The 67,500-nt window shown below is 44.5% G+C and overlaps 4 protein-coding genes and 1 non-coding gene across 32 annotated transcripts; 4 read left to right on the forward strand and 1 right to left on the reverse strand.

Moving 5' to 3' along the window:
* Nucleotides 1-5,057: 5,057 nt before the first annotated feature.
* LOC117656356 (G protein-coupled receptor 4-like) lies at nucleotides 5,058-6,222 on the forward strand. Its single transcript, XM_034404513.3, has one exon. It carries the CDS (start codon nucleotides 5,146-5,148, stop codon nucleotides 6,196-6,198), a length of 1,053 nt encoding a protein of 350 aa, XP_034260404.3. The 5' UTR covers nucleotides 5,058-5,145; the 3' UTR covers nucleotides 6,199-6,222.
* A 10,049-nt stretch (nucleotides 6,223-16,271) lies between these two features.
* HNRNPC (heterogeneous nuclear ribonucleoprotein C) lies at nucleotides 16,272-43,627 on the forward strand. Of its 28 annotated transcripts, none has more exons than XM_087893814.1 (10): nucleotides 16,349-16,523; nucleotides 21,922-22,126; nucleotides 22,443-22,468; nucleotides 27,735-28,003; nucleotides 37,216-37,330; nucleotides 37,864-37,911; nucleotides 40,809-40,969; nucleotides 41,458-41,559; nucleotides 42,934-43,094; nucleotides 43,191-43,627. In XM_087893814.1, the coding sequence occupies exons 4-10, from the start codon at nucleotides 27,763-27,765 to the stop codon at nucleotides 43,272-43,274; spliced, it is 912 nt and encodes a 303-aa protein (XP_087749940.1). In that variant the 5' UTR covers nucleotides 16,349-16,523; nucleotides 21,922-22,126; nucleotides 22,443-22,468; nucleotides 27,735-27,762; the 3' UTR covers nucleotides 43,275-43,627. The 28 variants fall into 28 exon arrangements, with proteins under 28 accessions (XP_034260412.1, XP_034260405.1, XP_034260406.1 ...); XM_087893813.1 differs by having other exon boundaries at nucleotides 16,355-16,523; nucleotides 27,732-28,003; XM_087893818.1 differs by having other exon boundaries at nucleotides 16,378-16,523; nucleotides 27,732-28,003; nucleotides 37,216-37,291.
* A 9,466-nt stretch (nucleotides 43,628-53,093) lies between these two features.
* LOC117656355 (histone H4) lies at nucleotides 53,094-53,682 on the forward strand. Its single transcript, XM_034404512.3, has one exon. It carries the CDS (start codon nucleotides 53,191-53,193, stop codon nucleotides 53,500-53,502), a length of 312 nt encoding a protein of 103 aa, XP_034260403.1. The 5' UTR covers nucleotides 53,094-53,190; the 3' UTR covers nucleotides 53,503-53,682.
* Nucleotides 53,683-54,562: 880 nt separating this feature from the next.
* On the reverse strand, nucleotides 54,563-54,635 carry TRNAF-GAA (transfer RNA phenylalanine (anticodon GAA)). The gene has a single exon. It is a non-coding gene; the product is annotated as a tRNA-Phe (tRNA).
* A 519-nt stretch (nucleotides 54,636-55,154) lies between these two features.
* LOC117656354 (histone H2B 7-like) lies at nucleotides 55,155-55,698 on the forward strand. The gene has a single exon (XM_034404511.2). It carries the CDS (start codon nucleotides 55,213-55,215, stop codon nucleotides 55,591-55,593), a length of 381 nt encoding a protein of 126 aa, XP_034260402.1. The 5' UTR covers nucleotides 55,155-55,212; the 3' UTR covers nucleotides 55,594-55,698.
* The last annotated feature ends 11,802 nt before the right edge of the window (nucleotides 55,699-67,500 follow it).

Here is a 67,500-nt window from a genome sequence, read left to right on the forward strand (position 1 = left end):
TACTTTCCCCCCTCTCATTTTCTATCTCATAATCTTAAATTTATTTGTCAAGCATGTATAAGATAATAGGTAAAAGTATAAACATAATTTGAATACATGAAAAGAGTAAGTAAAAAGGAATATTAGGACAGGGACGGTAAGCATGCTGGTGCACTTATGCACGCCCCTTACAGACCTCTTAGAAATGGGGTGAGGTCAACAGTAAACATTCTAAGGCAGTGGTAGGTTGCCCCCGGTTCGCACCGATTCTATAGAAAACCGGCGGGAGGCTCCGCCCACTGACCCTGACGTCATCAAAATGCTTCTGTGCTTGCGTACCCCTCCGTTGCGAACCGGTAGTAAAGTATAAGTAAGTATAAGTATAATTTTATTTCTATACTGCCCTTCTCCCGAAGGACTCAGGGCGGTGTACAGCCTATTTAAAAACACAAGACAAACATCAATTAAAAATTTAAAACTATTAAATAAATTCGGCTCAATTTAAAATGCCAGAAATTTAAAATACCCCAATTTAAAATTATTATGTTGATAGCCCGGCCTGGCAGAACAACAGGGTCTTCAGTGAACAGCGAAATACCCGGAGGTCGGAGATCTTACGTATTTCCGGGGGCAGTTCATTCCACAGGGGCTCCCACAGAGAAGGCCCTCCCCCTGGGTGTCTCACCAGCCGACATAACTTGGCCGATGGCACCCTGAGGAGACCCTCTCTGTGGGAGCGAACTGGCCGGTGGGAGGCTATTGGTGGCAGAAGTCGGTCTCGAAGGTACCCGGGTCCTATGCCATGGAGCGTTTTAAAGGTGGTGACCAACACATTGAATCGCACCCGAAAGACCACTGGGAGCCAGTGCAGCTCACCCAGGAGGGGTGTCACGTGGGCACAACGAGTTGCGCCCATAACCACCCGCGTGGCCACATTCTGGACCAGTTGGAGCCTCCGAGTGCTCTTCAAGGGGAGCCCCATGTAGAGAGCATTACAATAGTCCAGCCGGGAGGTGACAAGGGCATGAGTGACTGTGTGCAAGGCGTCCCGGTCCAGAAAGGGCTGCAACTGGCGAATCAGGTGAACCTGATAAAAGGCCCCCCTGGCTACGGCCGTCATATGCTCTTCTAAAGACAGCCGTGCATCCAGGAGGACACCCAGATTGCGAGCCCTCTCTGTGGGGGGCAAAGATTCACCCCCAATAGTCAGCGATGGCACCTGCTGACTATATCGGGACGCCGGAAGCCACAGCCATTCAGTCTTGGAAGAGTTGAGTCTGAGCCTGTTCCTCCCCATCCAGACCCGCACGGCCTCCAGGCAGTGAGACATCACATCAAGGGCATCGTTGGGGTGGTCTGGGGTGGAGATGTACAGCTGAGTATCATCAGCGTACAGATGACACTTCACCCCAAAACCACGGATGATCTCACCCAGCGGCTTCACATAAATGTTGAACAGGAGGGGCGAGTGGACCGACCCTTGCGGCACTCCCCATGAGACGTGCCTTGAGGTCGACCTCTGCCCTCCTGCCAACACAAACTGCGAGCAGTCGGAGAGGAAGGAGAAGAACCACTGCAAAACGGTGCCCCCTATTCCTAACCCCCTCAACCGCTGCAGCATGATACCATGGTTGATGGTATCAAAAGCCGCTGAGAGATCTAATAGGACTAGGACAGAGGAGCAACCTCTGTCCCGAGCCCTCCAGAGATCATCCACCAATGCGATCAGTGCCGTTTCTGTGCTGTACCCCTGCCTGAAGCCCGACTGGCACGGGTTCAGATAGATAGCTTCATCCAGGTATCGGGGAAGCTGTTGTGCCACCACGCTCTCAACAACCTTCGCCACAAAACGAAGGTTGGAGACCGGACGGTAGTTGGCTAATTCAGCCGGGTCCAGGGAAGGCTTCTTGAGGAGGGGCCTCACTACTGCCTCTTTCAAGGCGGTAAGTAGAACCCACCCCTGGTCTAAGGTTAAAGTTTTGGGGGTTTGGGGAAGAAACTACAGAGTCAGGTAGTGCATTCCAGGCATTGACCACTCTGTTAACTGAAGTTGTATTTTCTGCAATCGAGTTTGGAGTGGTTTACCTTGAGTTTGTATCTATTATTTGCTCACGTATTGTTGTGGTTGAAGCTGAAGTAGTAGTTGACAGGAAGGACATTGTGGCAGATAATTTTATGTACTATGCTTAGGTCAGACTGAAGTCGGCGTAGTTCTAAGTTGTCTAAGCCCAAAATTTGGAGTCTGGTGGCATAAGGTATTTTATTGCAGGTAGAGGAATGGAGGACTCGTCTCGTAAAATATCTCTGGACTCTCTCAATTGTATTTATGTCTGATATGCAGTGCGGGTTCCAGATAGATGAGCTGTATCTCTATCTCTATCCCTATCTCCCTCCCTCTCTTTCTCTCTCTCTCTCTACCATCTAATGATCTATCTATATATATGCATATATGTGTACGTGTGTTTGTGCGCAGAGGTGTGTGTGTGCGTGTGTGCAGAGAAGAGCAACCAGGATGATTAGGGGACTGGAGGCTAAAACATAAAGAATGGTTGCTGGAATAGGGTATGTCTAGTTTAATGAAAAGAAGGACTAGGGGAGACATGATAACAGTCTTCCAATATCTCAGGGGTTGACACAAAGAAGAGGGAGTCAAGCTATTCTCCAAAGCACCCGAGGGTAGGACAAGAAGCAATGGGTGGAAACTAATCAAGGAGAGAAGCAACTTAGAACTAAGGAGAAATTTCCTGACAGTTAGAACAAGTAACCAATGGAACAACTTGCCTCCAGAAGTTGTGGGTACTCAATCACTAGAGGCTTTGAAGAAGAGACTGGACACTTGTCTGGAATGGTACGGCTCTCCTGCTTGTGCAAGGGGTTGGATTTGAAGACCTCCAAGGTCCCTTCCAACTCTGTTATTCTATTCTATTCTTGATATATATATCTCCCTATCCCCCTATCTCCATCTCTGTCTCTCTCTCTGTCTGTCTTTATGTCTCTATGTCTATTTATTTCTCCCCTCTCATTTATCTTTATGTCTATTTAGATCTCTATCTCTATCTATCCTAATCTCCCTATCTTCCTCCCTCTCTCTCTCTACCATCTATGATCTATCTATATTTATCTCCATGTCCTCCTATCTCCATCTCTCTCTCCCTATCTCCCTCCACCTCTCTCTCTCTCTCTCTCTCTGACACACACACAAACACACACATCTATTTTTCACATTTCTGAACTGCCCATCTTCCTCAAAGAGGAACCTTTTCGCCAACTCCTCTACTGCTGAGTGATTTTGATCGCACCGCCTCCTGAACCACAACTTAAGTCAGCTACGGTTGTCAAGCAAACCAGACTTGCCTGGGTCACAGATCGGCCAACACAGATCCTTATTTCAAATGCTTTGGAGGCAAAGAATTTCAAATATGGTCTCGTTGTCATGTACAGAGCGTTTAGCCAAACCTTGAATTTAATGTTTAGCTCATGAAATTATGGGATGAAGTCATATATATATATATATATATGTAAGCTAAGTTGTTCTTCAGCCCTAGTTCTGTGAAATCTCATTCACAAGTTTTCTGGGCTTTTTGTATCCTGCTGAAAAGCAACAACTCTGTGCTGCAATTTGGGAGACTCAGATAGCTATTTCTGCCTTATAAGGCGTCATCAGTGAGCCACACCCTCTTCTCAAGTATCCTCCCTGTAAAGGTACAATGTGTCTTTTTCTTTTTTCATAGGCTTTTATGTGCATATTGTTTCTAGCCAGGTTCCACCTATGTAAGCTAAGTTGTTCTTCAGCCCTAGTTCTGTGAAATCTCATTCACAATTGAAACTTGTGAAGCACCTGTCGAAGCACCTGGTCTACCCCAATATGGGAGGGAGCATACTGCTTCCCTTTCGCCTTTCAGCTCCAATCCAGGAGCCCTCAAGCAGTCGCATCCACAACAAACCATTTTATACCAAATTTATATTTGCTGATAAAGAAATAAAGGGAGACTAGTATAGATCTATTTCAAGCTATTTAGTGCTCATCACGCTCAATGCAACTGCTTGAGGGCTCCTGGATTGGAGCTGAAAGGCGAAAGGGAAGCAGTACGTTCCCTCCCATATTGGGGTAGAAAAACACTTAATCTCTCCCCTGGCTCAAGCTGATAAAGGGAGGAGAACTTGTGGCTCAGAGGTTAATACAACTGCCTTACATGCAGGCAGCCCAAGTTTGAATCCATGTAAGGGTATGGCTAGTTGATGAGAGCTAAATAGCTTGAAATAGCTTGTTCTGAGCAACTGTGCCACATAAATTTGGATAATATGTCAGAATTGCACCTGGATGGATGGATGGATGGATGGGTGGATCGATAGATCAGATAGATAGATAGATAGATAGATAGATAGATAGATAGATAGATAGATAGATAGATAGATGAGAAAGAGACACAGAGAGAGAAGACCGAGAGAGATGGATGGATGTGTGGATTGGTGGATCGATAGATGACAGACAGACAGACAGACAGACAAATAGATAAATAGATAAATAGATAAATAGATAAATAGATAGATGATAGATAGATAGATAGATAGATAGATAGATAGATAGATAGATAGATAGAAAAGAGACCAAGAGAGATGGATGGGTGGGTGGATTGGTGGATCGATAGATGACGGATAGGTAGGTAGGTAGGTAGATAGGTAGGTAGATAGATAAATAGACAGACAGACAGACAGACGATTGATAGATAGATGAGAAAGAGACTGAGAGAGAGAAGACGGAGAGAGAGTGATGGATGGACATTGAGTGTAGAAGTGAGAGAGAGGGAGGGAGAGATAGAGAGAGATGGAGAGAGACAGAGACAGAGATAGAGACACAGAGAGAGAAACAGGGAGAGAGAGAGAGAGAGAGAGAGAGAGAGAGAGAGAGAGAAAGAAATGTGTCACAATCTCCTGTTTATTTCAATTCCACCCTAAGGCTTCTGCCGTTGATTATCTTTATCTACCAGTCAAGGAAAATCTGAATTTACGTTCGTATTTTTTTCTTCTTTTTCCTGGTTTCTTTGCGATAATGAAAACGTGGTTTGGATTAGAAGAGCGAGCCAACTGTCTTCACCAAGACAAGTGAAAGGAAGTGTGTTAAGGGCAGAACCTTAACACCAAGTCTGCAGACAAGCCGGAAGTTCAATGACATCCCACCCAACCTCTCCGTTTGGCGCCATGGACAATAGCAACATGGACAACAGCAGCGACGACGAGTGTCCTTTTATGCCTCTGAATGCCACCAAGACCTTTAAAATCCCCATGTATTCCGTAATAGTGGCCTTCGGCCTGCCGCTGAACATCTTGGCGTTTTGGGCTTTGATCTACCAATTAAAGAAATCGGTGGTCCTTTCTGTTTATATTATGAACCTGGTGGTGGCTCACCTCTTGCAGATCTTAACCCTGCCTTTCTGGATGTATTACAGCCACAACAATCACCAGTGGAATTTGGGGAAAGAAGCCTGCCTGTTGATCGGCGTGGCCTTCCGTACAAATTTCTACGCCAAAAACACTTTTCTGTGCCTCATCGCCATGGAGAGGTATCTCGGCCTGGCGCACCCGCTCCGGTTTCACCGGGCGCAGACCGTGCCGGGCGCGGTGAAGATCAGCATCCTGGTTTGGCTTGTGGACTTGACTCTCTGCGCCGTCGGCGTCGGGTTGCAGATCCGTACTTTTGAACGAGGGAAGAAGAGCTGCGTGGACAGCTCCATCCTGAATCGCGATTACGCCAACTTCCGCGTCAGCATCATGGCTTTCTCTTTCGTCATCCCGCTCTTCCTCATGGCTTTCTTCCACGTCACTGTCCTCTTCAAGATCCGGCAAGTGGTTTCCCTGGAGAAGAGAGTCAAAACGCAAATGTCTGGATTCATCTCGCTCCTCATTACGTTCTTCTTCCTCCTCTTCACACCTTACCAGGTCGTTTCGTACTATAGATACCTGCTGGAAGTCCGAACGCCTTCCACGGAGGTCTGCGACTCCCTGAGAGCCATCTTCGTCTACGAGCACGCAACTCTGTGCCTCTCCCTTTTGGACAACATCTTGGATCCCCTTTTCTATAACCTCCTCCTCAAAGATATTCAGACGGATTTCAGACGGTGCCTGTTTTCCAGGGCGAACAGGAAAGGCCTCTCGTCGGAAACAAGGATCTCCTCAACATTTAGGCATTATGAAAACCCCAGACAGCTTCCAGATCCATAATCTTACGGGTGGAAAAATCTAATCACTGAGCCTATTTGTAGGCGTGGGAGGGTGGGGGAGAGAAAATTGGAATGCTACTTTGATTTCTGATCCTCTGTGAAATGAATGGAATGGAATGGAATGGAATGGATTGGATTGGATTAGAATAGAATAGAATAGAATAGAATAGAATAGAATAGAATAGAATAGAACAACAGAGAAAGGAATAGAACGGAATGTAGCGGAATGCAGCGGAATGGATTGGAGTGGAGTGGAGTGGAATAGAATAGAATAGAATAGAATAGAATAGAATAGAATAGAATAGAATAGAATAGAATTGAATTGAATTGAATTGAATTGAATAGAATAGTGATGGCTAACCTTTTTGCCGTCACGTGCCAAAAATGGGGGGAGTGCGGGGAGTCGCGCCCTCGTGTGCCCACACTCATAATTCAATGCCCTCCCACTGCCCCCCGTGGATGTGTGCATGACCCCCCTGCATGTGCGCGCGACTCGACCGTGCTCCCCTGCTTTTGGCACGCGACGGCAAAAAGGTTACCGGTGGGACTGGTAGGCCCGTTTTTCGCCCTCCTCAGGCTCCAGAGGCTTTCATGGAGCCTGGGGAGGGCGAAAACGGCCTTCCCCATCCCCCGGTTGGCCCTCCGGAGGCTGGAAACGGCCCGTTTCCCGACTTCCGGTGGGCCCAGAAGGCCCGAAAATCAGCTGGCTGGCACACACATACGTGCTGGAGCTGAGCTAGGGCAATGCTCGTGTGCCCACAGATATGGCTCCGCGTGCCACCTGTGGAATAGAAGGTGGAAGGGACCTTGGAGGTCTTCTAGTCCAACCCCCCCCTCTCAAGCAGGAAACTCTATACCATTTCAGACACATGGTTGTCCAATCTCTTCTTAAAAAGAGATTCAGACATTTCTGTTCCCACATTTCATAGGAATCCCAGCTGGGAATCCAAGAGCAAAACACAGCAGATGATCAGATTGAAGAAAATATATTTATTCATGGTAACATTGGATGGACTGCTCCTCTGATTCCCTTCTAATAGATTTTTTATTTAAAGATTTGGCCCGTCATTATGAATAGAATAGAATATGTTGGTTTATTACCAGAGTTATGAATATGAATATTTTTCCCCTGTGCAGTACTTGCTTCCTTTCCTATTCTGTTAAAACAGATGTTTTGTTATCTATCGCCTAACCACAATGCTTTGTATAACGCAGCATTTTACCTTTCCTATATGTATCTTTTCCTATACGCAAGCTATATGTCTTCCTTTACGTTGGTTCTGTTACATGAAATGCTCATTTATTGGTTTTATTATTTATTATTTATTGACTCACTGGAGAAGTGCTTAATGCGCTTCCCGCCTGGACTACTGTAACGCTCTCTACATGGGGCTCCCCTTGAGGAGCACCCAGAGGCTCCAACTGGCGCAGAGTGCGGCCGCGCAGATGGTTATGGGAGCAACATGGCGCTCCCGTGTGACACCTCTCCTGCGCGAGCTGCACTGGCTCCCGGTGGTCTTCCGGGTGCGCTTCAAGGTCTTGGTTACCACCTTTAGAGCACCCCATGGCTTAGGACCTGGTTATTTACGGGACCGCCTACTACCACAAACAGCCTCCCACCGGCCGGTACGCTCTCATAGAGAGGGGCTCCTCTGGGTGCCATCAGCCAAACAATGTCGATTAGTGGCCCCCAGGGGGAGGGCCTTCTCTGTGGGGGCACCCACTATCTCCCCGGAGATACGGAGGATCCCGGATCTGCGCACTTTCCGCCGTGCTCTTAAGACCCTCCTATTCCAGCAAGCCGGCCTAGCCTAATTTTCTCCCCTTTTCTTTTAAATTCTTTTAAATTGAAATTTTAATCTGTTTTAAATTATTGGGATTTTTAATTGTCTTGGGCTAAATTATTTTATCTGGTTTTAATTATGTTTCTAACTTTTATATCTATGTATTTTATTCTGTGCCTGTTCACCGCCCTGAGTCCTTCGGGAGTAGGGCGGTATATAAATCTAATAAACAAAACAAAACAAACAAATGCTGGGAAGGATTGAGGGCAAAAGAAGAAGGGGACGGCAGAGAACGAGGTGGCTGGATGGAGTCACTGAAGCAGTCGGCGTGAGCTTAAATGGATTCCAGAGGATGGTAGAGGACAGGAAGGCCTGGAGGAACGATGTCCATGGGGTCGCGATGAGTCGGACACGACTTCACAAATAACAACAACAACAACAAGCCAGCCTTTTCCTTTTTTAAAATAGCATTATTACTGCCTATACAATCTTTTGTCACTCCTTCATTTTAAATGTATTGAAAAAAAATATAAGGAAAAGATTCCAACAGCGTTCTAGATGTAAATATAAATACCCCAAAGCCTCTGGATTGCCTGCAAAGCGTGTGAACAGAATAATGGACAAAGTCGTCCATTGGCTTCATCCAGCAGAATTCAGATTATTTTATATTTTATATTAATTATTTCTCTTTGGGATACGTACTCCAGAATTTGTGAACTCACAGAGATCCCTCACAAGGCTAAGAGGCATTGTAAAGGTAGGGGGTGAGGCAGGGGTGAAATGTAAAATTTGTTACTACAAATTTTACATTTCTGTGGGCATTTCCCGGTTCTGTGGGCGTGGCTTGGTGGGGGGCGGTGGTAATGTGACTGGGGTGGGCGTGGCCAACTTTTAAAAAAAAAAAACTTTTCAAAGCATTTTTTCTAATGCTTTGAAAAGCCTCTGCCGATCAGGCAACTCAGCTGGGATCATCAGAGACTTTTCAAACATACAGCTGCTGTCAAGTGCCTAAATTGTAAGCGTCATGTCTGCAGAGATGCTGAAAACAGCCGTAAGTACGAGGACCGGTTGTAAATCACTTTTTTTTCCAGCTCCTACCATTGTCACTTCAAACGGTCGCTAAACAAGTGGCCATAAGTCAAGGACTACCTGTAGGGAGAAGGAAGAAAGGTGGAAATGCCAGAACTGACAGTTTCAAGAAAAGAACTGTCTTGTCAACATAGATAGAACATGCTCCTTTTCTAAAAAATTGGCCTGAAATTTTACCAAAAAAAAAAAAAAAAAGGCAGGAAGCAAAAAACCCCCCCCTAGAATTAATCCAGAGATATCAACCTCTACAGATAGCGCTCGACTTACAATTTACAAGGTTTAGTGACCACCTGAAGTTACAACAGCACTGAAAAAAGTGACCCTATGACCGTTTTTCACACTTATGACCATTGCAACAGCTCCATGGTCTCATGATCAAAATTCAGATGCTTGGCAAAGGGTTCATATCAGGGGTGAAATGCTCCCGGCTCAGACCGGATCGCCCGATCCGGTAGCGATGGAGGCGGGTGGTTCGCAGAACCGGTAGCAAAAATCCCTGCCCCTCCCCCATTGCCCAGCTGAGCTGCGCAATCATCAGAGGCTTTTTTTTAATTTTTAAAAGCATTTTTTCTACAACCTCTTCGGCTGAAAAAAATGCTTTTAAAAATTAAAAAAAAAGCCTCTGATGATCGCGTGGCTCACCTGGGATCGTCAAAGGCTTTTAAAAGCATTTTTTCTACAACCTCTTCAGAGGTTGTAGAAAAAATGCTTTCAAAAGGCTCTGACGATCCCAGCTGAGTTGCCTGATCGGCAGAGGCTTTTTTCTTTTAAATGCCTCTGACGATCAGGCAACTCAGCTTGGATGGTCAGAGGCTTTTAAAAGAAAAAAAGCCTCTGCCGATCAGGCAACTCAGCTTGGATCATCAGAGGCATTTAAAAGAGAAAAAAAACCTCTGCTGATCAGGCAACTCAGCTGGGATCGTCGGAGGCATTTAAAAGAAAAAAAGCCTCTGCCGATCAGGCAACTCAGCTTGGATCATCAGAGGCATTTAAAAGAAAAAAAAACCTCTGCTGATCAGGCAACTCAGCTGGGATCGTCGGAGGCATTTAAAAGAAAAAAAACCTCTGCCGATCAGGCAACTCAGCTGGGATTGTCAGAGCTTTTTGAAAGCATTTTTTAACAATCTCTTTGCCGAAGATCCCCTTTTGCGACCTCCTGAAAAGCAAATTCAATGGGGAAGCCAGATTCCCTTAACAACCTTGTTACTCACGTAATAACTGCAGTGATTCACTTAGCAACGGTGGCAAGAAAGGTTCGTAAAAAACGGGGCAAAGCTCACTTAACCAACGTCTCACCTCACGACAGAAATGTTGGGCTCAATTGTGTTCATCAATTGAGGACTATCTCTGCTTGATTCCTTTGTGTTACAGAAGCAACTTGACGATGGGTGGACTTCAACTCCCAGAATTCCCCAGCCTCAGCTGTGCTGGCTGGGGAATTCTGGGTGTCAAAGTCCACTCATCTTCAAGTAATCAAGATTGAGAAGTGTTGGGGTAATTTTGTATGCGTACATGGATTTATTTTTGTCTTGCCAGATCACATCTGGGACAATTCAAAGTCAATTCCTGGACTGGAGCTTTAACAAATTAACAGAGTTGGAAGGGACCTTGCAGGTCATCTAGTCCAACCCCCCACTCAAGCAGGAGACCCTACACCATTTCTGACAGATGGCAGTCCAGTATCTTCTTGAAAGCTTCCAGTGATGAAGCTCCCACAACTTCTGAAGGCAACTTCTGTTCTATTGGTTGAATGTTAAATGACTGGACAGTTACAGTAGAAAAGAATAGAATTCTTTATTGGCCAAGTGTGATTGGACACACAAGGAATTTGTCTTCGGTGCATAAGCTCTCCGTGTACATAAAAAAAGTACATTCATCAAGAATCATAAGATACAACACTTAGTGATAGTCATAGGGTACAAATAAGCAATCAACTCATATTACAAAACAATCAATATAAATCGTAAGGATATCAGCAACAAGGTTACAGTCACACAGTCATAAGTGAGAGGAGATGGGTAACAGGAACAATGAGAAGATTAATAGTAGTGCAGACTTAGTAAATAATTGGACAGTGTTGTGAGAATTAGTTGTTTAGCAGAGTGATGGCGTTTGGGAAGAAACTGTTCTTGTGTCTAGTTGTTCTGGTGTGCAATGCTCTATAACCGTGATGGTGAACCTATGGCACATATGCCACAGGTGGCACGTGTAGCCATATCAGTGGGCACGCAGTTCAGCTCTGGCGCGCATGTACGTGCCGGCCACCTGATTTTCAGGCCTTTTGGGCCCACCAGAAGTAGGGAAACAGGCTATTTTCTGCCTCTGGAGGGCCTGGAGGTAGGTGGGGAAGGCTGTTTTTGCCCTCCCCAGATGCATAGAGAGGAACTGGAACCAGGTGACAAAGAAAAATGGGCCAGGAGCAAGGGGGAGGGGGGGCTGGGCGCGCATGCGCAGGGCGGGGCGCATAGAATTATGGGTGTGGGCACGCACGTGTGCAAACCTCCCCCGCCCCCCCTTCCTGGCATGCGATGGCAAAAAGGTTAGCTATCACTGCTCTATAACATCATTTTGAGGGTAGAAACTGAAACAATTTATGTCCAGGATGCAAGGGGTGTGTAGATATTTTCACAGCCCTCTTTTTGACTCGTGCAGTATACAGGTCCTCAATGGAAGGCAGGTTGGTGGTCATTGTTTTTTCTGCAGTTTTAATGATCCTCTGAAGTCTGTGTCTGTCTATATAAATTACATAAATTACACTTAGGCAAGAAAAACCCACATATAGACTGGGTGAAACCAGGCTTAAGAGCAGCGACTGTGAGAGGGATTTTGGAGTCTTAGTGGACAACCAGTTAAATATGAGCCAGCGGTATGCTGCATTAACGTAAATTGCATTAACAGAAGGATACAATCAAGATCAAGGGAGGTACTAATACCACTCTATAAAGCCTTAGTAAGACCGCACCTGGAATACTGCATCCAGTTTTGGTCACCACACTATAAAAAAGATGTTGAGACTCTAGAAAGAGTGCAGAGAAGAGCAACCAGGATGATTAGGGGACTGGAGACTAAAACATACAAAGAACGGTTAGAGGAACTGGGCATGGCTAGTCTAATGAAGAGAAGGACAAAGGGAGACATGATAGCAGTCTTCCAATATTTGAGGGGGTGCCACAGTGAGGAGGGGTCAAACTATTTTCCAAGGTACCCAAAGGCTAGCCCTCTTTTTGACTCATGCAGTATACAGATCCTCAATGGAAGGTAGCAATTGTTGAATGTGGGGAGAAAAGTAGAATGGAGCAAACTCACTTAACAGATTTCTCACTTAACAACATAAATTTGGGGCCTCAGTTGTGGTTGTACATTGAGGATTACCTGTAACCACTGTCCATTTTGAATACGTAGCGGAAAGAGGAAACTTGAGAGTTCGCAAGGTTGATGCTATATGGAAGAAAATGGTGACTGAATCTACCGGTAGATGGGTACCACGGAGCCTTCTCCCAGAAGGTGACAAGGAAAACAGGTCGCAAAAAGAACGGGGCTTGGTTGTGTCCAGGGGTGAAATCCAGCAGGTTCTGACAGGTTCTGGAGAACCGGTAGCAGAAATTTTGAGCAGTTCGAAGAACCATTAGTGGAAATTTTGAGTAGTTTGGAGAACCGGTAGCGGAAATTTTGAGTAGTTCGGAGAACCGGTAGTGGAAATTTTGAGCAGTTCGAAGAACCATTAGCGGAAATTTTGAGTAGTTTGGAGAACCGGCAAATACCACCTCTGGCTGGCCCCAGAGTCGGGTGGGAATGGAGATTTCGCAATATCCTTCCCCCAGGAGTGGGGAGGGAATGGGGATTTTGCAGTATCCTTCCCCTGAAGTGGGGTGGGAATGGAGATTTTGCGGTATCCTTCCCCTGCCATGCCCACCAAGCCACGCCCACAGAATCGGTAGTAAAAAAAAAATTGGATTTCACCACTGGATTGTGTCATGTGATGAGTTCTGCTGATAGATAATCCTATTATGTCTTGGAGGGTCATGTCTTAATCCTATCACCCTGGAGCTGAGGTCTTTTGTTTTGTCGATAAGCTGGCTCAGTCGTCAATGGGTACCAAATATCTGCTGGCGGCAGGGAGCTGCGTTTCTGTCTCCCTTAAGATTTCTATTTCTCTTTTAGGGGAAATATAATATTCTGCCTTTTTAATATTTCCTAAAATATTTCATTCTTCTACGAGGGGTGGGTGCTAACTTTCTTCACTATCAATAAGAAAGTCAAGGGAAAAAATGCAGAGATTTTAAATCTATATATTAAAGAAGCCACGTAGAGGAAATTTACGGTTTGAAAAAATGTTAAAGAGTCACCGGTACTTGCTTTTTTGGTTCTGTAATCTGTTGGCTAAGGAAGTTGGGAAGAGTTTTTATGGTAAATCCCTAGTTTGGGACAATAGATATAGCTCAATACTGCCCCCTAATGCCCTGATCAATTAACTCCATACGAAGAGGTCTGAATAAAAGGAAAATCGGTTTTTACATTCCCCTCAAGTCTTTCTTATAAGCAGTGGTGGGTTTCAAAAAATTTTACTACTGGTTCTGTGGGTGTGGCTTGGTGGGTGTGGCGTGGCTTGGTGGGCGTGGCAGGGGAAGGATACTGTAAAATCTCCATTCCCACCCCACTCCGGGGGAAGGTTACTGCAAAATCCCCATTTCCTCCCGATCATCTGGGACTCAGGAGGCAGAGAATAGATGGGGATGGAGCCAGTCAGAATTTTTACTACCGGTTCTCCGAACTACTCAAAATTTCTGCTACCGGTTCTCCAGAACTGGTCAGAATCTGATGAAACCCACTTCTGCTTATAAGGATGTATGAGTGTAAGAGTTGGACACTAAGAATGGCTGATCGAATTAGAATTGATGCCTTTGAACTGTGGTGCTGGCATAAATTATTGCATATAACATGGAGAGCCAGAGTAAGTAACAGAGATTTTGGGTTCAATTGTGGACCTAAGTTAAGGACTACGCGTATTATTATTCATAACTCTGGCACCCTTGTCTGGTCTTCCTTGAAGAGATGACAACTGACCTGATTGAGCAGTTAAAAACAAAAACCCATAATTATTCCGGCTTTTACATTGCTAAACCATATTTAGATATTAGTGTCCAACGTGGTGGATTTCCAACTGAATAGTATGATGCACTAAACTGGGTGTCGGCAACCAGCGGCTCCGGAACCGCATGCGGATCTTTCGTCCCTCTGCTGTGGCTCCCTATTGGCTGAATCCACCACTGGCTGGCCCCACTCATTGCCCTCCCCTTCCAGTCACTCCTCGCCTCGCCTGAGAGAGATGAGAGATGAGAGAGACAGAGAGAGAGAGACAGAGAAAGAGACACACAGAGATACTTGTTTTCCACAGAAAATGGGTAGGCGTGGCTGTGGGGGTGTCATGTGACTGGGTGGGAGTGAGTGACATCGAGTTGGCCACACCCACCCAGGTTTTGTGGCTCCCAGTGTTTTCTTTTCTGTGGGAAACGGGTCCAAATGGCTCTTTGTGTTCAAGGCTGCAGACCCTAAACCATGATTTAATCTATGTAGTAGTGGAACATGATGGCTCACAAGGTTAGAAAAGCCAGGCTGACAATCAGCAGGCTCACGCTCGAGACCCATTGCTGCCGCGGGACAGGGTGAGCTCCCGTCACATGCTCCAGCTCCTGTTGAACCAACAATTCGAAAGCGAGTGATCACAAGTAGATAACTGGCTACCACGTCAGTGGGAAACTTCACAAGGACACAAAAGGAGCCTCCCAATTAGTTATCTCCCAAGCAATGGAGATGTCAACGGCAAATCCTATCTATGTAGTCAGTATTTGCAGATTTGCAGCTTAATATGAATTTTATAGGCTTCTTCTGCGTGTTTCCAACCAATACGATCCTGAGTTTTCTTTTGCCAATTGCGCCCGCAATACTTGCTGATGTCATCGATCCATCTTGTTTTAAGGTCTCTTTCATGGATGCTTTTTATCAAGTGGGGTCCATTCTATGACCTGCTATCAGTTTTTCTTGCTATGCGACCAGCCCATTTCCATTTCCATTCTTTTACTTTCTTGATGAATCCGCATACAGACGGGAGGTTGAACAACTAGCTTCGTGGTGTGACCAGAACAATCTGGACCTGAACACACTCAAAACGGTAGAAATGGTGGTAGACTTTAGGCGAAACCCTCCCATACTACCACCTCTCACAATACTAGGCAACACAGTATCAACAGTAGAGACCTTCAAATTTCTAGGTTCTATCATATCTCAAGACCTAAAATGGACACCTAACATCAAAAATGTCATCAAAAAAGCACAACAAAGAATGTTCTTTCTGCGCCACCTCAGAAAGCTCAAACTGCCCAAGGAGCTGCTGATACAGCTCTACAGAGGAATTATTGAGTCTGTCATCTGCACCTCCAGGCTTAAAGTTGCCAAGGTTGGAGACCCCTACTTATACCCTTATAATCATTGCAGCATCCTTATAGTTCACGTAAAATGGAGCAAAATGCACTTATGTCTCACTTAGTAACATAGATTTTGGGCTTAATTGTGGTGGTAAGTCGAGGACTGCCTGTACAATAGCAGGGAGAGGACTGAGGGAGAAAGAAAAGAAAAACGTTATTTTTTTCAAACCAGCCAATTAAAATGCAGGTGTGAGCATTGATTAGCGGAAGGCGGGGTCTCCGCATCCCGCGTTTTTTTTTCTAATAGACGTCAATTGGATGCTAGGAGCGACGCAGCGCAGAGCATCGACCAATGGGCTTGGAGAATTCGTTTACGTCAGTCGCCCAAAGCTACGTCAATTCATCCCCTCTTTTAATGTAGAGACCCCTTTGATATTATTGGTAGTTCGATAGCAGCCTATGACAATGTAGTTAAAATGATTGAAGGGAGTTCTAGCCATAGACGGAGCTAGCCTTGGATATGGGTGGGACCAAAATGAACGGCCGACGAGGGAAAAGACTGCAGCTGAGGGAAACAGTTGATATGATAGTCCCGTGGTCTAATCTCACCGCGAACAATAGCCACGCCATGCTGAGTGACAGCACATATAGCCTATCCTGCCTTGGAGCCACGCCTCTTTCCTTTGCCCTCCCCTCGGATTTATCGAACCAGCTTGCTTCGTTCGTCGTCCCCTCCCAGCCCATCCTCCCCGTGCGCTTGATTGGCTTCGCGCTTGATTGATGTCCAATGACCGCGCTCGGGGTAAGAAGACACTTACCTCAGAGAGCGTGAAAAAAGAGTGGGCGGAGCTCTACCAAACCCGGCTGCGCGGCGCAGAGGGCAGCTGGGGCGCCATTTTGTGAGGCGGTCGGAGCGCGAATGAGGCGAGCGTAGCTGTGGAAAAAAAAGAGAGGGAGAAGCGGTGTACGGTTACACAAAATTAGACATTTAGATAAGCAAAGCGGCGGCGTGCTGGATCTGGGGCCTCCCGGTGAGTTCGTTGCCTGAAGAAAAACGCCTGAGGGAAAAAGAGTGGCGACGGTTCTTTTTTTTTTCCCCTCCCGCTTGTGTGTGTGTGGGGGGGGGGGGAGGGGAGTTTGCATAATGGTATTGCCCACGGCCCTTCAGGTTTCGGTCTCCGCGGCGGTCTTTGTAGACTCGCACCTCCTTCCCCCCCCCTCCATTGGTGTCATCCAAGCCGATGGCTTATTTGGGAGAGACCATTATGCTGGGCATAAAGGGGTGGGTGGGTGGAAGGAAGACTTGCTTTAATGGTGGTTCTTCCGTTCTGCGAAAGAGAGGAAAACGTGCGTCTGTCTGTGTATGTATGTATGTGTGTGTGTGTGTTTGTGGTACGTTAGGCGTTGATGGGGTTGTAAGAAACAACTCAACGTGCGCGAAGTGATAATTGTGTGCCTTGGTAGCCGCCTGAACGTATGTTAAAAAAAAAAAAAAGCGTGTGGAGGTGCGCGCGCAGGTCCCATTCGCAGGTATGGCTGCGGGGCTTAAGGCGAGGGAAAACGCATGCTTGGATGGGGCCTGCCTGACCTTTATTTGGGCCCGTTCAGGGTCGGATCTCATTCGTCTAATCCGGATTGGCAGGCCAGGAAGACAAGAGGCCAAATGCCCTCAGCAAGGGCGGCACGCAGCAAAACCCGGATCTCGGATAGCTAAGAACTGACAAATCCAGTCAGTGGATGGGAGACCACCAGGAGATCCCAGGGCTGTAAAACTGACTTTTAAAAAAAAAACTTAGACGGAAGGTAGCCAAAACTGACTTTTTAAAAAAAAAAAACATCACCTTAGAAGGAAGGTAGCCAAAACTGACTTTAAAAAAAAAAAAAACTTAGAAGGAAGGTAGCCAAAACTGACTTTTTTTAAAAAAACACCACCACCACCTTGGAAGGAAGGTAGCCAAAACTGACTTTAAAAAAAAAAACACCTTAGAAGGAAGGTAGCCAAAATTGACTTAAAAAAAAAAAAACTTAGAAGGTAGCCAAAACTGACTTTTTAAAAAAACAACAACACCACCACCTTGGAAGGAAGGTAGCCAAAACTGACTTTAAAAAAAAAAAACACCTTAGAAGGAAGGTAGCCAAAATTGACTTAAAAAAAAAAAAACTTAGAAGGAAGGTAGCCAAAACTGACTTCTTTTAAAAAAAAACACACCACCTTAGAAGGAAGGTAGCCAAAACTGATTAAAAAAAAAAAGCCTTAGAAGGAAGGTAGCCAAAATTGACTTAAAAAAAAAAAAAACTTAGAAGGAAGGTAGCCAAAACTGACTTTAAAAAAAAAAAAAAACTTAGAAGGAAGGTAGCCAAAACTGACTTCTTTAAAAAAAAAAAAACACACCACCTTAGAAGGAAGGTAACCAAAACTGACTTTAAAAAAAAAAACTTAGAAGGAAGGTAGCCAAAACTGACTTTTTTTAAAAAAAACAACACCACCTTAGAAGGAAGGTAGCCAAAACTGACTTTAAAAAAAAAAAAAACCTTAGAAGGAAGGTAGCCAAAACTGACTTTTTTTAAAAAAAACAACACCACCTTAGAAGGAAGGTAGCCAAAACTGACTTTAAAAAAAACAGCACCTTGGAAGGGAAGGTAGTGGCTGATGGGTTGCTCCATTTGTTTTTTTTAAAAAAACCTAGATATTTCTTCGTAAGGCGTGATATGAAGATTTTTACCACGCGGATGGTAAAAAAAACGCCTAAAAGCATCAGAATTTTGCACACTATATCGCACACGTGCCATGATCAGATTGTGATTTTTTTCTTGACAGATTTTTTTTTTTAAACACACACTCTTTAGAGGCTAGGGAGGCTGAATTGTGGATGGTAAAACGCCTAAGAGCAGGAATTTGCACAGTATATCGCACACTTACCACGATCAGATTGTGATTTTTGGCAGATTTAAAAAAAAACAAACACAATACTAGGGAGGTTGAATTGTGGATGGTAAAATGCCTAAAAGGATCAGAATTGGCACACTATATGTTGGGCAGCTATCTGATGTACATTTACGTTGGAGCAATAAACATAGGTACTATTTCACGTATTACTACAATAGATATTTTAAGGATTTGGCACTTCGGGGATGCATGTTCGTTTTGAAACAAATAGATAGCATTTTTTGTAATAGAAATGTATTCCTTAAGTGTAAACAAATGCAGTTGCATTCAGTATGAATTTGCTCCCACAAAAGACTGACACAAAAATACTTCTTTGTATATTTTTAAAAAATGTGAGATAGTTTTATTTGTGCTGATTTCTGTAAGTGACACAAACTTCAGAAGGGCCTGCTTTATATTTTTAGCGCAAAGGCAAGTTTCTGAATTAACTCGGTTATTTGATAGAAAGGTACTGTGCTGTATTTGCCAACAAAAATGATGCAACTCGTAATGCATTTCTTCGTTGAACTTGTGCTTAATGTTTTAAACTTGTGTGAGCTCGCAGCAGCGTCAGATTTAGGAGGAAGTCTCTTCGCTTTGCTTGCAGTCCCTGGTATGAAAAACGAAAGTTTGAAAAGCATTTTTTATCGTAAGGCTGATGGATTAGTCTCACGCTGAAAGCCACAATGCCTTTTTTTTTTCTTGTTTCGTAACAAGACGGCATCTTGGCAAGGAAGCCATGCCAATCATGACACTTTTCAAACAGTGCGGTTGTAGATTGGCCAGATGCAAGAATTCTGCATATGTTAACAGAGCCTGAGGTTACTTTGCTACCAATCCAGTTATTGAAGTTGTAACATAGAAGGTAGAACTTAAGAACACTCTGGATACACAGGACAGATAATCCTTGACGTAAAGCCGTTTGAAGTTGCAACGGCAGTGAAAATGTCTTACGATCATTTTTCACCTGACCCTTGCAGCATTTTCATGGTCACACAGTCAAAATTCGGACACTTGTCAACTAGCATGTGTTTAGGGTGGATGCGGTGTCCATCGTGTGATCCCCTTTTGTGAACTTCTCACAAAGCAATGTCAACCCACTTTAAACTGGGTTAAAATTAACTTGAGAACTGCAGTGATTCACTTAACTGCCACAAGAAAAACCGTAAAATGAGGCAAAGTTCACTTAAGTGCCTTGCTTAGCAATGGGGTCATCTGTGGTCGTAAATTGAGGACCACTTATAGTTCATAATCTCATCATAGCACCATATGTAATCCTCAGCATGAAAAAGGCACAGATTCACCAGTTATAAGTTACACATTACATACAGACACAGGGAAATGATGAACTTTTCCAATATTCTTATTATACTGCAGTGAGTGAGTTGTTATGGCAAGGATTTGCTCTAGGCCAGGATTTAAATCCACAACTAGGCAATCCTAAGTAAAATATCTGCTCTTTGACCATCCACCAATACAGGTACAACCACAGTTAAGCCCCAAATTTAATGTTACTAAGTGAGACATTTGTTAAGTGAATCACTGCAGTTAAGTTAGACATGGTTGGTAAGTGAATCTGGCTTCCTCATTGATTTTTCTTGTCAGAAGGTCTCAAACTGGGATTACGTGACCCCACGTCATAAATATGAACCAGTTGCCAAGCGTCTTGAATTTTGATCACATGATCATGAGGATGCTGAAACGGTTGCATATATGAAAATTGGTTCTAAGTCACTTTTTTCAATGATGTAACTTTGAACAAGCTTGTAAGTCAGGGACTACCTACACACCCTTTTGCAATTTTTAAACTTTTTTTTTTTTTGCCTAGCTTTCTGTTACCAACACTTACCTGTCCCAACAGTCAGGAAAGCTTCCACTGCCACACGCAGCTTGAATTGCTGAACAACTTATGTAAGCTGATCTGGAAAAGCTTTTTCTGAGCATCTGAGTAGAGACTTAGCTTTACTTACACATTACTCTTGTTTTTCTCTGATAAATTCCAAAATGGCTTCTTAAAGCTTGCACCTTTGCTGCATTTGGGAAAGGCAGGCTGTTTCTCCCCCAGAGAAAACAGCACTGAGGAGATGTCCAGAAAAAGTGAAATTAATACAGGTATAATCCCTGAGTTACAACAACAGTTCACTTAGTGACCGTTCGAAGTTACGTGATAACCCCCCCAAGTGTTTGCAACACAGTCCCAAAATTACCAATATTACAGCACCACGGCAGTCGTTCACCGTTATGAACGACTGCAGAGGCACCGCAACTCTATTCCCCCCCCCCCCCCCCGGGTCTCCACAATTGCTTCCCTTCTCCCATCCTGCCGCATCAGACTCACCTTGCAGGGTATCGGTTTCTTTGAGAGCGGGACGATTTTGTTTCCAGCATCTGATCGGCTTGCAAACCTTTTGCACAGAGACTGGAAGCTTTTGGGGGGCTGTGATTTCGCCCGACTTCAGACCGCGAGATCACGAAATACCCTCCCCTTCCCAAAAGCTTCCAGTCTCCGTGCAAAACATTTCGCAAGCCTTCAAGACACTTTGAGGGAGTGAAATTGGGCCTCCTCAAAAGCGTCCCATTGACTTGCAAACCTTGCGCGTGGAGACCGGAAGCTTCCGGGCGCCGCGATCTTCCGCGGCAAGAGAGGCTGGAGAGGAGACGGGCTCGCTAGATCTTTGCAAGGTAAGTGGCCCGGTGTGGCAGGACGGGGTGGGTGGGCAAACAATTGTGGGGAGGATGAGGTATCTCAATGGGTCAGGAGAGACCTTGGGTGATCTTAAGCAGATGGCCTGTTCCATCACTAGGCCCCCATGGTCTCCCCCACCCTGAGATACTTCATGTGCACTTAACGACCTGCGCAGTCAATTAGCGAACGCATGGGCAAAAGCAGGCAGTTTTTACATCGGTTTTACGTGAATCCTCGGATTACGAATTAATTAGCAGGCTTCATGTTTGTAACGGTAATTTCAGTAGGTAAAATGTGAAAATAGGTGGGTGACTTCTTTGTCCCAGTTACCTGGCATTTGAGCGGTTGGTGAGCGGAAAGGTAAATAAATGGGGATGTGGGTGATATCTAAATTCTAGAAATTTCTCTTGCCAGGACTTTTACCACTGTAACGAGAACATAGCGCGTGCACTTTTTGTATAGACCTTGTTTCTTTTCCTTTGATCCTTTTCTGTGTGTGTGTGTGTGTGTGTGTGTGTGTATGGCGTGTGCACGTGCTCAGTTTTCCTCCTCTTTGCTTTAGAGATCTGTATGAGCTACCTATCACAAGTTTGCAGGTGACTTTGAAGTCGTCCAGCACGACTCGTTGGCAACAAACAGACGTGGCAAGATTAAGGTGGCACCTTAATCACACCTGAGTGGCTGCTGTGAGATTGGAGTAGCCACATGGGAACCGGAAGCTGGTGTTCTCGGGGGTGTGGGTGGGGGGGAAAACTGGGAGATGTGGGCAAAGTTTCTGGGGTACCCTTGACTCATCCTGTCCCTTCTCCTTTCACAGGGCAGCAAGGAGAAAACCCCCAACCCTTCCTTCACTGGAGCTCAGCTTGTTTTTATTTTATTTTTTTTAAAAACCCCTACCCACCCCACTACACGCACACCCTCTCCCACTGTCTCAGTACAAGTTGTTTTAATAAAACGGTGCCTTCGTGGCCCAGTGTTGCCTTGCAAATCAAGCAAAAAAAAAAAAAGCTGGATTGAAAAATGTAATTTTGGGGGAAAAAATCACCTTTTTTTTTTCCCTGCAGCAGCTGGGTTAGAGGAAGAACCTTTTAGCCTCGTTGTGAGCTGGCCTTTCTTAGGCCGTTTTTAGAATGAAATGGTGTTCAAAAGGGCTTGGATTATTTTCTGCCAGGAACGCTCTCTCCTCTGCCAGGTTTTGCCGTAACCGTGGCTGGAATGAGAGCTTGAAAGGGGGGGAAAAAAAGGACAGAAAAAAGAAAAAAAATCGTTATTGACTTTGACCTTTTTACACCTCCCGTTTTTCTAATCTGGGCTATTTTTATTTTTGTTTTTTTACAGCGAGATTTTTTTGATCTTCAGCTACAGTAAGTTATTCCAATTTTTTTCCATTTTTTTTCCTGCCTTTCCACTGATTTCCTTTTTATCGTTGTTGCTAGTTACTTTATTGATATTATTGCTGCAATAATGGTGGTGACTGTGACTATGATGATGTGTTGCTGATGGTGATGATTTAAAAAAAAAAATGACTGCTGATTTTTAACCAGATGAAAATGGAGTTTTTCTGAATGATCCTAACTGACTCTGGGCTTTTATATAACCCCTTGGGGGGGAAAAAAACACACAAACCAGGTTTTTAAAACACGATTTTTTTTAAAAAAAGAAAGTGGATTGATCACATGTAACTCTTTTTTTTTTCCCCTCCCTCACTGATCGCCTGGCTGCCAAGAACAGAACCTGATACCTCTCCAGAACTTATTTGAACAACTCAGGAAGTTCCTACGCTTTTTTTTATTTTTATTTTTCATTTTTAAATATTTTATTTCTATTCGATTTTTCAATTGTTGCTGCACTGTGTCTGTAGGGCTGATCACTCTCTAGCAGTGACAGCCTCTTCCCCGGTCAGAGACCCCACTCCGCCCCTTCATGCCCTCTCAGTTCCCATCCTGGTCTTTTCCTCTGCACCGTCCCGTCCCCCCCTACAAGCGCCGTCATGGATGCCCAGTCTGGAGTAACAGAGGCAGCTACCAGCGGAGCCTTGCATGGAGCAGGGGCATACCCATCTTGGCTGATGGTAAGGGGCTGCATTGGCTGAATTCCAGGCCATCCCCTCTTAAAGGTCTTGCTTAAAGTGTATGCACCTGTATAGCATATCTGAGGGCACTGTTCAAACTCTGGCATCACAAATAAGTAAAATGTCCTTTTCGGGAGTGTTATGGAACTGCATACAGGTAGACTTGGACTTACAAGTATCTGTTTAGTGGCCGTTCAAAGTTACAACGGTACTGGGGGAAAAAAATGTGGTTTGCAACCGTTTTTCACACTTAACAACCATTGCAGCATGTCTATGGCCACATGATCAAAATTCAGGCTCTTGGCAACTGGCATGTATTTGTGACAGTTGCAGTGTGTCCTGAGGTCAGGCGGTTTCCCCGTTTGTGACCTGCGCAACCAGCTTCCGATAAGCAAAGTCAGTGGGGGGAATACCAGATTCACGTCATGACTGCACAATTCGCTTAAACGGCTGCAGTGGTTCGCTTAGCAGCTGTGGCACAAAGGTCATAAAAGGGGACAGAACTCAACAGCTGATGATGGATCTTGGGGAAATGGCAAAATATATTGAAAACTAGTGGAGCTGCAATGGACTCCAATACTGGGTTAAACAATCATCTGGTTTTTTTTTTTAAAAAAGTAGTCGTCCAAATTCAGAATTGTGTAGGATACATGTAATAAAAGTTTTTTTTCTTGGAATTTCAGAGCACATAGTTATAAAATAATGCAACTGCAGTCCCTCAGGGTTTTCTAAATGCTTTGCAAATATCACAAAATGCAGTAATTGTCCGCTGTAATATACATAAAAGCTAAACAAAGGGAAAGAAATATAGAGACAATTCAGGCACTCAGTTTGGGAAGTGGTGTAATAAACAACAAATGTAACGTTAACCAAAATACTGTTGAGAAACGTGATAGACTTGCTACTCTAGAAACTTCAGAATGCAGGAAGTCTATAATGTAATACAGGGGATTCCAAACTTAGCAGCATTAAAACTTGTGGACTTCAACTTCCAGAATTCGTCAGCCAGCCGTGCTGGCTAGTGAATTCTGGGAGTTGAAGTCCACAAGTCTTAACGTTGCCAAGTTTGGAGAACCCTGATGTAGAAGATCAACATTTTGTAGGAACTCCATGGGACGCTCTGAATGGTCACAAAAAGTGGGTCAGTTAATGTTTGTCCCTTCCTAGGGGAAAGACATCTTAAAATGTTATAATCTAACAATAGAACATTATGGGAAGAAGAAAAGGTAGATTATTGCTAAATTGAGCTATATATTTCTCCATCTTCACTGATCAGTGGTAGAAGCTTTTTAGCATAAGGGCTACTTGATAACAAATTGTGTGATACCTCTGCAAAACGTTTCGCTTCTGATACCGTTTTCATGGGTTCGGTTTTATAATAGTTGAAGGATTATTACTTCCTTGGACCAATCAGAGTTACAGTGACCAGCAACTTAACAATTTTGCTTAATGGCCAAGCTCATTTGCTCTGTATTTTTGTGAAGAGGGGCTGCAGGAAATAGGATTGTTTAGTTTTGACGAGATCTAACGCATGGGAAGTTCAACAGAAGGCCTATATCAGCAAAGAATGTAGGATTTAAATTAAAGGATTTAAACCAGAGGTCTTCAAACTTAGCAGCTTTAAGACTTGTGGACTTCAACTCCCAAAATTCTCCAGCCAGCTATGCTATGCTGGCTGGAGAATTCTGGGAGTTGAAGTCCACAAGTCTTAAAACTGCCAAGTTTGGGGACCTCTGATTTAAATTGTAGGAAGGCAGATTCTGATTGAACATATTAACAAATGGGCACATTTGGCATGTTATTTTTATGTTATTTTTTCCCCCCATTCAAAATGTTTCGCTCCTTGAGCAGAATTTCTTGTCTCTTGTGTATAGAGCAGTGATGGCTAACTTTTTTGTGCCAAAAGCAGGGGTCGTGCGGGGGGATCGTGTACAGGTGTGCCCACACCCATAATTCAATGTGCCCCGCTCCCACCACACATGCACATGCGACCCCCCCCTCCACTCCCCCCACTTTTGGCACATGATGGCACAGTGGGCCTGGTAGGCCTCTTTTTCGCTCTCCTAAGGCTCCAGAGGCTTTCTTGGCACCTGGGGAGGGCGAAAACAGCCTTCCCCACCCCACCGGAGTCTCTCCAGAGGCCAGAAGCAGCCTTTTCCCTGACTTCCGGTAGGCCCGGAAGGCCCAAAAATCAGGTGGCTGGCGCGCACATGCATGCTGGAGCTAAACTAGGGCAATGCTCGCATGCCCACAGATATGGCTCCGCGTGCCACAGGTTCGCCATCAAGGGTATAGAGAGTCCACATCAGCCACTGGACATCTGTGAAGTAGTCACTCTCCCTAAGTCTGATCTACTTTACGATTTTCAGCAAAACTTGAAGATGGAACTCTACTACCTAGGTCTCCTTGAAGTCCTAGAGAAAAAGTAAGAGGTTGTAGACCCCACAAATAAATATTGTGAAAAGACTTTCCAGTAAAGAAACAGTTCCCGCCACTTGAGGCTGGCTAGGATTTTAATTCATCTTAACAGATTTTTGCCAGGCTGATTTAGCTAAAATTGCTTTTAAAAGAAGAGGTGGGTTTCCCTTTCCTACCTGGGTTGGAATTCAGGCAGAAATGAAAATAACATTCCACCTGTGCTTGTGCGGAAACTGAACAGAAATAAGGTGGTTTTTTTTTTTTAACAGAAGAAGGGAGGAGCAGTGAAGCAAACAACCTATTTCAAACAAAGCTTTTGCTTTGCTCTTCATTAGAGGAAATAAAATTTAGTTTCTTTGAAGCGCATGAGATACGGAGTGGAGGAGAGAACCTTAAGTGGATTTATTTAATCCTGTCTACATATAGGTAAAATCAAAGCTGTGGTTCAGTATTTTAGGGATAAGTCGGTATCAGGCAGCAAAGAGAAAAGAACCTTAGTCAAATGGAGTAGCCACAGAGTTCAGTTCAATTCTGACAGTGAAAGTCATTCCTACTTTTAATCTTGTTTCACTTGTCCTTGATGCTCTTAGTTCACGTGTGTACACACGTGCATTAAACCTGCATCTGTCCACTCCCATCTGGCTAGATAGCTGTGTGCTCATTAGCTGGGACTGAAGAGTTGGGATTGGCAGAGACAAACAAGCAGCTTTCTGGGAACTTGCTTGCAAGAAACAGTTTGGAGCCTTCAGCAACCAAAGCCAAATCTTCCATCCTCCACTTTTGTCTCCTGCCCTTTGGACTGTTGGCAAACAGATGCCGCCTTTGCATTTTATTGTCAATTCCTGTCCTGTAAGCAGCCTGAGGGGGAAAAGTGAGTACAGGATACGGATAAAGAAAATGCTACTCCAGGCCCTTACCAAAATTAGACTTAACTAGATAGGCCTCCCTTGAGAGTTTGCACATGAGTGAAGTTCCAGCAGTGATAAAAGCTATTCGTTTGCTCGGGTGGCTTCCTAAAATCATATAAAATACTTTGATGCGTAAAAGGGACGTAGAGGTATTTGAATCCAAAACAAGAAGGTGCTTTGGATCTCTGCACAGTCTTGTCAGCAGCTCCTTAGAAGAGGCCGCTCCCTTTTTCTGACCTTCACGGCTCCTGCACGTAACCAGGAGAAGCTTTCAGAATGCTACTAGAAAGACACGGTGCGCATGGCCATGTACAAAGCACCGTATACGAGTGCGGTGCCCTTCTAACACACAGCCTAAATCTGTGGACAGAGACTTGTGGCAAATTTAATTCCTTCATGTAAATCTTCCCTAATTTGGATTTGGATTGCACTCTTTAACTCTTACAAATTCCTGGCAGAATGTCCTTACATTGAAGATGGAGGTTAGAACGTGCAGGATCCTGAAAACGTTAGGCGCCCTTTATTTATAGATCCATCTCAGTTTTAAAAAAGAAATCGGGGAAGATTGCCCCTTGATAATTAGAGAACCTTTATTAATTGCCTCTGAACTGAAGCCTGCTAGGCTTCCTGCATTTGTCTTATCTACGCCCCCGCTTGTACTGACCAGAGCGTGTATTGAAATGGTAGATTGCCTTTTCCAGAGAATGCCGCTTGGAACAAGGTAGGAGTCACGGTGACACTGTTCAGAAGATGCTCGATGCTGGGGGGGAAAAATGGAAATGGAAGCAGCTTGAGTTGACTTGTGCTGAAGGCCATTGCATCCATTAGACAAAACCATTTTCATATATTCAATCCTCGTACAGCTTTTTTTTTTTTCTTGAGATAGTGGACTATGGTAGGCTAATGGTTCAAAATACCTCCCTTTTCTTTCTCTTTAATTTTTGCTTTTCAGGAAAGTTTTTTTTTTCCTAGCGTCGTTGACATTTTTTGTGTGTGTGCCAAAACTGCTGTATCTTATCCCTAGGAAGGATGCACCTGAGATTTCCCAGCATGCCACACGCTGGTAGCTTTTCTTTCTGAGAAAGTGCTACCTGGCAGGTGATGCCACCGAAATGTGTGCGTTTGTGTTTTTCTTTGCAGTTGGTTATATATTGTGTAAAAAAGCTATGACATCTGACCGCTTTTTCTTTCGCTGACCCATCTTTTTCTCCCTTTCCCTGGCCTTGGCAGCAGGTTAGCCTTTCTGCTGCGTGGGTGAGCTATGGCCAGCAACGTCACCAACAAGACAGATCCCCGTTCCCTCAATTCCCGCGTCTTCATCGGAAACCTCAATACCCTCGTGGTCAAGAAATCCGACGTGGAAGCCATCTTTTCCAAGTACGGCAAGATTGTGGGTTGCTCCGTGCACAAGGGCTTTGCGTTTGTGCAGTATGTGAACGAGCGCAACGCCCGCTCTGCAGTAGCGGGAGAGGATGGCAGGATGATAGCAGGCCAGGTCCTTGGTAAGTAGGCGACTTCCAGGGTTGGCCCTTCTGGTTTCCATCATCCCAATGAAATAGCCGGCGTGGTTCTTCTAGCAGAGAAGAATTTCGGCTTGTTTTCCCTTTTTGCCTTGCTCAACCCGGGGTCTGCTAACAGAACCCCAGCAGTTCCCTGTGTGAACAACATACATGTTACAGCCTTTTTGTGTATGTGTGTGTGTTAAGAGATTTCTGTTATTGTAGGAATAGAAAACAGAGAGTGAAAGGAAGGTGGAAGCAGTTAATAAGTGGACTACAAAAGGAATAGCTCAGACATCCAGCCCTTGGTTATCAATGGAGACCGAGTGGAGCAAGTGGCCAGTTTTAAGTTTCTGGGTGTTATCATAAAAGAGGACCCGGCCTGGGGCGCTCACATTGCAGCGCTGGCCAAAAAGGCCCAGCAGAGATTATACTACCTGAGACTTCTCAGGAAACAACAACTGAATGAAAAATTGCTGGTGACCTTCTGTCTCTGCAACATAGAGAGTGTTTTAACTTACTGCACCTGTGTATGGTTTGCCAATTGCACAGTGGCAGATAGGACAGCGCTCCAGAGAATCAACGTCATTGCCCAGAGGATCACTGGTTGCCCTCTCCCCTCTTTGGAAGAGCTTTATAGTTCCCGCTGCCTTAAGAAAGTTCAAAACATTCTTCAAGATCCATCTCATCCTGGGCATCATTTTTTTTTTTGAACTATTACCATCTGGCAGACAGGTACAAGACAATAAAAACAAGGACAAATAGGCTGAAAAACAGCTTCTATCTCAGAGCAGTCACTATATTGAATTCTACTGTATAGTTTAATATCAATGCAGTATCGGGTTTCCAATTCAGTTGTATAGAATGTGAAGGATGTGTGTTTTTTGTTCTATTTTTATAGTTTTCTTACGTATGATGTACACTGAAGGATGGCATTTAATTTCATTGTACGAGGTGCAATAATAATAAACTAAACTAAATCAAATATATTGGGGAGGGAAGTAGTTTCAACCTTCCTACAGAGTAGATTTCTGATCCGATCTACCTGATCGGGTTGACAAGCAGTCACAGAAAGCAGATTTCATGATGTAGAACTCTTTTATCGAAATGGAAATATTCTTGGCCTGTCTTTGCCTTGATCTAGGAGCTTTCTGCAACCCGAGAACAGGAGGGTAAATTTAAAGAACGTGCAATGTTCTACTTGATATTTACTAGACTAGAGAAAAGCACACACGTATATGTATTTTTTTTTTTTTAAAAAAAGGGTATATAAGCTTGTTGGCTTCACTGAGACAAGCTTAAGAGTGGTGGACTTTGCCTGAACCCGAATTACTAAAATCTCCTGACCAACCAGAACGCAGATGCATTCCTCTCCTGCCTATTTACAGCTCTGAAAATAAATGTCACAAGAATGAGTAGCTCCGGGAGGGTTTTCAGATCATCCAGCCTGTCCTGCTTGACATATTATTATTATTATTATTATTATTATTATTATTATTATTATTATTATTATTGATAATAATAATGATGATAATAATAATGATAATAATAATAATTGGAAGCCAAGAAGAAACTCAAGGTTTCCCCTTTCAACAGAAGCTCCCTTCCCCATTTTCAACACTCATTGGGACCTGCCTGTTAATGTCAAGATGCAAAAAAAAAAAAAAAAGAACGGGTACTCTAGTTCAGACATGCTCAAGTCTTGGTGGAGAGAATTTTTCCTTTCTTTTCCGAAGGCAACATTTCTCTTCCCCCCCCCCCCACCAGCAGAAGACAAAATTGCTGATGTTTTCCCCACTCAGTATCCCAACCCACCCACCCCTCTAGGAAGATTTTTTTTTTTTAAGCTTATTCTCTCGCCTCCCACTTAGCGGGTTGTTTATGAAAGGCGATAGTAGGTTTTCTTCGGCAACAAAAGCGAAGAAGGGCGTTTTCTAGGTAACTTGAGCCTCCTGAAATGTTTGTGTTTGATTAGCACGCTTACGCAGTTTGGATCCTCCTGCTGCTAAGTAAGGCAGCTCTTCTAGCCCCAGACTGCCCTGACTTTTTATAATGGCGTGCCACAGCTTGCGAGAAAGTACAGTTAGTCCTCGACCTAGCGACCACAAGGAAGCCAAAAACCACCCGTCGTTAAGCGAGACGTTTGTTAAGCGCGTTTTGCTCCCCCCCTTTTACAACCTTCCTTCCTTGCCATCTGTTTTTAACCGTTAAGTTGTTCAGTGAAGCGCTGCAGCTGTTAAATTAAGTAACATGGTTGTTGAATGAATCCGGCTGCCTCCTTGACTTTTGCTTGTCAGGAGGTCGCAATTGGATGACCCCGAGACACCGCAACTGTCATAAATAGGGAGTCTGTGGCCAAGCGCCTGAATTTTGATCATGTGACACCCCCCCCCGGGGGGGAATGCCGCAACGGTTGTAAGTGTGACGAACGGTCATAAGTCACTTTTTCCCCCCCCCCAGTGCCGTGGCAACTGTTGAACGGTCCCTAAATGAACTGTTGTAAGTCGGAGGGCTTCCTGTATTTGTTTCTGCTTTCCATGACTGCTTTTGGATGGCAGCCCTGTAGAACTTCAGGTGGTTTCACCTCTGTGATAGGGGAATTCTCTTTCTTCCTCGCCGCTCCCGTTTATGTTGTGGCTGAAAATTTGGACAGTGAGGAGGTTGTGGGGGAACGTGGGCCAGTCCTGGAGTCTGGGGAAGGCTCGGATGAGGGCTCCGAATCGGAGGCAGAGAGGGAGCCAGGGCCATCTGGTAGTTCTTTGCTGCCTCTGGGGGCTCCGGAGTCTGACATCAGCGAGGCAGAAGAACAGCGTGAGCCTGTTCCCAGTGTGCCTATCCGCAGAGCTGCCAGAAGACAGGAACAATTAAGAAAACAGGGTCGACTTGGGAGTAAGGCTTGGAGATGATTGGTCCCTCCCATAAGACATAAAAGAGAAGCGATCGGGATGTGAGCTTTTGCAGGAAGCAATTAGTTCATCTGGTCGGTAAAAGCTCGTGGGAAAGCTCCATTTGGCTCTGTGCTAAGTTTGGCCTTGCCCTGCGTTTGGCAATTAATTCTCTGGCAGCATTCCAAGGGAGATAAGGTGGGTGTTTGTAAACACTCCCCTGATAGACTGAAGCCTTTCGGACTGGGAATAGCAATAATTCACAGCCGTTTGAATTAAAGTGGTTTGCCGGGACTACGTTTGTGCTGTTTACTTTCTAAGGAAGCCTAGGTCAGAACAGTTTAAAGCAATGTGCCAAGGATATTAACTGAGCGTTGTAAGGAGTGTTGTAACAACATGTAAGGAGATGCTTGCAGGCATGCTGCTGTGTTTACCCAGGAAGATGTTAGGCTCTCTACTTTGTTCATTAGATGTCAAAAAAACCAAGAAAGGTTGGGCCATCCTATGCCAGACTACTTAGATCCATGGGTGTCAAACTCCCGGTGTCACGCGATGTATCGGGACTTTTTTTCCCTTTGCTAAATCGGGCATGGGCATGGCCAGCATGTGACACCCATGGGCCGAGAGTTTGACAGCTCTGACTTAGATGAGCCGTGGTAGCGCAGTGTTTAGAAGGCAGTATTGCAGGCCAACTCACTGCTCGCTGCCAGGAGTTCGATTCTGATCAGCTCAAGGTTAACTCGGCCTTCCATCTTTCCGAGGGCGATAAAATAAGGACCCAGATGGTTGGGGGCAATATGCTGACTCTAAACCGCTTGATAGAGGGGCTGTAAGGCACTGTGAAGCGGTATATAAGTCTTAAGCGGATTAGAATCTGTGGCCTCCAAGGCTTTCCCAGTTCTTACGATTTTATACATGTTTTCGATAACAATAGCAGAGTTGGAAGGGAATTTGGAGGTCTTCTAGTCCAATCCCCTGCTCAGGCAGGAAACCCTGTACAATTTCAGACAAACGATTATCCAATCTCCAGTGTTGGAGCGCCCACAACTTCCGGAGGCAAGCAGTTCCACTGACTGATTGTTGTAACTGTCAGGAAATTTCTCCTTAGTTTTAGGTTGGATCTCTCTTTGTTTATTTTCCATTCATTGCTTCTTGTCCTCCCTTCATATAAAGCAATGCTTTATCTAATTTACCGATGATAGACGGCGGAGAGTAATGTGATTACATTCAGAAAAGGACATGCTTGAAGACATGCATTGAAACCCTAAAATCAAAATCGCATGTAGATTTGGCAAGAGCAGTTCATTGTATACGCGGAAGAAAGTTCTAGGCATCTATTGGATACTATATGAGACAGTAATGTGGTTGCTTAAAAATTACCGTATTTTTTGGAGTACAAGACACACCGGAGTATAAGACGCACCTTAGTTTTTGGGGAGGAAAATAAGAAAAAAGCTAATTGGCAGGTGGGTCGGCCTCCTGGAATATACCCAATCAGCTGTTCCTAGAGGTGAATTTTAGCAACAGGTTCCTTGGTTGTGAGCTCTGTGCCTTGCTTTTTTTTTTTTTTTTTTTGCTTTTTTTTTCTGCCTCTGAAACTTCTGAAACTCTGTTTCAGAAAAAAACTTTCTTTTCTGCCTCTGAAAGCCTCCGAAACAGCTTCAGAAAAAAAGCCTCTGAAGCTCTGTTTGGGGGCTTCTTTTCTGAAGCTCTGTTTGGAGGCTTTTTTTTCTGAAGCTCTGTTTGGAGGCTTTTTTTTCTGAAGCTCTGATTGGGGGCTTTTTTTCCTAAAGCTCTGTTTGGGGGCTTTTTTTCTGAAGCTCTGATTGGGGGCTTTTTTTTCTGAAGCTCTGTTTGGGGGCTTTTTTTTTCTGAAGCTCTGTTTGGGGGCTTCTTTTCTGAAGCTCTGTTTGGAGGCTTTTTTTCCTGAAGCTCTGTTTGGGGGCTTCTTTTCTGAAGCTCTGTTTGGGGGCTTTTTTTTCTGAAGCTCTGTTTGGAGGCTTCTTTTCTGAAGCTCTGTTTGGAGGCTTCTTTTCTGAAGCTCTGTTTGGAGGCTTTTTTTCTGAAGCTCTGATTGGGGGCTTCTTTTCTGAAGCTCTGTTTGGGGGCTTTTTTTTCTGAAGCTCTGTTTGGAGGCTTCTTTTCTGAAGCTCTGTTTGGAGGCTTCTTTTCTGAAGCTCTGTTTGGAGGCTTTTTTTCTGAAGCTCTGATTGGGGGCTTTTTTTCTGAAGCTCTGTTTGGGGGCTTTTTTTCCTGAAGCTCTGTTTGGGGGCTTCTTTTCTGAAGCTCTGTTTGGAGGCTTTTTTTCTGAAGCTTTGATTGGGGGCTTTTTTTCTGAAGCTCTGTTTGGGGGCTTCTTTTCTGAAGCTCTGTTTGGAGGCTTTTTCTCTGAAGCTCTGTTTGGAGGCTTTTTTTCTGAAGCTCTGTTTGGAGGCTTTTTTTCCTGAAGCTCTGTTTGGGGCTTCTTTTCTGAAACTCTGTTTGGAGGCTTTTTTTCTGAAGCTCTGTTTGGAGGCTTTTTTTCCTGAAGCTCTGTTTGGAGGCTTTTGTTCTGAAGCTCTGATTGGGGGCTTTTTTTTTTTCTGAAGCTCTGTTTGGAGGCTTTTTTTCCTGAAGCTCTGTTTGGAGGCTTTTTTTCTGAAACTCTGTTTGGGGGCTTTTTTTCTGAAACTCTGTTTGGGGGCTTTTTTTCTGAAGCTCTGTTTGGGGGCTTTTTTTCCTGAAGCTCTGTTTGGGGGCTTCTTTTCTGAAGCTCTGTTTGGAGGCTTTTTTTCTGAAGCTTTGATTGGGGGCTTTTTTTCTGAAGCTCTGTTTGGGGGCTTCTTTTCTGAAGCTCTGTTTGGAGGCTTTTTCTCTGAAGCTCTGTTTGGAGGCTTTTTTTCTGAAGCTCTGTTTGGAGGCTTTTTTTCCTGAAGCTCTGTTTGGGGCTTCTTTTCTGAAACTCTGTTTGGAGGCTTTTTTTCTGAAGCTCTGTTTGGAGGCTTTTTTTCCTGAAGCTCTGTTTGGAGGCTTTTGTTCTGAAGCTCTGATTGGGGGCTTTTTTTTTTTCTGAAGCTCTGTTTGGAGGCTTTTTTTCCTGAAGCTCTGTTTGGAGGCTTTTGTTCTGAAGCTCTGATTGGGGGCTTTTTTTTTTTCTGAAGCTCTGTTTGGAGGCTTTTTTTCCTGAAGCTCTGTTTGGAGGCTTTTTTTCTGAAACTCTGTTTGGGGGCTTTTTTTCTGAAACTCTGTTTGGGGGCTTTTTTTCTGAAGCTCTGTTTGGGGGCTTTTTTTCCTGAAGCTCTGTTTGGGGGCTTCTTTTCTGAAGCTCTGTTTGGAGGCTTTTTTTCTGAAGCTTTGATTGGGGGCTTTTTTTCTGAAGCTCTGTTTGGGGGCTTCTTTTCTGAAGCTCTGTTTGGAGGCTTTTTCTCTGAAGCTCTGTTTGGAGGCTTTTTTTCTGAAGCTCTGTTTGGAGGCTTTTTTTCCTGAAGCTCTGTTTGGGGCTTCTTTTCTGAAACTCTGTTTGGAGGCTTTTTTTCTGAAGCTCTGTTTGGAGGCTTTTTTTCCTGAAGCTCTGTTTGGAGGCTTTTGTTCTGAAGCTCTGATTGGGGGCTTTTTTTTTTTCTGAAGCTCTGTTTGGAGGCTTTTTTTCCTGAAGCTCTGTTTGGAGGCTTTTGTTCTGAAGCTCTGATTGGGGGCTTTTTTTTTTTCTGAAGCTCTGTTTGGAGGCTTTTTTTCCTGAAGCTCTGTTTGGGGCTTCTTTTCTGAAACTCTGTTTGGGGGCTTTTTTTCTGAAACTCTGTTTGGAGGCTTTTTTTCTGAAGCTCTGTTTGGAGGCTTTTGTTCTGAAGCTCTGATTGGGGGCTTTTTTTTTCTGAAGCTCTGGGGGCTTCTTTTCTGAAGCTCTGTTTGGAGGCTTTTTTTCTGAAGCTCTGTTTGGAGGCTTCTTTTCTGAAGCTTCGTTTCTGATACTTTTTTCAGCCTCTGAAACCTCCATTTGAGAAGCTGGGCGGGGCTACATTCGGAGTATAAGACGCACCCAGATTTTCACCCTCTTCTTTGGGGGGAAAAAGGTGCGTCTTCTATTCCGAAAAAATACGGTAACATAAATAGGTTGCCTCAGGAGAAGATTACTGGTCCATTGATCATGAACAATGCAAATTCTGCCCTGTTCAGTGCCAGACAAAGTATATTTGGAGTTTTGCCTTCGGATCAAGGCTCCACAATTCAAGAAGAATATTCACATAATGGCCACTTAGATAAAGGCAAATGTTTTAAAAACAGCTGGAATTGTTTTACTGGGATTGAAGCATGAAGTACAAAGGTGTAACTTCCAATCTTTGAAAAGTGGTCAGGCAGAAGATAGAGCCCAGTTAATTCTCCGCACAAGAACAGTGCAAATGGAAGGCAGATTTGGGCTAAACCTTAAAGTCCACAACAGCACTATTTAAAAGTGGAGCAGAGACCTTTAGAGGTGTGGACTTTTGCAGGGTTGGGTTTAAATCACGATTTTTAAAGAGCAGCTGTCATCTCTGGCCCACACCTCCTCTTCTGCCCTGCGGTGGACTCACCGACAGTCCCAATATTGCAGAATAAACAGCCTCATGCTACATAACTAAGCTCCATTTCAACATTAAATTATTAATGTTACTTTAAATAGAAAGCTACCTTTTGATAGATTTTTTACTCCAAAAGCATTTTATTAAAGTAAATTGGATAAAAAAAAATTTTAAATCCGTTTTTATTTATTTATTTATTTATTTATTTTTAAAAATCATCAATTTTTATCCACCCTAGAACTTTTGTGAGACTAGTCCGAAGCTGCCATAGCTAAAGATGAAGCAGGGAAGACAAAAACAGAAACAACCCTCCCCCCCCCCCAAGGAATACTGTCTGAAAGATCCCTTTGTGGGGTGGGGGGAGCTAAGGAAACAAAGGGGAAATATGTCACCAGACAAAGTAAGTTGGGCCCTGAGCACATGGAAACCTGTCTCGGATCCCATCACCACTACTAGATGTGCAAATTAAGGCAAGAGTAAGCTGCCAGTGTTGTGCATCAACGAAGTAGGGACATAAAAGGAGTCTTGAAGGCTCCTTTGAATTCAGAGTTTCCATCCTTCTAAGTTAGTGCCTGGCAGCCTAGTTAACAAGCACGTAAGTGCGGACGAATGTGTGGGTGGGCGCGAGAAAGAACAAATGCACAGTGTAACTGATGAAGTTTTGCTGTTAACTTGAAATTCCCCCGGGGGAGAGGTGGATAAATGTGTCCCGTGTAATTCCAAAGAACCGGTTGCGTCTCAATGCTTGGTTGAAAGGGATTTGAGTGTCTCTAATTAATTTCCCAGCCATTGACCAAGGCTGTGTGTTGTCTCCTCTAACCCAGGTAGGAAGCCGGGAAAGGGGGGCGGGGGTGGCATGCCTTGACAGGCTGTGTGAATGGTTGACCATAAGTTGAACCCCAGAACATGTGTAATACTTTCCTTTTCCAGATATTATAAGTAAAGGCAGCTGGTAGATAACAATATTTTTGGCCTGTCTGGCATTCTTCAATTGTTGTAACCCTAATCTCCCAGATTCCTCAGCAATTAGCTAGGGACTTATTTTTTTTAAAAAAAATATATTTATACATTTTCCTTTAACATATATAAGTATTTATACATTTTCCTTTAACATATATAAGTATTTAATAGACAGTGTATTGTCTGGGTCATTTTACATATACACAATAATAATAATCTTTCTTTGTATATAATAATATCCTTCCAGCTTCTAATGTCTCCCTTTATTATCTAACCATTGATAAAACAAATCCCGAATTTAAAAAATATTCTTCTTTATCCTTAGCGTTAACCTATCCATTTCCGCACAATCTCATATTTTTTTGATTATATTTTCACCTGAAGGAGTTTCCTCATTTTTCCAGTGTTGTGCAAATGCAATTCTAGCTGCTGTCAAAAATGTGTGGTATTAAATATGCATACTTTTTTATTATATTTTTTTTCCTGGCAAAATACTGATTTAACGTAATTAAATCTATTACGTTGCTTTATCATTTCCTCTAACCATATATGTATTTTCATCCCACCCTCCAACCCACTTTTTTTTTTTTTTTTTTTGCCTTTGGGCAAGTCCACTGCATATGGTAGTACGAGCCCAGTATCTGATTGCATTTCCAACATTTGACGGACATGTTTTTAAACATCTTAGCAATTAGCTACTAGGGACTTCTGAGAAAGTTTGTTCTCCACGGGTGAGAAAAGTCGCCTTACCCTTATGGCAGCAGAATTGTAAATTTTCTCCCAAGAGCCTGTGGAGATCCTAAGGTTTCAAATGGAGCTTCTGTGTCTCGTTCAGATATTAATCTGGCTGCGGAGCCGAAGTTGAACCGGGGTAAAGCTGGGGTGAAGAGATCGGCCACAGAGATGTACGGGTCAGTAGCCGCACCACCTTCTCCGTCCCCTCTAGTCAGGTCGGGATCCTTACGTTTACATTATTTTTAACTTTCTCTCTCATTCTTTCTCTCTCTCTCTCTCTTTCTTTTTTTTAATTTCCTAATTTAATTTTTGGGAATGGGCTCTGGAATGAGCAATGCCTCTGTCTGCCCAGCTTGGGTGCAAGATGCAAGATCCGATTGTGTTTGTGGATGGGTGTGTCTGTGTGCGCACTGACTGTCAGATACTGCAGTGTGGCTTTGATGTATTTGGGGGTGATGAAACTGGGGGATCACAGTGCCAAGCAGCAGATGGCTTTTTGAAGCGGGGGGAGGGGGCAGCAGCAATGTGGGGAGATGGAATTGGGGGGGGACACCCTGCTTGCTTTCACCTTTGCATTGTAACTAAACCATTTCACTTTTTTGCTAATTTGGGCTATGAGCAGAACTCCTCATGCTAATAGTTTAAAGGATTGTCTTGTGATTCCCCCAGCCCTTTAGAAAGGGGGGGGGGCTAGGGTCCCCACCCTCTCTGAGACCTGACCGTGTGTTTCCATGCTTTGTCTTTTCAGGTCTTCGTTTGACCTTGATTATGACTTCCAGCGTGACTATTACGACAGGTAATGTGCCAAATTGCTCTGCTCCGTTTTTTGTGCTTTTAGTTCTGGTGGAAAAACACAGCTCTGAACTGAGATCGCAGCCCTAGGAAACAAAAACCTTGGGACTCCGTTCACCGCCTCCCCAGAGCGTACAGCGTGGACCCCACCAAACTCCCAAAGTTGTTGCCCAATTACACAGGCTAAATTGTGTATGTGTTTGAGAGAGAAAGAGAGATACTTATCAAATACATGACAGGATAATAGAGATACTTGTAATTCAATTTTAATTAAAACTTAAATCAGATTTTTAGCTTAGCTTAGCTCCACAAAATAGCTCTTGTATTAATGCCTTCAGGGCACACACAACTCAAAAGGCTCGATGGCAGTTCTTCGCCAAAAATGTATTGCTCGTCTGGCTGGCAATCATACCCTCTTTTCAACAGTTCTACTAAAGAGCAGCACGATGTCCTCTCTATTTCTGGAGGGCGTTTGTACTGTATAGCTCACTCTCAGAAGTGTAATGTTTGCTCACTGAGCACGAGCCAGAGGTTTGGCAATGTTATAGCCACTGCCAAAGCTGCAGAGGGCGGGGGGAGGGGGGAAGAAGATGGGAGGCGGTGCTTCATCAAAGGAATAGGCGCTTGGTTCATGGAATGCTCCCGTAGCAAGGTGCCTGCAATGCTGAATTTCCTGCAGATTCAACCAAAGGAAAGAGGTTGAGAAAGAACCCCAGCTCTGAAGCAGGATATAAAATTAGTGGTGAAGTTCATTCTCTGCATGGGGGTAATGCTGGCATCTTCAGCTAGGTTTAAACATCTAGAGCAGGAGTGTCGGAACTCAAGGCCCAAGAACGGGGTGCTTACGTCTGGTCCGCGGGGCTGCCCTACAAACAGCAAAGGACTAGCCTACAGTGCCTCTGCCAGCGAAAACGGAGCTTGGGATGGCCGCATGTTGACAAACCACAAACCCCAAACCTGTCCCGAGCTCTGTTTTTGGCTGCGACGGCCTCCTGCAACCCTCTGCCAGTGAAAACGGCGCTCGGACGGGCCGCACGCGGTCCTCCCGGTCTCCATTTTCGCTGGCACAACGCTTGGGCCACCACAGGCGCTCCTGACACGAGTGATGTCAAGCTGGCCATTTCCACCCTCTCCCCCCCCCGCTGGACTCCCCAACGTCAAACACAACCCTGATGTGGCCCTCAATGAAATGGAGTTTGACACCTCTGATCTAGAGAGATTTGTTAGGGTAGATAATTCTGAAGTCGGTAGATGGTCTCCATTGGCACACTTCCATTTCGTATCGTTATAAACAATTTTCTGGGGTGTGATGGGTTTGAGACAGAGAAGTTTACTGGAGCATTGCACACACACCTCCAGTAAAACGTTGCTGTAGAACAGAAGTACAGAACTAAGGTTTCTGAGGGTCTGCGTGTAGGCTCCCAAAATTTTGGGCTCAAAACTCCAGATCCAGGGAATCGGATTCGAATTTATATAACGACACGGGAGTAAAATTGTTGGGACCGAAGCGTATTCATTCCATTGAATTCGTGGAGTGGGAACCTAACACTCTCCTCCCCCTTTTCTTCGTTAAAAAAAAAAAGCCCTTCTCTGACTTCGTAGAAGGTATCTGTGCATGCCACAAACGTTTAGATTAATGGGAATTAATCTCTTGAGATCCCGTCGCCTCCAAAGTTAGGAAGAAAATGGGGTAGCTGTTGACTGTGCTAACAAGATTTAAGAGAAGATTTTGATCAACTGTTTTGGGAGAGAGGGAAGAGGTATAAGAGCAGAGTTTAAAGTAGAAGAGTTCCATGACTGGAGGTTTTTTAAGAAACGACTAGGGCAGTGTTGGCTAACTTCTTTGCTGTTGTGTGCCAAAAGCAGGGGAGGTGTGGGGGGGTTATGCCCACACCCATAATTCAGTGAACCCTGCGCATGCGCACGTGACATCTCTGCTCTCCCCCCGCTTATGGCACACGATGGCACGGTGGGTCCAGTAGGCCCATTTTTCGCCCTCCCCAGGCGCCAGAGGCTTTGTTGGAGTTCGGGGAGGGTGAAAACAGCCTTCCCCACTCCCCCCGGAGGCCGGAAACGGCCCATTTGCCGATTTCCGATGGGACTGGAAGGACCGTTTTTCGCCCTCCCCAGTCTCCAGAGGCTTTCTTGGAACCTGGGGAGGGTAAAAACAGCCTCCTCCATCCCCCCCAGAGGTGGGAAACTGCCTATTTGCCAACTTCCAGTGGGACTGGAAGGGCCGTTTTTCGCCCTCCCCAGGTTCCAGAGGCTTTCTTGGAGCCTGGGGAGGGCGAAAACAGCCTTCCCCACTCCCCCCGGAGGCCAGAAACGGCCCATTTGCCGACGGCCGGTTGGACTGGAAGGACCGTTTTTCACCCTCCCCAGTCTCCAGAGGCTTTCTTGGAGCCTGGGGAGGGCGAAAACGGCCTCCCCCCCCCCCGAGGCCCTCTGGAGGCTGGAAATAGCCTGGTTCCCGACTTCTGGTGGCCCCGGAAGGCCCAAAAATCAGCTGGCCAGCACGCACATGCGCTTGCGTGCCCACCGATATTGGCTCCGTTTGCCACAGGTTTGCCATCACGGATATAGGGTCTCCTCTTTCAGCAGGGGATTGGTCTAGAAGACCTCCCAAGGTCCCTTCCAGCTCTATTCTGATTCTAAAATAGTTCTGGGCCCTCTTCTTTAGCCAAGGGATATATTTCTGAGGTGTGGGGGTTGCCGAAAGAGCTGACATGTTTCCAAAGGGAGTACATCATGCCCTCAATTAGCTTATCTAATTAGAAGAAAGGTATTTTGAGAAACCTCAGCAGAGATTTGCAGTGCGATGCCGGGCGGTGGATTCGCAAAGCGGTTTTGAAGCTAAAGTATATTTTCTTCCCCCCCCCTTCCTTTTCCGCTTCTCCTAAGGATGTACAGTTACCAAGCACGAGTGCCCCCTCCACCCCCCATTGCCAGGGCCGTGGTCCCTTCCAAACGCCAGCGGGTTTCTGGCAATACCTCTCGCAGAGGAAAGAGCGGATTCAACTCGAAGAGCGGGCAGCGGGGATCGTCCTCCAAATCTGGGAAATGTAGGTGTCGGAACCCTTGAGCAGGATCTACAGCAAATGGGGGCAGGGGAAAAGAGATTTTGTGTATTATTTAAATTGGGTTATTCCAGAGTCTGTGCCCTCCTCCCTGTTTCAACTGGGCTGCAGTGCCTCTTCGAAGAGGGAGGAAGGCTTTTAGAGGAGAAGGTGGGGAGGAAAAAAAAATTTTTTTTTTGTATATTCTATCTATCTATCTATCTATCTATCATTCTATATCTATCTATCTATCTATCTATCTATCTATCTATCTATCTATCTAATACAGTACAATACAATACAATACAATACAATACAATACAATACAATACAATACAATACAATACAATACAATACAATACAATACAATACAATACAATATATAATATATATTTATATATTTTTATGTGTTTTCTTGAGTATTTTTTAATACTTATTTAATACACTCCGGTGCTGAAACTTCCAGTTAATTGAGCTTCCCTTCTGTGTTGCAGTGAAAGGAGATGACTTGCAAGCCATTAAGAAGGAACTGACCCAGATTAAGCAGAAAGTGGATTCTCTGCTGGAAAGCCTTGAGAAGATAGAGAAGGATCAAAGTAAGCAGTGGGAGGGAAGAGACGGGGAGGGAAAGGAGAGATAAACTGCCTGGAGATCCATGTGGGATGCATCCTGTGGCTCGAAACATTTGTTTAGGGTTCAGTCTTCGGGGGGGAGGGGGAAAGAAATCGAGGGCCACATGATTTCATATTTGAATGTGGACAAAGCTTATGTCGGGAATGGCCAGTTTTCTGGGCCATAGGTGGAATTTGGGACATCTTCAGAAGTTGTATTCAGCCGGTTCAGACCGGTTCGCCCGTACCGGTAGCGGAAATCGCGGGTGCGCCTGTCCACCCGCTCCGGCTCTGCCATCCTATTTAGACACATTTTTGAGGCCGGGCGCATGCACGGAAGGCGCGCGTGCCAGCAAATCACATGAGTGGAAGGCCGGGCGCATGCGTGGATGGGGCACGTGCGAGCGAAGTGAGCGCGCTTGCGCTCACATTTGCGAACCAGTAGGGAAAGTAAAATGAATACCACCCGTGGACATCTTGTAGGTACAGAGTGGACTTCTCTTTTTACAGTGTGCCTTTTTATGCTGTAACCCTTAGAGTCCTTCCTGCTAACTCAATGGTTCCCAGCCTTTTTTTGGTCATGCCCCACCTAAGCATCTCTAAAATCCTGATACACCCCCCCCCCCGTGACATATAATTCTTAATATAGAGTGAACTCTACTCACACGGAGGAAGCCTAAAAAGCCATTAACTTGGTTTAAACAAGGTTCAAATGGCCCCCATTAAAAATCAAATTGACCGCCTGTAGGGCGTGGGCCCGACGTTGGGAACCACTGTGCTAACCTCTTCCAGGCCCCCAAGATATACTTACTCCATTGTAGGAGCACATGCCTCACTAGAATCTTCCATCATCCTCTTTTAATGACCCCATAATCCCTTGTGGGGTGGAGTCTGGGCAGCTGAATGGAGCTGAGGGTTTACTGGCCGGATCCCCTTCCTGTCGCCGGTGCGGAGTTTTTTTTCCCCCCAGCAAATGTATTCTCATTGTGCCCAGAGAGAGAAATATCTGCCTCTACCTAGGATCGAGCTCACAGCCTCCTTGATTGTGAAGCGAGAGCTCCCCCTGTAGGCCACCCCACCACTCGCAGCACTAGAATCTTCCATGCATGGAGGGAAAGCTTTCTACAGCAGCCTTTCAAGCAGGATACGAACTTCAGAAGCTGCTCTCTCCCAAAAATATTGCTAACTATTGGCCTGCTTTGTGGGATGATTGAGGGATCATCTTTCATAACGGTTAAAGCTCCCCCCCCCCGCCACCACTTTGGAGTTTTCACTGCTAGGCAAGAGGCCCCAAACGATAGCGAATCCCCAAACCGTCCCGCGTTCTGATTCCCTGCCCGTCTTCTCCTCCCTTCCCAGAACTGAAGAACGACAAGTCGGAAGAAGAGCAAAGCAGCAGCTCAACCAAGAAAGAAGAGAGCAATGTGAAGATGGAATCCGAGGCCGGGGCAGATGACTCGGCCGAGGAAGGGGACCTGCTGGACGACGACGACGACAACGAAGACCGGGGAGACGACCAGGTACGAAGCTGGAGAAAGCAGAGAGCCTCGAGTGAGGATGGCGGCTCTCCCTGTTTGCTAACTCGGCTCTTCTGCCTGTCCCCTTCTCTCTCCCAGTTGGAGTCCATCAAGGGCGACGATAAGGAACCCGAAGAAGGGGAAGACGACAGAGACAGTGCCAATGGCGAAGATGACTCCTAAGAGCCTAACATTACCTCTCCCCCTCTCTCTGCTCCTTGGCCCACATGGCGTTCTTCTGATTGAGCCTCTCGCACCCCCCCTGTCCCCTCTTCCTCCACCCACCACCCCACCCCATTTGCTGGCTGCTTCCTCACTGCCCTCCTCCCCTTTTCGCAGCCCTGTGTGTTTTACAATGTTCGTGTCTTCTGTTTGGGCATCCGCCCTTCGTCGCCGTCATCGTCGTCGTCGTTCCACCTCCTTTTCCCTTCATCCGCTCCTAGTTCAGTTCCATCCCTTGTAATTTTTTTTCCCCCTCTTTTAATTTTGATACCTCTTTATTGACTTAACAATAAAAAAAAGACGTATTGTTTTTAGACGGCTGGTTTGATGTGCGTTGCTGCGAACGGCGTTTTGGGCCGAGGGGGGTGGGGTGGGGGAAGAAGTAGTTGTATCCAGTCATGTTTTGGCAGATGTGTGTTTTATTTATTTATTAAATATATAGCTGCCCGTCTTAAAACTGCTGTACTTTTCGGAGTACAAGACACACTCCCCCCTTCTTAAAAGAGGGTGGAAATGTTGGTGCATCTTATACACCGAACACAGCCATTTTTGGCCTCCCGAAACCCCGCCCTACGCATCCAGTTTTCACCAAAAATTGGCCTGTTTTTTGCAAAAACCTGGATGCACAGAAGGTTTGAGAGGCCTGCAGAGTGCTCCTGGGGGACGGGGAGGGCAAAAACCGGACGCGCGCAGGGCAAACATTTTTTTTTTCTTGTTTTCCTCTTCGAAATCTTGGTGCATCTTATACTCTGTTGCGTCTTATAGTCCGAAAAATACGGTAACTCTGGACCGGCTCCCAATCGAAAACCTCCAAAGCAGCATAAAAATCATATTAAAAACTATTTTAAAAAAAGCAACGTTGAAAATAATGAAAAACCTGGTGGCCAAGTCAGACTTCGAATGTGCAGCAACCTCATGTTATCCCAAGCGAGGTCTTTCTTCAAAGCTTTACGGAAAGTAAGGAAGCTAAGAGGCCTGCCAAATTTCAGGGTGCAGAGGAGATATTCCATAGGACAGGCTCTGCCACCGAAGAGGCAGACTTCCTAAGCTTTTATCAGATGACAATATTTGGGGGAAAGGACTCGGAGTATGTCCCCCATCCTATTTTGACCCTATTAGGATGGGTCCTTCAGGGGAAAAATCATCCCACCGATCGCCTGACTCCGTTGTTGGCCACGTTTCGGCTAATGTTGGCTTAACCAGCAGCAAATGAGCCTGTCAGGAAAGTTGATAGACTTGAGGACAGATCTATGGCAAGGTGGAGGAGAAGCTATTTCCAAGAGTACCCACAGAATTTATTTGTTTATTTAGCGCATGGCTGGTCACACACAAAACACTTCCATTTTTACAGGTTAAAACAATTAGAAAAAGAGCAGTAAGAAAACCTAAGAGGAAAACAGAAATAACATTTCAGAGTTTAATGTCGTGTTTGGAGATCCAGTCAGTAGCTGTCGTCACGCAGAGGAAGTCCCTAAAATCTGGATACCTTCTGTTGGAGCTTTCCCTCACTATATGTTGGATAGTCTGTCGGGGGCCCTCACAATCACATTGTGCTGAAGGTGTCTTTCCCCATTTATACAAGGAGTTGGCACACACCCCATGAGTTGTTCTAATTCTATTGTATGTCACCCATATGTGTCGGGGTAGATTAAATCCTGGAGGTATACTATTAGGATTAATATGCTCAGAAATAGGCAAAGTTACTCGCGTCCGTGGCAACCCTTAAGCCACACGTGCCTCCTGGGTGGTGCTAAATGAGTAACAGACGGACTGGTAGCCAGACATCCGCAAGGATCTCCTGGCTTTACACACAATCCCACGGTCCTTTTAAGGACCCACAGAAAAGAGACACAAGTTTCTACCTGTTTACACCTCGCAAAAGTTCTCCTGGGGCGTCTGAATCGGGCAGGGAAGGGAAGTAAATATGCAGATGTTCAGCCATGTATAGGGTTAATATGCCAAAGAAACACTTTGAATTGCACTGGTAATGGGAAGCCAGCACAGACCTGCATGGGATAAAGTCCTCAACTTACAACAGGTTTTTTTTTTTTAGTGACCCTTTGAAGTTTTACAACGTCACTCAGAAAAGTGACTGGTGACCATTTTTCACAGGACTGTTGCAACATTCTCTGTAGTCACGTGATCAAACTTCAGAGGCTCGGCAACTGACACGGACTTGTGACGGTTGCAATGTCCCGGAGTCGAGCAAAGTCAATGAGGAAGCCGAGATTCACTTAACAACGGGGTTACTAACTTGATCAACTGCAGTGATTCCCTTAACTGTGGCGAGAAAGGTCGTCAAAACGGGGCCAAAACTCAAAACAAATTTTCAGCTTGATTCTGATCATAAGTCGAGGACCCCTCCCCCCCCCCCGGTAACGTGTGAAATGTACCGTGTTTCCAACAAAATAAGACCGGGTCTTATAGTAATTTTTGTTCCAAAAGATGATACCGAAGGAAGGAGCAGATATAGCACAAATAAAAAATTATAGACCAATCTCTTTATTAAACACTACAAAATTTTTATGAATATAATGGCAAACAGGATGAAAGAAATATTAAATTGTAGGATACACCGGGACCCAAATGGGTTTTTACCAACGAGACAAATAAAAAATAATATAAGAATTGTAATTAATGTATTAGAATATTATGAGGTGCATCCAGAGAGGCGGGTAGCTCTGGTTTTTCTGGATGCCCAAAAGGCTTTTGATCAGGTCAATTGGCAATTCGTTTCAGCAAATAAAAAACTGATGGACGATCTTAACGGGGGCTTATTTTGGGGTTAGGGCTTATATTACGAGCATCCTGAAAAATCATGCTAGGGCTTATTTTCTGGTTGGGTCTTATTTTCGGGGAAACGGGGTATCTTCCAACATCCATCCATCTATTCATCCATCTTCTGGACCAATTGAAAGCTTCTACAATAGTGGGAGTTTGATGAGCACGGAAAAGACACAACAGCTACAAAATCTTCCTTCGGGGAGATTGCATTTTGTGTACGCCCACACCCACACACATTACTTGACCTCATAGTTACCGCTTGCTCCATTTTAACAGCACCCCTGGGTTCCAGGAAAAAACCCCCAAATCATGACATGGTCCACCTAATACACAAAAAGTGCAAATAAGCAATTTTGTCAATCCCCAACCAACCAAAACCTCTGTTAACACATGTGCTCCGGGTTCGACTTAACCTTGGTCATTCACTCGCACTCAGCCCTGGATAACTTTTATATGTCTTTGTATTTATTTATGGCTGTTCACCGCCCTGAGTCCTTCGGGAGTAGGGCGGTATACAAATAATAATAATAATAATAATAATAATAATAATAATAATAATAATAATAATAATAATAATAATAATAATAATAATCAACCACAGACAAATCTACACCAAACACCGAAGCACAAGAATTCTATGAAGATTCTCAAGTCATCAGGGACGCGGTTGCTCAGTGGCTTAAGACACTGAGCTTGTCGATCGAAAGGTCGGCGGTTCAGCGGTTCGAATCCCTAGTGCCGCGTAACGGGGTGAGCTCCCGTGACTTGTCCCAGCTTCTGCCAACCTAGCAGTTCGAAAGCACGTAAAAAAATGCAAGTAGAAAAATAGGGACCACCTTTGGTGGGAAGGTAACAGCGTTCCGTGCGCCTTCAGCATTTAGTCATGCTGGCCACATGACCACGGAGATGTCTTCAGACAGCGCTGACTCTTCGGCTTTGAAACGGAGATGAGCACCACCCCCTAGAGTCGGGAACGACTAGCACATGTGCGAGGGGAACCTTTACCTTTACTTTATCTAGTCATGCAGGTCATGGTTGTCCCAAAGGTACGGGGTTTTTTTTCAGGAGGCGACTGAAGCTTCTTGTTTTCTTTTGAAGACGTTTTGCTTCTCATCCAAGAAGCTTCTTCGGCTCTGACTGGATGGTGGGGAATGGAATGGATTTAATATCCCTTGCAATCATCTGACCATTTAAATCCTTTTAGAGAGTTGTTGAGGCCACTTGGAGGTTTATCTGTGTCTTCGGGGTCACCAGAGTAGTGCAAATGGTCCTTGCACTACTGATTTTTTTTTTTTCTGGAAAAATATGTTTATACGCCCACCCCATTCCAAGGGCGTTCATCCCAAATTGGTTACCACCTTTAGAGCGCTCCATGGCTTAGGACCTGGTTATTTAGGGGACCGCCTACTACCACAAACAGCCTCCCACCGGCCGGTACGCTCTCATAGAGAGGGGCTCCTCCGGGTGCCGTCAGCCAAACAATGTCGACTGGCGGCCCCCAGGGGGAGGGCCTTCTCTGTGGGGGCACCCACTATCTGGAACGAGATCCCCCCGGAGATACAGAGGATCCCGGATCTGCGCACTTTCCGCCATGCTCTTAAGACCCTCCTATTCCAGCAAGCCGGCCTGGCCTAATTTTCTCCCCTTTCTTTTAAATTTTTTAATTGAAATTTTAATTTGTTTTAAATTATTGGGATTTTTAATTGTCTCAGGCTAAATTATTTAATTTGGTTTTCATTATGTTTCTAACTTTTGTATTTATGTATTTTATTTTGTGCCTGTTCACCGCCCTGAGTCCTTCGGGAGTAGGGCGGTATGTAAATTTAATAAATAAAAAATAATAATAAATAAAATTGTATAGCTAAAAGTGTAGAGATTCTCAGTCCTCCAGATCATGGTTGTCCCAAAAGTGCTTTTTTTCAGGAACCCACTGGAGTTTTCTTATTTTTTTTTCTTTGAAGACATTTCGCTTCTCATCCAAGAAGCTTCTTCCGCTCTGATTGGGTGGTGGGTAGAGCGGAAGAAGCTTCTTGGATGAGAAGCGAAATGTCTTCAACGAAAAAAAAAAAACCCCAAAGTCCAGTTGCCTCCTGAAAAAATAAAAGCACCTTTGGGAATTCTTTAAAATAAACAAGAGAGACCCAGTGAATTTGAAATAACACCCAAAAACATTTACTGGTTACAATGTGTATTCAGTATAGTTGATATTTCAAACACACAAACACACATTCTCTACTAGACTGGCAGGAACTAGCCAGAGAGACTGAAACGGGTGAAATGTAAAATTGGTTACTACCGGTTCTGTGGGCGTGGCTTGGTGGGGTGGGGTAATGTGACTGGGTGGGCGTGGCCAACTTTTTTTTTTTAACTTTTCAAAGCATTTTTTCTAATGCTTTGAAAAGCCTCTGCCGATCAGGCAACTCAGCTGGGATCGTCAGAGACTTTTCAAAGCATTTTTTTTTACCACCTCTTTGGTCAAGAGGTTGGAGAAAAAAAATGCTTTGCAAAGCCTCTGACGATCCCAGCTGAGCCGCGCGATCATCAGAGGCGTTTTTAAAAAAACTTTTAAAAGCATTTTTTCGTCGGAAAAGGTTGTAGAAAAAAATGCTTTTAAAAGTTAAAAAAAAGAGCCTCTGATGATCGTGTGGCTCAGCTGGGCATGGTGGAGTGGGGGTGGGGGCAAAGGGATTTTTGCTACTGGTTCTCCGAACCACCCGCCGCCCTCGGTACCGGATCGGGCAACCGGTCCAAACCGGGAGCATTTCATCCCTGGACCGAAGTCACAAAGTTTGGATCCAAAAGTGTCTCCAAAGAGTGGGTGGGCTTCGGGACCCCTTTCCCCCCCAAAAAAAGTCCTTGCTTTGTTGATTCACAAGATTAGCTAGTTCCTCCTGCCTTGTTGATGATCAAGTCTGGTGGCTGTTGATGGAATTTGGGGAGGGTTTACAACAGCTCTGAAAACAAGTGACTTATGGCAGTTTTTCATATTTGAAACCGTTGCAGCATTCCCGGGGGTCCCATGATCGAAATTGGCCAAGTGTGATTGGACACGCAAGGAATTTGCCTTCGGGTGCATAAGTTCTCATTGTACATAAAAGGTGTTAAGTTAGTTCTGGTTGGCTCTGGGCCCATAACCAATGTTAAGGATATTGTTGTTGTGTTACCAACCAGCAGAGTGTAGAGCACAGAGAAACGTTGCTGAGAGCCATGAATAAGAGATGTGCAAACTGGTTTGTCAAAAGTTTACTTTATAGTGAAAAAACAATCTCATCGTCTTTAAGTCAATCCAAGTCTTTGCCAGTTAAATCAGTCCAGTGATACAAAGATCTTCTTACTACACAAACAGTAGTTGGTTAGAATAACAAACTCACTCTGGTTCACAAACCACGATGGTAGCAGACCCATCCAACCGATGATAGCACAATGGATAGCAACTCCTCACACAATGGTAGCTTATCATCAACTGAATACATTACAGTACCTTTCTTAAGTACGTTCACAACTAATTACAGCACGACTCAGCATTGCAATGAATCAGCAGGAAAACTTTAAAGTCACACAATACATATTCATATTAAAGTCACAGAACACATTTATTGCCTGGACAACTTTTTAGGCTCAAACCATATCCTAACAAAAGGGATGAGTGATAAAGTATGATCAGAGTCGCCATAAATACATTCATCAAGAATCATAAGATACAACACTTAATGATAGCCATAGGATACTCCAGTAGCGACCAAAATCGTGGAAATCTTTTGGGAAAAGTGTATTGTTGAGGTTTGATGGCTAATAACACCACTTTTTCCCCCCGGAGTTTCAAGATAATCCTATTCCACTGCTGGAATGGCCTGGGAATAGCCCAGACTTTAACCCAATTGAAACTCTATGGAGCCGACGAAAGAAACATGTTAATCAGAAGCGACCCAGCAATAAAACCCAGTTAATAGAAGCCATCATTCAATCTTGGTTTCACATTAGAACAGCTGCAGAACTAAAAGACTTGGTTCACTCCATGGGAAGACGTCGTAAGGGATAGCTCATCGGTGTATGTGCCCTGTCTGGACTACGGGCATTCCTCCATTTACACCACTTTATTTCATGACCGAAGTTAAAACGGCACTGAAAAAAGTGACTTACGACCGTTTTTCATAACTTGCAACCATTGTAATATCCCCAAGTTCATGTGGTCAAAATCAGACGCTTGGCAACTGATTCACAGTTATGACCGTCATAGTGTTCTGGGGATCGTGTGATCACTTTTTGGGGGGTGACCTCCTGACAAGCAAAATCAGTGGGAAAACCATGGCGAGTGATGGTGAGATAGCGAGTAGCATATTGACTACTAAGAGTGGCTTGCTTTGACAAAAACCAGAAGTTACAGCTCCCACTGCACGTAGCCCTCGACTTACGACCACAACTGAGCCCAATGTTTCTGCTAAACGAGCATCAACTCGCAAAGCATCCCTGGCCTGCTCTTGAGTTGCCATAGGCAAGGGGGATGGGAAACCGATGAAGCAGCACAGCAGCCAAAACCAGAAGCACATTCCAGACATCTCTCTCTCAAGGCTGTCTCTCAGGATTACCCACAGCGGCCGGAGGAGAGTGATCTTTACAATCAGTAAAATTCCTCTGTTGGCGAATGTGATTGATGACATACCCTGGGCGGGAGGGGGAAACAGATTCATGATTGGGGCATAAATCACATGGGGTCAGAGTTGGCTTCGCCTGGAACGTGCCGACATGAAGCTCCTAATAAATAGCTGGATTTCTTTTGAAGCTTGGCTCGAGGCTCATGGTTTAATTAGGGCATCCATCGGAACCCGGCAGTGAGCACATTGAGTTTTGCTTCATTTTATGATCTTTTTTTTTTGTACACTGTTTTTTAATGAACCACCGCAGTTGTTAAGTTTGTTAGTTGTTCAGTGAATCTGGCTTCCTGTAGACTTTGCTCGTCAGAAGGTCGCAAAAGCGGATCATGTGACCCCGGGACACTGCAACCGTCATAAATATGAGCCAGTTGGGAAGCGGCTGAATTTTGATCACATGGCCATGGGGATGCTTGCAATGGTTATAAGTGTGAAATACGGTCATACAGTAAGTCACTTTCTTCAGTGCCGTTGTAACTTGGAACGGTCACTAAGCAAATAGTTCTAAGTCAAAAACTACCTGTATGTGTTCTCCTGAACCAGATTGATAGTTTGTGCATTTATCTAATTGATAGAATAGAGTAGAGTAGACTAGAATAGAAAATATGGAATGGAATAGAATGGAATAGGATAGAGTAGAGTAGAGTAGAGTAAAATAGAATAGAAAATATGGAATGGAATGGAATGGAATAGGGTAGGGTAGAGTAGAGTAGAGTAGAGTAAAATAGAATAGAAAATATGGAATGGAATGGAATGGAATGGAATAGGGTAGGGTAGGGTAGGGTAGGATAGAGTAGAGTAGAGTAGAGTAGAATAAAATAGAATAGAAAATATGGAATGGAATGGAATGGAATGGAATAGGATAGAGTAGAGTAAAATAGAATAGAAAATATGGAATGGAGTGGAATGGAATAGGATAGGGTAGGGTAGAGTAGGGTAGAGTAGAGTAGAATAAAATAGAATAGAATAGAAAATATGGAATGGAATGGAATGGGATGGGATAGGATAGGATAGGATAGGATAGGATAGGATAGGATAGGATAGGATAGGGTAGGGTAGGGTAGGGTAGGGTAGGGTAGGGTAGGGTAGGGTAGGGTAGGGTAGGGTAGGGTAGGGTAGAGTAGAATAAAATAGAATAGAAAATGAATGGAATGGAAATGGAATAGAATAGAATAGAATAGAATAGAATAGAATAGAATAGAATAGAATAGAATAGAATAGAATAGAATAGAATAGAATAGAATAGAATTTTTTATTGGCCAAGTGTGATTGGACACCCAAGGAATTTGTCTTTGGTGTATATGCTCTCAGTGTACATAAAAAGACAATAATATATGATATAATAAGCAATATTTCTCAGACAGGTTGGAAAGAAGTCAAATGTATGTAGTTTCACATTCATTTCAACTCTAAGTATGTTTATCTAGAAATGACCCATTTTTCATTTCTCTGACTTCTACTGCGGAAATTTGCCTTTTCTTTTCCTTTACCGATTGTCCCAAAATAGTCGGGCCTCCATTTGAACGACTAGCAGAAAGTTTCATTCTGCAGCTGTCAATTCCATACATTAAAGGCTAAGATCTTTGGCTTTTGAGTTCATACATCTTTATCTACACGCCCAAATATTCTGTCTTTATTCGTTGCCCAAAAGTAATTGTTTGATATGCTATTTCAGATCTTCCGTTTAAGAGTATTAAGGGAGGGGGGAGTATATACTGTATATACAGTAACGAAAAATCGATGAGATTAGGTCACTTTGAAGTCCATTAATTTCTGCCAAGCTAAATTTTACATCCAACACCTTTTGAATGTGGGGCTTGCTAATTCAAACAAGGGGGTGGGGAATAGAAAATAGAATTCTCTATTGGTGTGATTGAACACACAAGGAATTTGTCTTAGGTGTATATGCTCTCAGTGTACATAAGGAGAATAAAATACATTCATCAAGAATAAAAAGATACAACTCCTAAAGACAAAGTTACTAATAAGCTATCAATTCTAGATATACAGATATAAATAAATAAATACTTTTAAGAGCACAATTTCATTGAGGGACGTTCCACAAAGAATAAAAATGCAAAGACAAACGTTCTATCGAATCAAGCTTTAGCATTTACATTTATATAGGTGCGAAAGCTTAATTTATATACTTTAAAAAGATTCTAAATAACTCCCGGGAAGCTAACAACGGCGCCGAGAAGCCTTTCTCGGCTTGAAGTCTAACCGTACGCTGATTGGCTAGTTTGAATCGCGCTGCGCAGCCTGGATTGGATTAGCCTTTATTATGCAAAATAACAATGGCCAGAGCTTTAGCTTCCAAGTTTTCCCTCTGGTCGGATCCCTCGCTATATAAACCGGCCGCCCGTTCAGCAGCCGAACACTTTTCTCTCTAAGCTGGTGGAGCTGTGCGAGTTTTTTTCTCTCTGCTCTTCTATTTCGCCGGGATGTCTGGACGCGGAAAAGGAGGCAAAGGCTTGGGGAAAGGAGGCGCCAAGAGGCACCGGAAAGTCCTTCGTGACAACATCCAGGGCATCACCAAGCCGGCGATCCGCCGTTTGGCTCGTCGCGGAGGCGTGAAGCGTATTTCGGGCTTGATCTACGAAGAGACTCGCGGCGTCCTGAAGGTTTTCTTGGAAAACGTGATTCGCGATGCTGTCACCTACACCGAGCACGCCAAGAGGAAGACGGTCACCGCCATGGACGTGGTCTACGCCTTGAAGCGCCAGGGCCGCACTCTCTACGGCTTCGGCGGTTAAAAACTTCGAAAACTTTTTTCAACTTCACTCCAACAACAAAAAAAGGCCCTTTTAAGGGCCAATCAAATTTTCTTTAAAAGAAGCTTGTTGGTCACGCTTTAAATTTCAAAAGGAAACCTTTGGTATTAAGAAGGGTGAATAAACTAAATAATAAAAAATAAAAAGGCAGACTTAAGTCTTTTTCAGCTTTTTATTTCTACGCTAACTTCGTTATGGGTGCTTTACTCTAAAATATATGTAAATATAAATACGTAAATTCACATTTACATATTCAACATATTTAAAGAGTTTTTCGCGTCGTTTCCCTTAATTGGCCCGTGCTGGAAAAAGCATATCTTCTGAGTTTTTTTTTTACTACACTGCTCAAAAAAATAAAGGGAACACAAGCAGGAGACATCCGAGATCTGAATGAAAGAAATAGCCTTATTAAATACTTTGTTCGTTACAAAGAGTAGTTTTGGGTTCCCTTTAGTTGTTTGAGCAGTGTATGTAAAGAACAAAGTATTTAATAAGGCTATTTCATTCATTCAGATCTCGGATGTCTTCTGCTTGGGTTCCCTTTATTTTTTTGAGCAGTATATTTTATATGAATAAACCGACATTTCTAGGATAACATTTTTTAAAAAAGAACTATAGAGGTTAAATTATAGGTAAATCGGGCAGTTAGGGATTGCTTTCACACTGTTTTTGGCTGTTCTTTTGCGGAGTGAAACTCTAACATTCAAGCGAATGGCTTCTGCTTAACAATAGTATCAAAGGGTTTTTTTTTTTACAAAGATTTAAATTAGAATCATAAGTTCCTGCAATAGTCACAGGCCAAGGCTTAAACCCAAATTCAAAACCTCAATTTTAACAACCCCAGAAAATGCAATTTTAAGAATATCTTCCCCATTGCATTATTTTGCGGAGTGAAACTGCAACGTTCAAGGGGAATGGCTTCTGCCTAACAACCAACAAGGGTATCAAAGGTAGTTTTAGTGTAACGTGGCTAGGTTAGTGTTAGACGATTCGGGCGAACAGAGATTGAAAAAAAACCCTTTCAAGTAAAAGGGAACATCCCTGCCGAAACCCGGGATCGAACCAGGGACCTTTAGATCTTCAGTCTAACGCTCTCCCAACTGAGCTATTTCGGCTCGTTCGAAAACATTCTCTTTTTCCCTTGTCATTTGACATCTTAAAAACTTTCCCCCCCCCCCTCGGAGAAATATTCCTAAAGTTCATTTAATTGTAGCATAAATTATCTTCAAATAATTTGTATTTCACCGATCGTGCCTGTGTGTAGGATGCACGCAGGAAAGAAAATAGGGAAGGTGGGGGGGGGAGGGACGCTTAAAATCTTCAGCCTTCTGCAAAAGAAAAGAAAAAAAAAATCCTAAACAAAACAGGTAAAAAGGTATTATTACTACGAGATGGCTCGTTGGCCCTTCTAGCCAATAAGCAGCCGCTATTTCTCAAATTGAAGCCAATCAGACGTTCAAGCGGAAAGCACCAATGGGAACGCCCGGCTTCGATAAAAAAAATTTGAAACTCCGTGGCTTCTCTTCCAATAGCGTCGAGGGAGGGCGCTTTTCCACCAATGGCGGCTGAGGATTTTGAAACCGCTCATTTGCATACGCGCCCTATAAATAAAGGAAAGGTATTGGTTTTCCATTCACTTTTTTTTCATCTCTCTTCCAAGGAGGTCGCTCGCTCGCTGGCTCGCTGACCAGGATGCCTGAACCGGCTAAATCTGCTCCGGTACCCAAAAAGGGCTCCAAAAAGGCCATCACCAAGACCCAGAAGAAAGGGGACAAGAAGCGCAAGAAGAGCCGCAAGGAGAGCTACTCCATCTATGTCTACAAGGTGTTGAAGCAAGTCCACCCAGACACCGGCATCTCCTCCAAGGCCATGAGCATCATGAACTCCTTCGTCAACGACATCTTTGAGCGCATCGCTGCCGAGGCTTCCCGCTTGGCCCACTACAACAAGCGCTCCACCATCACCTCCCGCGAGGTCCAGACGGCTGTCCGCCTCCTCCTGCCCGGAGAGCTGGCCAAACACGCCGTCTCCGAGGGTACCAAAGCCGTCACCAAATACACCAGCTCCAAGTAGCTTCTCCACCCACCCACCCAAAATTCCCTTTTTATATTGCACCAAAGGCTCTTTTAAGAGCCACCCACTTTATCAAATAAAAAAGAGCTGCTTCACTTGGAAAAATTTGCAAAATTGTTCAGATTCCACTGGCTTGTATAGGTAGCAACCAAAGCATTCCTAGCAAACACTGAAATCTTATTAAATAGAATAGAATAGAATAATTTTATTTCTATACCGCCCTTCTCCCAGGGTGGTGTACAGCCTATTAAAAACACAAGACAACATCAGTTAAAATAGTTTTAAAATTATTAAATGAATTCGGCTCAATTTAAAATCCCAGGAATTTAAAACCCAATTTAAAATTGTTATGTTTTTTATTGCAAAAGTTTTACAATTACATTTTCACCCCATTTCCCCCCCCCTTCAACCCACCCCAAACTCCCCAACCTCCCCCTCCCCTCCCCCCCCCGGACTTCCACAGAATATGCTCACATCAAAAAACAAAACAAAAAAAAAACCCTTTTTATAAAACTTGAACCCCTCCATCCCCCATATAATTTTTCATCTTCACAAAGTTAAAATATTTCTAACATTTTCAATTAAAAGCTATTTGATACTTCCTGGTTTGATATTTATTCTGCACATAATCTATCCACTTTTTCCATTCCCATTCATAAGTCTCTTGTGAGCAATCTTTTAAGTATGCTGAAATCTTCGCCATCTCTGCAAAGCTGGCCATCTTCAAAGTCCATTCCTCGATAGTGGGCAAAGCTTCATTTTTCCAATATTTACCTATCAATAATCTCGCTGCTGTTATCATATACAATATCAACTTTGTTTCACCCAATGTAAAACCCTTAACTATACCCAGTAAAAACAATTGTGGAGAGAATTGAATTTTTTTCTTCAAAACATTCTGCATAACCCACCAAATTTTTATCCAGAAAGCCTTAACTTTCTTACAAGTCCACCAGACATGATAATATGTAGCATCTAAACAATCACATCTCCAACATTTTGGCTGAACATTAGGGTACATGCATGACAATTTCTTAGGATCTAAATGCCATCTATAAAACATTGTTATGTTGATAGCCCAGCCTGGCGGAACAACAGGATCTTGAGTGCACAACGAAATACCCGGAGGTCGGAGATCTTGCCCATTTCCGGGGGCAGTTCGTTCCACAGGGCTGGGGCTCCCACAGAGAAGGCCCTCCCCCTGGGTGTCGCCAGCCAACATAACTTGGCCAATGGCACCCTGAGGAGACCCTCTCTGTGGGAGCGGACTGGCCGGTGGGAGGCTATTGGTGGCAGAAGTCGTATTAAATTAATAGGAAAACACTTATTAGGTGCCTTAGGTGTAAATTATGCCGTAGCAAATTCTTGACAATTCAAGTTGTTCCCCTAGTTCAGAGCTCTTCAAAACTTGGCAGCTTTTAAGACATGGGGACTTCAACTCCCAGAATTCGCCAGCCTGCCAGCTATGCTATGCTATGCTATGCTATGCTATGCTATGCTATGCTATGCTATGCTATGCTATGCTATGCTATGCTATGCTATGCTATGCTATCTTATGCTGGCTGGAGAATTCTTGGAGGTGAAGTCCACAAGTCTTAAAAGCTGCCAAGTTTGAAAGACCCCCTGATCTAGTTAGTCTCATTGGGCCAAAAAAAAAAAAACCCACCAAAAAAAACAACTGGGCATAATTAACCAAGATAGGCAGGGAAAAATTAGTCGATCCTTTAAATCGAAGGGAATGGCCCCCAATGGCTTTGCTTTTGTGTTCTTAAGAAGTGCAATGTGGGTTTATTTATTTTTATTTTATTTATTATATTTCTATACTGCCTTTCTCCCGTAGGACTCAAGGCGGTGTACAGTCAAGAAAAATATAGATACACAAACATCATAAAATTGTTGCTTGAAATATTTGCTCATTGGGCCGGAAAACATTTTGCCAAATGATTCTTTTAACAAGGTTTGACTTAACAGGAAAGTTATAACAGGGAAGGGACTTCTCTCAAGATCTATGCAGGTTGTCAAATCATCCTCGTTTATGCCCCAGGAGGCAAATGGACTTTTATTTTTGCTTTTTTGCTTTTTGAAGATTTTTTTTTTCTTTTAGATGAGGGAATACAAGGGGAACTTACCAAATTTACAGATGATACTAAGCTGGCAGGAATAGAGAACGCCCTAGAAAGAACTTGTCTCAACTTGCTAAGCCAAATGGGATCCTAAAATCCTTTATTATTATTTTTTTAATTTTCTCCACAAAAGCATTAAGATACATATTTTTTAAAAATGCATCTTTCTTAAGCCATAATTGCAATTATAGAACTTGCCTCAACTTGCTAAGTTGAAACAGGATCCTGAGATCCTTTTTTAACATTTCCTCTACAAAAGCATTAAGGTTACATGATGCATATACAAAACATCTTTCTCAGAATAGAATTCTTTATTATTGGCCAAATGTGATAGGACACACAAGGAATTTGTCTTTGGTGTATATGCACTCGGTGTACAATAGTGAAAAAATAGACATTTGAGCCATCCAGGTGAATAGATCTAAGCCAGAGGGCTTCAAACTTGGCAGCTTTAAGACTTGTGGACTTCAGCTCCCAGATTTCTGCATGGCTGGAGAATTCTGGGAGTTGGAAGTCCACAAGTCTTAAAGCTGCCAAGTTTTGGGAACTCCTGTCCTAGAAAATAAGCTAAAGAATTCAGATGGATCTTGACAGACTTGAACAGTGGGCCCTCTCTAACAAAACGAAATTCAACGTGGAGAAAAGTAGTCTTACACTTTATTTATTTATTTATTTATTTATTTATTTATTTATTTATTTATTACATGTATTTATATGCCACCATTCTCTCGAAGGACTCAGGGTGGCGAACACAAGTTAAGAAACAAGTACAATAAAATCATAATTTTATTTACAATAAAATCTTACTTTAGGTAAGAAAAACCCAAAGTACACATATAGATTGGGTGAAACCAGGTTTAATAGTAACTGTGAGAGGGATCTTGGAGTCTTAGTGGACAACCAGCTAAATATGAGCCAAAAGTGTGCAGCGGCAGCCAAAAAAGCCAATGCAATCCTAAACTGCATTAACAGAGGGATACAATCAAGATCAAGGGAGGTACTAATACCACTCTATAAAGCCTTAGTAAGACTACACCTAGAGTACTGCATCCAGTTTTGATCACACTATAAAAAAAGATGTTGAGACTCTAGAAAAAGTGTAGAGGAGAGCAACCAGGATGATTAGGGGACTGGAGGCTAAAACATACGATGAACGGTTACAGGAACTGGGCATGGCTAGTCTAGTGAAGAGAAGGATCAGGGGAGACATGTCATGATAAATGCCTAACTACTATGTCTCCCTGATCACCCGGACCTTCAAGGGTTAACTAACCACATATCCCATAATCCCTGTAACCACTCCTTACCTCTTTGCCCCTCCTCCTGGGTACAAAAGGTCCTACCACATGGTCCACAGATTATTCCAGATGTATACCTGAAAGAGAAAGGTACAAGGTCAGTGACCTCCAGTACCACCAGATCAATAATAAAGCTACAGAAAAGAATTGGAGTCTGTCTCTGAGTTATTGGGCTAGATCCAGCTTTTAACAAAATGGTAGCAGAGGTCGGTTGCCCATAACTCCAGACAATGACTGAACCCAACACCTACCCTGAAGAAGCAAACAGAGCACAGACCAGAGCTCTTACCAAGAAGATGGCTGAGAAACTTGCAACCAAAGCCACAGCCATGGAGGAGACAGAAGCTGGAAGCGAGCAGAACTCCAGCCTGGACTCACAATCAGATGAAGAGGAGCCATCCAAGGAAATCACCGCTCCGGAAGAAGAAACAGCACAGAAAATGAATAAATTCAAACTCTCCATCCTGAAACTGATGGAGGCAAGCAGCGACAAAGAAAACCTCATCGCGGACCTTCAAAGCCTCTTCGAGCAACAAGAAGCAGCGATTGAAGCCCCAAAGACCACCGAGGGAGAAAAGCAAGCAGAAAAGGGTAAGCCACCCCAACCCGATGATCCTGAGCTGGCAGAACCCATTTTCGCGCCCCCTTCCCGGCAGCCATCTTGGGACGGGCACCAGCCAATGGGAAGCCAGGATTTGAATCCCTTGGCGCGAAAATGCCCGAACCCCGAAACAAACGAGGGGGACTCAGAAAGCGACTACGAAGAGCCCGACTCTGAAAGCGACCACGAAGAGATCACAATAACTAAAAAAAAAAACGCCTACCGATCTCGAGTTGCAAAAGGCAATCGAGACCATCACCGCTGCCCTAGGCTCCGCTTTCGAGCCTCCTGCGGCACTCAATAAATCAAAGAAAAATCCTGGAAAGCACAAGAAGGCCAGGACAACCAACAAAGACCAGGCAACCGAGTCACAGCCAACTAAAAACACCGCGCACACCAACAACCGGCACAAAAGACCGCCCACCTGCAGGAAGAATCAACCGCAGGACTCGAACTCGCCACCCGCTACACCAACAACGCGAGGCCCGAGGGAGAAGAGAAGAACCGGCTACTCACCAAGGCCACGACATCCATCAGGCCAGTCCACGCGACCAGGGACCAGCGACCACGAGGGAGGATCCGCCGCCGCCATTACCGCCGAGCCGCTGGGTGCAGGGAATCCTCAACCTACGACCTCCGCTGCTGCCGCCCCGCCGCCCCGCGAAAGTCCTCGACTTGCGACCGCGTCGCCTCCTCACCTTCTGTCCTTCTTCGCCGGGGATCCGGCCATCCAGCAGTGGTGTCCACCTTCAGGAGGAATCTTCGGACCGGGGGTGGGTCTAGCCTCCCACCGACAGGCCTAGGCCTAGGCCTGGGAGCTCCAGCAACAGGAACCTCACCCGATGGACTCCAGCGCGGAATGAGTTTCGCGCATGCCCAGTACCTGCCTGTAACAAGAGAAGCAAGTTACATAGATCCAAGCAAGTACAGAATGGCCACAGACATCCCAAAGCCTTATTGTGAGTTTAATCACATTTTGGACCATGGACAGCTCCCCCCAGTAAGTAACCTTACTAACATTTCTGGGGCAAATTATACCAATTTGCCAAAATTGCAGTTAGATGGGGGTAATATTATAGAATGGAGCCAACAATTAAGAGTTGCTCTCATGAGAGAGAATGCACTGTTCCTAGCTAACAGACCTCCCCAAAAGCCCTGGTCATTGGAAATTGACTGCATTCATCACAGGGCATTTTGTATCATGTTAACCTCCATTCCATCTGCTATGTATCCATCTGTTGAGGACAATCTAACTGTTTATGATATTATGCAAAAACTATGTAACCTGTTCTATAGCCAGAGAGGAGCCACTACCACTAGACTATCTAGGGAGTTCCACTCCACCAAGCACAAGGCAGGGGTCCCCATGAGTGAGCACATCTTAAAGATGAATGCTGCAAGGGCAGAGATCATGCAGAGGGGGGAAATCATCACTGAAGAGAGCATGATAAGCATAAGCATAAACTCTCTTGATAGCAGCTGGGACAGCTTCATAACCCAACTAAATAGCCTCAGCTTGCAATACCTAACACTAGGCGCACTGACCAGTCAGCTCGTTGCAGAGGACACTCTGAGGAGGGAACGCCAACTATCCAAAAGGGATCCTAGACCCACGAAGAGGGTGGATTTCCAGGATAGGGCCAGGGATATCTCAGAATGTTATTCTTGTGGGTCAAGGAACCACTTAAAGAGGGATTGCCCCAGGGACCATAGGGACAGGGGACAGCACGACAGTAGAGGGGGGAGGTCACCTGAACGCAGGTACCCAAAGGAAAGGGGGCGAGGATGGTCACCCAACCCCAGGAAGCACCACGAGCGCAGAGACCACTCCAGGGACAGTAACTCTGGCTCCATGTACGGGATCAGGCACGATGACCCAAATGACAAACATAAGATAGAGAGAAACACATGGCTTCTGGATTCAGGGGCCACAAGTCACACTACTTGTAACCCAGAGCTGCTAGACTCACTCACAGAAGTAGACTCAGAAATAAAGGTGGCAAACCAAAGCAAGGTCAAAGTAGTGGGGAAAGGAAACGTACACATCACACAGATAGGGGATTTAAAAGGGGTACTGTACGTACCAGAGATTCCCCACAACGTGCTAGCCATCACAAAGCTGACACGGGACACAAACATAGAAATAAAATTTAAAGATGGAAAGGCACACTTGATCAAGCAAGGGAAAGAGATAGGAAAGGTAACCATACACGAGGGACTTCCCTACTTCACACCCAACGCAAGGGAGGAAGAAGGCATTGATACCAACATGAACCACAAGGTAGATAAGTATCCAGAAATAGAGGGGGTGCAGCAAGAGGCAGGATGTAGCCATGAGAAGGCAAACAAGTCTGGGGGGCTGGTGACCCCCAGGGGGAGAGCCTTCTCTGTGGGGGCACCTACCCTCTGGAATCAGCTCCCCCCAGAGATAAGGAGAATCCAAGACCTCAGTGCCTTCCGTCGCGCCCTTAAAACCCATTTATTTAAACAAGCCGGGCTGGCTTAAGATGAAATTTTTAACTGTTTTTAAATGTTTTAAACGTTTTTAATTGGTAAATGAGTTTTAATTGGGCCAAATTTATATATCTTTTAATTGTTTTTAATATTTGTTCTGCATGTTTTTTTTAATTTGGCTGTACACCGCCCTGAGTCCTTAGGGAGAAGGGCGGTATAGAAATCCAATATAAAATAAAATAAAAATAAAAAATAAATCTATCGGCAAGCCATTGCATGATAACTGCGCCCACCTCCTCCACAGGAGGCTGGGACACATAAGCTTCCCCATTGTAAAGAAAATGACGGAATGTACCAAGGGTCTCAAAGTAAAGAACTGCGAAAACTACTTGGAGTGTTCGGTCTGTAAGCGTTCTAAGATCAAGGTTAAGGCCATCCCCAGGGGATCCAAATGAACCACGGAATGCCCCTGGAAAGCAAAAACTGGTGGCCACATCAACTATGGAAGCAGAATTTGTTTGCCTATCAAAGGCCGCAAACAATTTAGTATGGTTCGATGACCTGCTCTGCGACATCTGGGCTGAACCCTCATATCCAATAGTTATCCACGAAGACAACAAGGCAGCGATAGAGATCTCTAGGGCCGATGCCATAGGTCAGCGTTCTAGGCACATTGACATTAAACACAAACACGTCAGGCAGTTTTCAGAGATAGGTTTCATTAAGGCAGTACACTGTGACACAGAGGAGCAAACAGCAGATATTCTCACTAAACCCCTGCCACATAAACAGCATGCTTACCTCATGTCAAAAATGCGTGTTTACTTGTAATTCGTGCCTGTACCCGTGTATTCTCTGTATGTATACAAACACTGCCCCAGGTATCCAGTTAGGCATTTAGAGGGGGTTTTGTCGTGATAAATGCCTAACTACTATGTCTCCCTGATCACCCGGACCTTCAAGGGTTAACTAACCACATATCCCATAATCCCTGTAACCACTCCTTACCTCTTTGCCCCTCCTCCTGGGTACAAAAGGTCCTACCACATGGTCCACAGATTATTCCAGATGTATACCTGAAAGAGAAAGGTACAAGGTCAGTGACCTCCAGTACCACCAGATCGATAATAAAGCTACAGAAAAGAATTGGAGTCTGTCTTTGAGTTATTGGGCTAGATCCAGCTTTTAACAAGACATGATAGCAGTGTTCTAATATTTGAGGGGCTGCCACAGAGAGGAAGGGGTCAAACTATTTTCCAAAGCACCCAAAGGCCAGACATGGCTGGAAACTGATCAAGGAGCGATTCGACCTAGAAATAAAGAGAAATTTTCTGACAGTGAGAATAATCAACCAATGGAACAGGAGTTGCCTTCAGAAGCTGTGGGAGCTTCAACACTGGAAGCTTTTAAGAAGAGACTGGACTGCCATCTGTCAAAAATGGTGTAGGGTCTGCTTGGGCGGGGGGTTGGACTAGATGACCTACAAGGTCCCTTCCAACATCTGTAATATTTCGCTTCTCATCCAAGAAGCTCTTCTTCAGCTCTGACAGGATGGTGGGGAATGGAAGGATTTATATTCCTTGCAGACAAGCTGCTCACCTGCATCCTTTTAGAGGGTCGTTGAAGCCCTAGGAGGTTTATCTATGTCCTCGGCGTCACCTGAGTGGTGCAAACGGTTCCTGTAGTCTGCAATTTTTTTTCCGTTGGAAATCCATTCCAATACTCCCATTCCAAGGGTGTTCATCCCAAATTGTATAGTTCAATGTCCTTCCATTCTAGGGGTGAAATCTAAAATTTGTTACTACCGCTTTTATTTCATCAAGCTGGCCTCGCCTAAATCTTCTCCCTTTTAAGTGTAAATTTTAAATTGTTACTGTATTTTAAAATATGAGTATTTTAAATTATGGGTATCAATTCAGCCAAATTTATTTAATTCACTTTATTCGATTTTTAATTTTGTATATCTATGTGTTTTATTTCATGGCTGTGCACCGCCCTGAGTCCTGAGTAGGGCGGTATAGAAATTCAATAAAAACTAAAAAACTAAAACTAAACTACCGGTTCTGTGGGCGTCGTTTGGTGGGGGGGGGGTAATGTGGCTGGGTGGGCGTGGCCATTTTTTGTTTACTTTTAAAACCATTTTTTACATGTAAAACCATGTAAAAAAAAATGCTTTCAAAAGTCTCTGACGATCCCAGCTGAGTTGCCTGATTGGCAGGCAACTCAGCTGGGATCGTCAGAGCTTGGATCGTCAGAGCCATTTAAAAGAAAAAAAAGGCTCTGATGATCGCGCAGCTCAGCTGGGCATGGGGGGGCGGGGGCAGGGATTTTTGCTACCGGTTCTCCGAACTGCCCGCCGCCATCGCTACCTACTTGCCCGAGCCGGTCCAAACCGGGAGCATTTCACCCCTGTTCCATTCCCCACTATCCTGTCAGAGCTGAAGAAGCTTCTTGGATGAGAAGCGAAACGTCTTCAAAAGAAAAAGAAAAAAACCCAAGAATGTGCAGTTGCCTCCTGAAAAAGCATCTTTGGGACAACCATGATCCATGTATGGGTGACTTGAGAATAACATCCTGGTTTATGGTTGTCCTAAAGGGTGCTTTTCTTTAAATGATAAATTGGACTTTCTTGGGGTTTTTTCTTGACGGCATCTCACTTCTCATCCAAGAAGGTTAAGTAAGTGGTGAGGAATGGAAAGCTTTATTCTGTTCTCAGAAAAGCCTGTCCTTAACACTCTTTGAGAGTTTGTTGAAACCACCTGGGGGTTAATCTGTGTCCTCAAAAGTCATCTGAATCAGATTGCAAACGGGCGTGAAACTGCTTTGGGATTGCTGAAAGGGCTGTGTTGTAAATGGGTGGTGTCACATCCCTCCACACTGTTGTGACTTAGACTTCCTGAGTCATTAAAACACACAAGTAGTCCCAAAAACTTCTTTTACTGCAACAGCTGTGAATTACGTTCATTCACAGCTGAGTCCCAATTAGTTGCAAAAACTAATCTTTTGGGAGAAGTCCTTCGGGATAATCACCAACCTTTATCTCCCTTGACACCAGAGGTGGGTTTCAGCAGGTTCTGACCAGTTCTGGAGAACCGGTAGTGGAAATTTTGAGTAGTTCGGAGAACAGGTAGTAAAAATTCTGACTGGACCCGCCCCCATCTATTTCTGCCTCCCAAGTCCCAGCTGAGCAGGAGGAAATGGGGATTTTGCAATATCCTTCCCCTGGAGTGGGGTGGAAATGGAGATTTTACAGTATCCTTCCCCTGCCACGCCCACCAAGCCACACCCACCAAGCAATGCCACACCCACCAAGCCACACCCACCAAGCAATGCCATGCCCACCAAGCCACACCCACAGAACTGGTAGTAAAAAAAAATTGAAACCCACCACTGCTTGACACACTGCCAAAGACCTATTTGGCAAAGCCACACGGAGTCCAGAATCAAACAGAGATGCCGACTGGGAACAGAATTAACAACGTTGCTTTCCTGCAAAGGGCCCACGTGCCTTTGCTCCTCTTTTAAGCCTTATGGAGGGGCCAATCATCTCCAGGCCTTAGTCCCGAGTCATCCCTTTTGTTTTAACTGTTCGTGCCCTCTGGCAGTTCTGCACATGCGTGCACTAGGAACAGGCTCCTGCTGTTCCTCTGCCTCTCTGCTGTGCTTGGGGCTAATTGGCCACTCCCTTAGCCTATTTAAGAAAGTACATAGCTGGTAACAAGCTGCAGGAAACAACTTTAGTTCGCTAACCATTGTGTTGGGATGTTTCGGGGCTTTCTGCCAACTCCAGTAAGACTCTGAATATCTTATCTATGGAATTCTGGCAGGCTGTTAAGAATGCTTTATTAACAGCCGGCATTTCCTAAAACTGCGTTTTTGAGTAAACTAAATTTTGTTCAGAGTTTGTGTGTGTTGTGTTCTTTGGGATCCGTAGCTGGGGCAGAACAGATATTGCAAAATCTCCATTCCCATCCCACTCTGGGGCCAGCCAGAGGTGGTATTTGCCGGTTCTCCGAATTACTTAAAATTTCTGCTACCAGTTCTCCGGAACCTGTCAGAACCTGCTGAATAGCACCCCTAGAGAGAGACAGACAGAGAGAGACAGACACACACACAGGGAGGGACAGAGAGACAGAGAGAGGCAGACATAGGAAGAGAGAGAGACAGAGACACACACAGAGAGAGATAGAGACAGAGAGAGACAGACACAGGGAGGGAGAGAGAGAGACAGAGAGAGACACAGGGAGGGGGAGAGAGAAAGAGAGAGAGAGAGAGACACAGGGAGGGAGGGAGGGAGAGAGACAGAGAGACAGACACACACAGGGAGAGGGAGAGAGAGAGACTGAGAGACAGACACAGGGAGGGAGAGAAAGAGAGAGAGAGACAGGGAGGGAGAGAGAGAGAGAGAGAGAGACAGACACAGGGAGGGAGAGAGAGAGACAGAGAGACAGACACACACAGGGAGAGAGAGAGAGAGAGAAAGACAGAGAGAGAGACACATGGAGGGAGAGAGAGAGAGAGAGAGATACAGACACAGGGAGGGAGGGAGAGAGCGACAGAGAGAGAGAGAGAGACAGACAGAGACAGAGACAGAGACAGAGAGAGAGACAGACAGACACAGGGAGGGAGAGAGAGAGAGACAGAGAGACAGACACAGGGAGGGAGAGACAGAGAGACAGACACAGGGAGGGAGGGAGAGAGGGAGAGAGAGACAGAGAGAGAGAGAGAGACAGAGACAGACAGAGACAGACAAACACACAGAGAGAGACAGACAGACACAGGGAGGGAGAGAGAGACAGAGAGACAGAGAGACAGACACAGGGAGAGAGAGAGAGGGAGGGAGAGAGAGAGAGATACAGGGAGGGACGGAGAGACAGATACAGGGAGAGAGAGAGACAGACACAGAGAGACAGACAGAGAGAGACAGACACAGGGAGAAAGAAAGAGAGAGACAGCCTGTCTGCCTGCTTACCTGCCTGCCTTGGCCCTTGCCCTTGAGCTTCCTGTTCCTGTGTAAGAAATGCATTCTATTGGTTGTCGTCAGACTCCCATGGGGCTATGTAGGAGTCATAGCTAATTTTTTAGGTTGTCTGAATCAAGTTTGATTGAGGGCCTTGACTCTCTGAGGTGATGTAATGAGGAGGCTTGTCCCCTGAAAGGGTGTTGGGCCATTCCTATTGCGTCTTAGAGACTTTCCTGGTTTGGATCTTGATTGAGGGCTGATCCTACCATTCTACCTAATTCTGCTTTTTCTTCAAAATATCCTGTCTTGAAGGGATCACTAAACCTGCCGTTACTAAAAGCTGGCCTCAGTTTAGTATCTGGTTGGGGGGCAGGGAACAGTGGCTCTAAGTTTGTTCCCAAGAGCATGTTTCTCCATTTCTCAACTAGGGAAATATAATATCCGGCCTTTTTTAATATTTCCTAAAAT

This window comes from Pantherophis guttatus, chromosome 4, assembly GCF_059756535.1.
Source record: "Pantherophis guttatus breed Tessera chromosome 4, ASM5975653v1, whole genome shotgun sequence".
Lineage (NCBI taxonomy): Eukaryota > Metazoa > Chordata > Lepidosauria > Squamata > Colubridae > Pantherophis > Pantherophis guttatus.

Excerpts from the sequence above, each read along its gene's own strand:
- LOC117656356 (XM_034404513.3), top strand. The coding sequence starts at position 5,146 with ATGACATCCCACCCAACCTCTCCGTTTGGCGCCATGGACAATAGCAAC.
- LOC117656355 (XM_034404512.3), top strand. The coding sequence starts at position 53,191 with ATGTCTGGACGCGGAAAAGGAGGCAAAGGCTTGGGGAAAGGAGGCGCC.
- LOC117656354 (XM_034404511.2), top strand. The coding sequence starts at position 55,213 with ATGCCTGAACCGGCTAAATCTGCTCCGGTACCCAAAAAGGGCTCCAAA.
- HNRNPC (XM_087893808.1), top strand. The coding sequence starts at position 27,763 with ATGGCCAGCAACGTCACCAACAAGACAGATCCCCGTTCCCTCAATTCC. Across the intron at positions 37,331-37,863 it reads TCTCCGTCCCCTCTAGTCAG|GTCTTCGTTTGACCTTGATT; the intron begins GTCGGGATCCTT and ends TTGTCTTTTCAG. Across the intron at positions 37,912-40,808 it reads CAGCGTGACTATTACGACAG|GATGTACAGTTACCAAGCAC; the intron begins GTAATGTGCCAA and ends GCTTCTCCTAAG.